This window comes from Acinonyx jubatus, chromosome B1, assembly GCF_027475565.1.
Source record: "Acinonyx jubatus isolate Ajub_Pintada_27869175 chromosome B1, VMU_Ajub_asm_v1.0, whole genome shotgun sequence".
In the NCBI taxonomy this organism is placed as follows: domain Eukaryota; kingdom Metazoa; phylum Chordata; class Mammalia; order Carnivora; family Felidae; genus Acinonyx; species Acinonyx jubatus.
This window is the reverse complement of record NC_069382.1, coordinates 82,809,026-82,881,114: the sequence shown is the minus strand read 5'-3', so window position 1 is coordinate 82,881,114 and position 72,089 is coordinate 82,809,026. Positions and strand designations below refer to the sequence as shown.

General features: G+C 36.9%; 1 long non-coding RNA gene across 1 annotated transcript; it reads left to right on the top strand.

The window, feature by feature from the left end:
- Positions 1 to 41,668: 41,668 nt before the first annotated feature.
- LOC128314452 (uncharacterized) lies at positions 41,669 to 64,555 on the top strand. The gene is made up of 3 exons (XR_008296105.1): positions 41,669 to 42,350; positions 46,837 to 46,980; positions 62,972 to 64,555. It is a non-coding gene; the product is annotated as an uncharacterized LOC128314452 (long non-coding RNA).
- Positions 64,556 to 72,089: the final 7,534 nt, after the last annotated feature.

Sequence of the window (72,089 nt, the reverse complement as noted above, 5' to 3'; positions counted from 1 at the left end):
TAAACGTTTTGTTTTCAAATTTGTGTTCACTATTACACCTAAAATAGTCTTCTCTAAGAGAGCAAAATTATAAATATATATATTTAGAGAGAGAGAGAGAGAGAGAGAGATCTCTATCTGTCTAGAGCTCTATTAAAAAACCTTTCTTAGGGCGCCTGGGTGGTGCAGTCGGTTAAGCGTCCGACTTCAGCCAGGTCACGATCTCGCGGTCCGTGAGTTCGAGCCCCGCGTCAGGCTCTGGGCTGATGGCTCAGAGCCTGGAGCCTGTTTCCGATTCTGTGTCTCCCTCTCTCTCTGCCCCTCCCCCGTTCATGCTCTGTCTCTCTCTGTCCCAAATAAATAAACATTGAAAAAAAAATTAAAAAAAATTAAAAAAAAAAACCTTTCTTTAAATTCCTTCTACCCAGAATATATTGAAAAAATATTTTGAAAAAGAATACCCCACATGGAATGGTAAGCAAATCAATGTTGATGAGAACTCCCTATTGCTTCCCCCCACCCCCATCTCCTTGATTCTGACATACCTACTGAAAATCTTGCTTGCCATGATGGTTAATCATTTGAATTGTCTTTTAAAACCTGAAATTGAAAGATGCTATCACCAAAGACCTATTAACATCTCTCTAAAATTTCATTCTGTGTTGAATTAAAGGAGCAACATATTTCTGCCCAAATAATTTGTTATGGATTCTTGGTAGTAACTACTTGATTTCCATTCTCAGCTGACAACCAACATTTCTTCAATAATACTTTCTCTTGTGTTTTACTTAGCTCACGACTATGCCGAGCTTTACTGCTGTGTCTACAACCACACTCCATTCTCCTTCAGTAACATTTTTACCTGATGTACTACAACTAGAAAAGGAAAGGGCACAAGCCTCATCTTTTGGACTCTCCTGAATTCCTTCCTCAGGCTCACATTTGGACCATTACTATGAGTTTGCACCATTTCCCTACTATTGAATCAGCACTGGGACAAACCTTCAATTTGTTTTCACTGTACAAAGGCTTTGATCCCTGAAATACATTTTTTAGTTTATGAATGGTAAGCTTACTATTTTCACCTGAAAATGGCTTTCTATTCTTCACTCCTGATTGATGGTTTAGCTAAATGTAGATTTCTAGGTTGATAGATATTATTTTAGTATTTTGAAGATATTATTTTATGTCTTCTGATTCCTACTGATGCTGAAAATATGTTTGCTATCAACCAAATTGTTGCTGTTTTCAAGGCAATCTTTCTTCTCTGGTTGCTTTTAATTCTTGATGTCTGGTGTTCTGTAATTTCATCATGCCACCATTCTGGATTTGTTTCTGTTTATCCTTTTTGGTGCTTATTGCATTTCTTCAAGCTGAAGACATGTCTTTTTCTTTTATCTGGAAAATCCTTGCTATAGACTGAATGTTTGTGTCTCCCCTCCCCCCAAGTGCATATGTTGAAAACTAATTCCCAATGTGAGGGTGTTTGGAGGTGAGCACTTTAGGGAGGTGATTAGGTCACCAGAGTACAACCCTCCTGATGGGACTGTTCCCTTATAAAAGAGACCTCTGAGAGTTCCCTTGCCTCTTCTGCAGTCCAGAAGAGGACCCTTACCCAACCATGCTGATCTTGGACTTCCAGTCTTCAGAATTATGAGAAATAGCTTTCCACCCAATCTATGATATTTTGTTATAGCAACCAGAGTGGGCTAAGATAGAGAAATGTAAGTGTACATTTCCATGAGCTTTGCAATTTTTTATACTCTATAACTCCCATCACAACCAAGATAGAGAACATTATATTACCCTACAGAGTTCCTTTATATTCATGTCCATCAGTCCTCTCCACCCTTGATCACAGGCAACCACCGATTTGCTTACTATCACTAAGATAGGTTATGCTTCTTTTTTTGAGTTTTATTTGACATCCCATTAATTTAAAAATTTAATGACTATTTGGGACAATGGACATGTTCCAAAACAAGATTGTAGTAATGGATGTACAACTCTACACATTTACTAAAAATTATTGAGCTGTGTTCTTGTAATGGATTAACTTTCTGGTATGTAAATTATACCTTGATAAAGCTATTAACATTGATATAAAAATTTAATGACTGTATTTATTTCCTTTTAGAAATTTCATTTGGTTCTATTTTTAAATCTTCATATTTACCTATTCTTTTGTTATAGTTTATTTTACTTTCTCTTAACCTCTTAAGGTTTTTAATATATTTTCTTGAGATCTCTTTCCAATGATTTTACTTGTTCTGTTTCTTAAGAGTGATAATTCCATTAATTGATTGTCTGTAGACTCTTGATTCTTATGGTTTACTTCATTATAAAATGTGTAATTTTTTATTGTCAGCTCTTCTTCAGAAGTTGTTTTAACTGGGAATATCTTGTGCCTTGGATTTTAAGTGTCCTATTGAGAGATTTTGATTTTCTGGATCTGGTTTTTTGTTAATTCTCAACCATGCAGGCAGTATGTGTCCAGATGTTTCTGGAATGACCATTTATGTTTCTTTCATTGCTCTATAGGAAAAGCAGATTTCTTTACTGCTTTCTCATCCAGTTGTATACAGCTTTTTTACTTCCTTTTTTAAAAGACAGGGCACCCATTGAGGCCCTACCTGCCTGAGGCTGTGTCTCAAGACCTGCATAGGTAGTGAACATCTAGGCTCCAATCTCAGAGCTAATACTGGTCTGAGCACTCAAACTCCCAACACAATATTAGTTTCTACTACCCATTAAGTATTTGAGTCAGGCTTTTTTTTTTTTTTTTTTTTTTTTTTTGGTATTTTGGAATGTTTCCCCCTTTATTAAGAAAAAAGTTTATTTATTTATTTTGAGAGAGAGTGAACACATGTGAGTGTGAGTGGGGGAGAGGCAGAGAGAAAGGGAGAGAGAATCGCAGGCAGGCTCTGTGTTGTCAGAACTGTGAGATCACGGCTCTCATGAACCATGAGATCATGACCTGAGCTGAAATCAAGAGTCAGACACTTAACAAACTGAGCCACCCAGGCACCACTCCCTTTCTTTTGAGCTCAACTTTGTTTTAAAAAATATCTTTGACTACCTTTATCCATCATTTCTATTTATTTCTAATGTGTTAAAGGCTTAACTACATTAGCTTAGTACACCCTGTTGCAAGAATTACTTACTCTTCAAATCATATGGTCCCCTTTCAGTTCTTAGTTCACTGATTCCTTGAAACATTGAAAGGGTCAACTTCTATGTGGTAGCTCCTTATACCTTGGCTTTTGTGACATTACTTGGTCTCATCTTTTCTCCTACTTACAAAACAACAGTATAAACTGTTGGAAAAGTGTGAACTTTGTTCTCAGATAGACTCAAATTCAAATACTGATTCTTCTACTCATGTACTGTATGATCTTTAAATTCATAATTTAACTGTATTTTTCTACTGTACTCTTTTGTTGCTTGAACCACACAATTCAAGTCTGAGAATACATAACTAATTGTAACAGGATTCTTGGCAGTAGAGAACAGTAGTGATGGGCTATTTTTCTTGCCTTTTTAATATCTTCACCTTGCAGTGAGTTACTGTTTTTGAAAAATTGATATAATAATTGACATAGATTATATTAGTTTCAGGTATACAACAGTGATTCTATATATGTATATATTGAGAAATGATCACCACAGTGACTAGTTAACATCCATCACCATGCACATTGATATTCCTTTTTCTTTGTGATGAGAACTTCAAGATGTATTCTCTAAGCAACTTATACTGGGGTGCCTGGACCCCCTTGGGCAGATCTGGGGCTGCCAGTTGCTTTAGTCAGGGCACTTGGATGGGGCTGTCTTTCAGGGAGATAACAGCACTGCTCCCCCCGCACCCCCCCCCCCCGGGTTAACGATTTAACTTTAAGATCTTTATCTGTAAAAGAGAAAAGTAAGTATTCTTTACAGTTATAGTGAAGAATAACCTAAATAATGTATATAAAGGACACAGAGTAACTGACAAAGATTAATTGCCTTAATATTAGTAGTAACAGCAGATATTTATGATACTCTTGCTTTCAGCTTGAAAGTAATAATTCTTCACATTCCTTACTTTTCTGGATTCTTCAAACTGGGCCAGTTCATTGAGTTTTTGAAGGGAAAAAAAACCAGAGGGGATACCCATTATTTGTTGCCAAATCTCTGCCAATACATCAGTACATTGTCGATCATTCCAAAGAAGATTGATTGATTGATTGATTGATTGATTTATATTATTACTATTATTTTTTTATCCTTGTAATTACTTTCCTAAAGACAGGGATTGTGGACAGATAGTAACATCCAGGTAAAAGTCTCTTGGGTCATTTGAGGTGAGCTCGGTGGTGATATCAATTAATAAATCCTTTCCCATATTGGAGACAAAGGTGAGTAGATTTTTCTTCATTTTCCAATAAAAACAGATTAAGTCAATGTGTCATACAAACATACAGCCTTTGCCCAAGAGGACTTACCTTCATATTCTTGGTCAGTAGTGTCTATCTTCTATGAAAAGAGTACACAGATGTTAGATTTACAGTGTTTCAGTACCACGAATTACAATTCACAAGAAAGAAAAAGTCTCAAGGGTCCCTAGCTGCTCTCTTTCCTTCTGATTCCACACTTCTCCCCCCACCGCCCAAGGATAATCCTTTCTACTCCCATGATTCCCAATATCATTCATGAACTATCTACTCTCAAAATTATAATTTTAGACTTCATCTCTCACCTCTCTCCTGAGTTCTGTATCTAAATGCTATTAGAAGTTCCTGGTGCCTGAATAATCTCAACTATGATTCTTTTCCTCTCTGGTTTCCTACAAGGAAGGAAACATACAAGGGTAATAACCAAACTGGAAAGTACCACTTTGACAATAGTTAGGTAATTATCTTATAACTTTGTGAAAATCTCTAGTAAAAGTTGTATGGAAAGGTTTGAGAAAGGTCTTGGGTTAAAGCAGCATTTCTTGCTTCCTTAACCCTTAAACAATGTATTTTTCACTTTTTGACTCCCACTCAAATATGGCTCCCCATGACTGCACTGAGAGAGATGCCAATCCAAAGCACATCACCTAGTCAGGGGAAAAAGAAGAAAATAAATAGCCAGAAAGATCTCTATGTCTCCAATACCTAGTACTGAGCTGAGGTGGACTACATATCCATGGGCAGGGCAATCTGGAGGTCGTTGTGTAGGAGCAGAAAGGACAGAGAGATTTCCCAGTGTACTTCCAACACAGGGTAACAGAGGTCCCAGTTTTCTCATTACACTTGGTACATGGATCCAGAAAGTAGAAGATAGGTTTCTGATTTTAAAAATGTACCCATCCACTTCTGGACGTTTCATAGATAATGTATAGTCAGCATCTGATGCTTTAGTCTATACACTCATTCTTCTTCTGGTATTAGTAGCATCTTCCACTGCAGAGCTGCTTCTCTGCCTCTCCTTGTGGTTCCAAGGATGCTGATTTCAGAATTGTCCTACTCTGGTGTACAACCCAAATCTGGGCAATCGTAGTATGTATCTAATTGGCAATAGTGTTTGGCCTGAGCATGAACATATTAACCAAGCCAATCAGTCCTTTTCTTCAATTTCACATTGGGAGGGGAAAAAAATCTCTTTATTCTTAGATCATGAGCTTTAAAGATAGACTTCAAAGCTAGATCATCTCTATAGCTGCTATGTGGTAACACCTGAAAGAAATAAGCCTACAACTAGAGAGGCATGGTGAAAGGCAAAGCACAGGACATTGATGATGCATTTGGATTCCTGGATTACCCATATCTATATCTATATCTATATCTATATCTATATCTATATCTATATCTATATCTATATCTATATCTATATCTATATATCTATATTTCAAACAGAAACCATTGGCATATATATATATATATATATATATATATATATATATATATATGGTTTCTGTTTGAAATGTTTTGAGTTAGATTTCTGTAACTTGGAAGTAAAATATTCTAATATACATCTTAGCATATCTAAAGTAGAACTCAGCATTATATAACTCCCAAATCTCTCCTCCCTTCTGTCTATACTGGTTGATGAAATCTCCAGCTACGTGCTCTCCCAAGTCAGAAACAAAGAAGTCATTTTAATCCTGCTACTGCCGTTGCTGCTTCTCTTTGGTGAATGGTGGTGTTGTTCTAGACTCCATAGAACTGATGGTGGCAGCCATGAATTCCTTACACAGTTAGCATTCAAGAGGATGGCTTTGAATCTAGCTTCCAGGATGACCCAAACTGTCTGAGAAATCAGTACATGCCCAAGCACTCACAAAAGTATTGAGGAGAACCTCTACATTAGAGTCAGCTACGTGATTTGCAAGGGTCCAGTGTGAAATGAAAAGATGTGGTCCTCGTTCAAAAGACAGGGGGAAAAAAGTGCCATTAAAGGTACTGAAGTATAACGCTTTTCCCTTACTTCCTGGTTCTCTCTTCTATATCTCTTATATAATAATACACTGTAGTAGTGTATTATTTGCTATTTAATGCCAAGCCCTTGGGATGGGGATATTCATTGGGTATAGATGCTCCCAGGTGCCCCCTAATTTGGCGAGTGCACAGTCCACCAGTGGCAGGGCTTTTTCCCCCAACCATCACTACATAGCACCATGTCCCAATGGGAGTCAGGGAAATAAATCTCCTGTTGTGATTTGCCGCCCCAATTCACAGTGGACTGGAGATGGCCAAAGATAAACATCTCAATGGGTGAGCCCATTCTGAGGATGGAGTGGGAGAGAGGCTCAGAAGCACACCTTTGCTTCGTGACAACTGAATGTGTGCAGGCACTACCTGCTCATGGCAGGGACAGCCACTGCCCTGTCTGCCCTGAGGTTCTGTCTCACATGCCTGTCTCATCTGGACCCTCCACACATCCACACTCAGGCCTGCAGAAGAGGCTGAGTACAGCAGTGGTTGTTGGGTGGAGAAAGGGAGAAGAAGTAGAGAGACAGGGTGCAGTGGGACAGGGATGGGCTGTGGAGACCCTCTCCAGGGAAGGCCGGAGGTGGTGGGAATCAAGGCTGCATATAAACAGGACTGCCGTGCGCCAAGGCTCCAAGCTCCCAACACATTCTCCATTGTTCTGTGGACTTCACGTGTAGCATACACATTCAAATATAAAATTATTGAAAATTTTAAGATGGTGACCAAAGAGCAATAAACCCCAAGCACAGGGCCCTTCTGAGCTTGGGGTCCTTTGTGACCACACTGGTTCAACCTGTATGAAGCCTACCCTGTGAACAAATAATCTTTCTGTTAATTTGGCCAAAGGCAGCTCAGCAGAACTATAATTTAGAACATGTGTCTTAAACATTTTTACCAACGGAACAATGGACATGTAACCCAGAAGCCCCATATGTAAACCACATAAGACTGCTCTGCTTAATCAGTCAGAGGCAGGACACCCAGCTTCAGGTCCTCCCAGTTACACTGTCCTGCGTCATCCCTCCAACCCTACCTGTGGCCCAGGAGGCACCAAGTACTCCCTGAAACAGTTTGAACATTAAAAACAAAAGAAAACAAACAAAACGTTTGTATTCAACAGTCCAGGAAAACTCTGGCACTTCAACTGTAACATGCTTTCATTTTCTATAAAGATTCAGAAGACAGCCTATATTTAATAATAAGTAATCATTTAAAATATTTAAAAAAACCCAAAAAACAAAACCCTCTTGACCCTATTTCTTGACCAGGAATTTAACAAGTCTTAATTTCCTTTACTACACACCCATTTCCTATTCTTGTGTTGCTTTTTCCTGAGATTATAATTATAGACCATGACTATGAATTTTTGACATCAAGGGTTTGACCTCAGGAATATTTTTGAGTTTTCACGTTGATTTTGAGAATTTTCAGAAGACACATTAAAACACCTTCGCGTATTTGTAGTTAGTTTCACTGTTCAGTACTTACCAATTCAAATGTACTTCCCCATTTTAGAGACCTTGATGATGATTAAACGTCCTACTGGGTGGAGTACATCTCTGAGGTTTTGCTTCATTTCTCTCATTCATGACAGGGAAGTCGGTGTTATAGTTTTTGGAGCATTTGTATATATAAGAATGTTTTCTGTTACTTTCATACACAAATGACATTTGGCTTGATTTGAGATTCTGTGTTCCCCATTTTTAAACTTCTTATCTCTATAGACATTATTCTATTCTTTACTGGAATTTAGCATTTAAGAGAACATCCTAGTCTTTATACTTGTAATTAAAATATTTTATTAATTTTTCATGGAACACAACAGAGTGTGGTCTTTCCTGCCTAGAAAAATATTCTATTATATCTTGGATTATAGTTTCTCTTTTACTTATTTTGTTTCCTTGTTTTAGAATATCTTTTTAATCAGTATATTGGATTTCTCATATACTGTGACTCTCATAATTTTTATGATTTCTCCCTCTTTCCTGGGAGAAATTTTGGTTTTTTGCTAATATCACTGACTTGATTTGTTTGCTTACATCAATTCTGTTCCACATGAAAATTTTAATCCTATTACAATTTTTAAAATTTCTTCACAGTGTTTTTTATTTCATTTGCTCTTACCTTACTCTCTGCTATTGTTTTCATGCTGGTATGAAGTGAGTTATATCTAGGCCTTGGGTTTGCAGACACATTGCTGGTACAGATTGTCCATGGCCATCCTTACTGTCACTCGTGTTTCAGTAAAAACCATGCTCTCAAGTGTGTACAGACTTAGCTCAATTTATGATACCTCAGAAACATTTACCTGGCACTGAAATGGAAAATTCTGTTTTTACTTCTCAGTTTCTTTACTCTGAGAGAGATAGCATGTATCCTAAAACAGCCCTCCATTATTTAATCATGTGCAGTCCGTGAAAAATTGTTCTTCCCAGCAAACACCAGTCCCAGGACCCTTTTTGTCTCTGCCACTATTTACACAGCTTTACCTGAAAGGTTATTTTCCTAGGATATGAAGGCCACTTTCCATTGTTCTCTATCACCGGCCTTCCTATACAGATGGCACCGTACCAGATGAGGGCAATTAAGAAGGGAGGTACAAGATCTCAGCTCTCTTAAAGATAGTATAGGCTGGCTTCTCAGTTTTCTGATTAATGCAATCTGTTGCTTTGAAAACAAGCAATAAACATGAGTCAAAGCCTCTTTCTCTCCTTTTTATTTCCAGTTGTGTCTTTCTAGTTCAGAGAGTAGATTGCATACAGGCCACTGATAATGCTTTTCATCCAACTGCTGCAACTTTAAAGTTGATGGAAATATCTGTCAATGTCTGGCATGTGCATTTGATTTCTGTCCTTATGTTTTAAGCTGTTGTTAATTATTGTCTTCCCATATGACTTTACCTGCAATTCATTTACAAGTTGGAAGATCATGATCTCAACCCAGAAGTCAGGGTGTTCTAAATGCAGGTATAATCAACAAGCTAATGAATGTCGTAATCATTTTGTTATTTATAAAGAAACAGTTAACATATCCAAGTTGAAGCAGTGTGATTGAGTGGAAAGAATGCCAGGGTCAGAAAATTTAGAGTCAAGTTTTTAACCCTGTTTATTATGTGACCTTAAGTCACTTAGCCTTTATGAATCTGTTTATTTTTTCATAAAGTGGCAATAATCATGCTTGTTCTAAGGATCTCACAGGGGTGTTGTGAGGACCAAATGGGTTAATACTTGTATAAGACTTTTGAGTCATTAACACTCTAGACCCAATTATAACTATCACTCTCATGACCTTGGCTTCATCAGTGGCAAGTTGAAACAGGTGAGATAGCTGAGCTACCAGGTCACAGAAGTGATCCATTGACATTTATTTCTAATTTTTAGCCGTTAGTGACTATAGGTTTGGGCATAAAAAGTAAATGGTAATTGTGAGTCCTGACCCTCTGTCATTAAAAGAAAATAAAAAGGAAAAATAGATATCTTTTTTTTTTTTTTGCCAAGTTGTTAAGTTCACATGAATTTTACCTATTACTCCTAGGTTCTATAAATAGAGGGTTTCTTTAATGATTTTTTTTTCCTTTTTATCCATAAGAGCATGTGAATTTTCAGACTCTGTAATAGTCTTAGCTACATAAAGGATAGACCGAATGAGACCAAGGAGTCACAGATAAAACTTTTGCTGTTATTAAATTTGATTACAACAAAAGAGCTGACAATTAAAATTGGAAAGTATTGTGTATAAAAGGAAGCAATGAAAAATTGGTCTTTAATTGTCTTTAAGGCTAATTGGAGACAGAGACTTCTAAATAGAGTTATAAGTTATAGGCTAATAAATGCCACAGACATCTTGTAATTAACATGAAAATTATCAAACATACAAGGAGAGACTAGTTTGGAACATGACAGTTGTAAGCGCATGGAAATAAAACAAAAATTAGTTATATATTTTATTTTTAATTGGTATATAATGCACTCCTCTAAGAAGAGAGAAAAATAAAAACTTCTAGTTGCAAGTGAATGAAATGGCCTGCTTCATGACATAGCAAATAGCTTTTTTTAAGAAGCAAAATTCTTTGCTGGACTATGACAAAAGATTCTGTTTCTTTTTTTCCTTAGCCCTAAGTTATTGAAAGAAGTCTGTAAGCCAATCTTTATTTTCCATGTGATATAGCTTTTCATTTTGTAGATAGGAAAACTGAGAGAGAAATTGAAGCATATTAGTGTCCTTTCTTATCACTTTACACTTCGTGTATATTTTTCCCATGTCTTTTTTTTCTTAATAAACTAGATATTCCTTTAGTTAAAAACCATATCTTATCCCTCACAAGCCACCACAGCCTTGGATGCTGTCACTCAGTGTGCACTTGTCCCAGAGCTATATCCCTCTGATACAAAGGGGGAAATGACTAACAGCAGATCTGTGATCTTTCCTCTAGCCTCTGGGATTCCTTGAAACATTAACTTAGGAAATTCATAGAAGGATATTGAAAATTCTGGAGGTTTTACAACACCACCTTCAAGTGCAAGGATTTGCTAAAAGGACTCCTAGAAGTCAGAAGGGCTGTTATACTCACAGTTACAGTTTCTTATGGCAAAATCAGCAAAGGGAAGAGGCAGACAGGGCAGGTTTCAGGGGGTTCTAAGCATGAGCTTCCAGTTGTTCTCTCCCATTAGAGTCTTGTGAACAGTGCTTACTTCTCCCAGCAGTGATGTGTGACAGTACATGTGGAGTATTTCCAATCAGGGAAGCTCTCCCAAGCCTTGGAGGCGTTTTCCACCCCCAGCTTTATTGAGGTATAATTGACAAATAAAACCGTAAGATATTTAAGGTGTACATTGTGATTATTTGATATATGTATACATTGTGAAAGGATTTTCCGCATATTGTTAATTAACACATCCATGACCTTACATTTTATCTTTTGGTGTGTTTGTGAGGACATTTAAGTTCTACTGTCTCAGCAAATTTCAGTTATGCAATACAGTGGTATAGGGAGAGGTTGGTTAAAGGGTATAAGCTTTCAGCTATAAGAAAAATGTTTTGATGATCTAATATATAACATGGTGACTATAGTTGATAATAATTTATCATATAATTGAAATTTTCTAAGGAGTTCAGAAATTTTTATTGGGGATCAACCATATAGACACGATTGACTACCCATGGCTGACCTTATTTCTAGCCCATCCATTGGTCGAGCTAGTATCTGCATGGTCCACAGCCTTCAACATAAATAAAAATGTTTGCATAGACCAGAAGTGGCCTAAGACCTCCAGTTAAACAGACGTTCCTATCAGGTGGACATTTCAAGGGCTTAGGGACAAAGTTAATGCTTTATTGCACACACACACACACACACACACACACGCTCTCTATATCTGCTATCTACATTATCTTTACTATATTGAGACTACTTTCACTGTATCCCAGATAAATCAGAATTGGTTGCAGTTGCTATGGACCTCATTGTTGACATTGTGCATCAAGTACTTGTAGCTGCTACAATGAGGTACAGCTGCACTGAAACTAAACAAAAGCTCAAGAGATCGCAGAGCTGATGGCTTTCCTTGGCTGAACCCGTCCATGTCTAGTCAGCCTATTCTTTTGTGGCCACAGGCCCTTACATGAGGAGAGTTTGGAGGATATTTGGAAACTGCATCTATTGGGAGTAAAGAGACCTTCCTATGTCATTACCTGTCAGGCTGTGAGTTTTCTATCCCATATCCTTTCTGCCAGCTAAGTAAACCTGATACTAGGGAAAACCTATTGTATCTCATGGATTTTTTGTTATCAGTCCAAAACCAAGACACTTGATGGTTGAGCAGAGTGGATATTGGATTATATAACTAATGTTATTTGTGAGGCCTACAATAAAATGAATCTCTTTAGTTTTTCCAGTTAGTTGCATTAGCACCTGCCAAACCACATTAGCAGTAAGTCCATTTTCTCTCTTTTGAGATCTTTCTCACCACTATTCTCATCTCTGATATGGTGAATTGTGCAAGAAATCTAGAGGGACACCCAATCAGTGCCACTGTAGTCCATTCTAATCTGTTATAAATTTGGGGAGACTTAGATCTAGGACTTCTCCTTAGGAGATCCTTGAGCTTTTTATACAAGGTAGTATATAATGAGAGAAGGGACAGCATTGCTAAGGTACAAAGGGTTGGGAAGAAAATACAAACTACTGAAATAATGGAGCCTGTGTGGTTAGAGAAGACATATGCAGTATGTGTGTCCACCATGTTCCTTGCTGCTCTGGTCACAAATAGTGTTCATGATGCCCAATGAGCACAAAGTTCTGGTGGAACCACTATGTGTGGGAGTTCAGTGGGATTCAAAGTGAGTACAAGGTAAGCATATTCCATCTCTGACTGGATAAGCAGGTCTCTGACAGCCTTGAGAGGCTATGCTTCCTCTTAATGCCAAAACATGCCTAAAAGAAGGCAATGGTATTTTAAAAAGCACACATAATCAAGGAACCCTGTCATATCCTTTCTTACTAGTATTACTTCCTTGTATTAGCCAATCACTTATGCTGAAAATAATGACATAGGAAATAGGAAGTAGAGCAACTCATATTTCTTTTCTTTTTAATTCCATATCACTTATCAGTAAGCTGAAGTTAGAGTGTTAGTAGAATGTGTGTGTATAAAGAAGTGAAATAAAAATTGCTGAATTACTTTTGTGCAGCATTTCCATTATTCTATGAAGAACAAAATACATAGACAATTATGAGTTATAAATTACAAATTGTGTTATTTCAGTGATTCTGTGTACAAGTTATCTTATATTTTTATTTAAAACTAATGTCACACAATATAAAGATGCTAATAATTTAAACTTCTAATTTTTCTCTACTTAGAAAGGCATCAAATAGCAAATAAGAAACACATTGTGAGGATTGTGGGAAGATGGAAGAATAGGAAGCACCAAGAATGTATCTCCCCAAATAGGCAACAATTGACTGCCAGAATCTGACCGATATAACTATTTGGGAACTCTGGAGTATTTTGGAGACTAGTAACTTGCAGGGGAAGACTTGAATAGTAAGTTGTGGTTAATTTCAGTCATTTCACCTCTTAGCACAGTAGCAGCTACCCATCCCCCAGCCCTCAGCCAAATAGCAGCCAACTGTGTACATGTTCCTGGAGAAGCTTACATACAGCTTGTGGGATCCAGGGTGGGAAAAACACCTTGTTCTCTGAATACTAGGGATCTGATTACTGATTGCTGCTTCTGATCATAGAGATGGAAAGAGGTGGGAGGTCTTGGTTGTAACCCTTCCTCCTGTTGCTGCAAACCCTTCCCCTTCTGGCTGAAGTGACTTCCAGGAATTTTAAAGAGCCAATGCCCTTTTCCCCTTTTTGTTCCTCTTCATTTTCCTCTTCTTCCCCTTTTGGGAATAATATGTTAAAGACTAGAACATTCACAAACAACTGCATGGGGAAAATTAGGAAATGACTGCATGCCCAGGAAAGTCTAAAAAAAAGACCTAACAAGTTTAAATTTACACCTCAGGCTGATCCTCAGCATGGAGACAGTCTATAACAATCAAAAATAAATCAATAAGCAAAAATAATAATGATATACAGCAAATGCTGGAGAAGGTGGAAAATCTGATTTCCAGTGTTACCACACCATGAGATTCAACTGTCCAATTTTCAACCAATCACAAAGCATGCAAAGAAACAAAAAAGTATGACCCATTCACAGAAAAAAACTACATCAACAGAAACTGTCCCTGAAAAAGGCCTAATGGCAGATCTATTTAAAAACAACAACAACAATAACAAACCTCTAAAACAACTTTTAAAACTGCTCAGAGAACTAAAGGAAGATGTGAGGGAAGTCAAGAAAATGATCAATGAGCAAAATAAAAATATCATTAAGAGATAGAAAATAACAACAACAAAAAAACCTAAAAAGAATTTCTCAAGCAAAATGTATGATAACCGAAATGAAAAATTAATTAAGAGGATACAAAAGCATATTTGAACAAGCAGAAGTATTAATCAATGAACTTGAAGATAGGACAATGGATGCGACCAAGTTTGAGGAAAAGAAAGAAAAAAATGGAAGAAAAGTAAACATAGTCTAAGGGATCTGTGGGACACTATCAAGTAGGCCAGTATATGTATTGTGAGAATTCCAGAAGGAGAGGAAAGAGAGAAAGAGGCAGAGAGAATATTTGAAGAAATAATGGCTAGAAACTACCCAAGGACATGGATATACATATCCAAGAAGCTCAAATAACTCCAAATAAGATAAACTTAAGAGACCTAAACCAAGACATATTATACTTAAACTTTTGAAAGACAAAGACAAAGGGAAAATCTTGGAAGCAGCAAAAGAGAAGTGACTAATCACACAGAAAAGATCCTCAATGAGATTATCAGTGGATTTCTCATCAAAAACTTTGGAGATCAGAAGGCAGTGGGCTGATATATTCAAAGTGCTAGAAAATGTCAGTCAAGAACTCCGTATTTAACAAAACTGTCCTCCAAAAATGATGGAGAGATTAAGATATTCCCACATAAAGAAAAGCTGCGGGAATTTATTGCCATTAAATTTGCCCTGAAAGAAAGGCTATATAGAGAGTTCTACAGGGTGAAATGAAAAAACACTAACTAGACAGTAGCTTGAGGTCATGTGAAGAAATAAGATCTCAATAAAAATAAAAATATGAGCAATGATAAAAACTAATATTATTGTAACAATGGTTCATCACTCCACTTTTTGTTCTCTACTTGAGTAAAGAGAATAATTTAAAAAAATCTATTTATGTGGAATTCCAAATTTTGTTTTCTACATAATTTAAGAGGCTAATGTATTTTAAAAATATTAATTTATACTTTGAGACACATAGTGTAATTTTGTGATATCAACAACCAGAAAGGGTGGGGATAAAGCTGTAAAGGAGAATTTTTTGTATGTTAACGAAGTTAAGCTTATATAAATTCAAATTAGAGCGTTACAACTTTAGAATGTTAGATATAATCCCTATGGTAACCACAAAGAAATAGCTATAGAATATACACAATAGGAAATAAAGGAATTTAAACATTTCACTATAAAAAAAATTAAACCCAAAAGAAAACACTAATGCAGGAAATAAGAGACAATAAATCTATAGAGTATATAGAAAACAAATAACAAAATGACAGAAATAAGTCCCTTCTTATAATTAATTACTTTAAATGGGTTAAACTCTTCATTCAAATACAGAGATTAGCAGATGGATAAAAATACATAATCCAACTATGTGATGTTTATAAGAGATTCACTTTAGATCCAAAGCCACAGATGGGTTGAAAGTGAAAAGATGGAAAAAGATATCCTATGCAAATAGTGATCCAAAAAGAGAAGGAGTGGCTATACTAATATCAGACAAAATAGAGTTTAAATCAAAAAGTTTATATGAGACAAAGGGCATAATATATTAATAAAATGTTCAACATAACAAGAAAATATAACAATTATAAACATTTATAGAACTAATGAACAATTTAGTTTGGACAACAGTATGTAGGTTTCTCAAAAAACTAAAAATAGAACTACCTTAGCAAATGCACTACTAGGTATTTCCCCAAAGGATGCAAAAATACTGTTTGAAGGGGCACACGCACTCCGATGTTTATAGCAGCATTATCAACAATAGCCAAATTAACAGAAAGAGCGCAAATGTCCATTGACTAATGAATGGATAAAGAAGAGATAGTATACAATGTGATATTACTTAGCCATCAAAAAGAATGAAACCTTGCCATTTGCAATGATATGTTTGGAGCTAGAGTGTATTATGCTAAGTGAAATAAGTCAGAGAAAGAAAATTACCATATGATTTTACTTATATGTGGAATTTAAGAAACAAAACAGATGAATATAGGGGAAGAAAATAAAAGAGAGAGAAGCAAACCACAAGAAACTCTTAACTAAAAGAAAAACTGAAGGTTGATGGAGGGAAGGTAGACAGGGGATGGGCTAAATGGGTGATGGTTATGAAGGAGGGCACTTGTGTTGAGCATTGAATGTTATATGTAAGTGATGAATCACTGAATTCTATTCCTGAAACCAATATTACACTATTATGTTAACTAACTAGGATTTAAATAAAAATTTGAAAGAAAAAAATTAAAGAATAGAATTGCCATATGGCCCAGCAATTCCACTTCTGGATATATACCCAAAAGAACTGAAAGCAGGGTCTCAAAGAAATATTTGTATACCCATGTTCATGGCAGAATTATTCACAATAGCTAAATTACGGAAGCAATCCAAATGTCCATCAACAGATGAATGAATAGCAAAATGTGGTCTAAAAATACAGTAGAATATTATTCGGTCTTAAGGAAAGAAACTCTGACATATACATGGGTGGACCTTGAAGATATAATGCTAAGTGAAACAAGGCAGTCACAAAAAGACAAATACTGTGTGACCCTCACTTACATGAGATACTTAGAGTAGTCAAAATCATAGAGATAGACAGTAGAATGGTGATTGCCATGGCCTGGGGAAAGAGAGAATGGAGAGTTAGTGTTTAAGAGCTACAGTTTCAGTTTTATAAGATGAAAGGAATTGTGGAGATGGATGGCAGTGATGGTTGTACAAGATTATGAACGTATTTAGTACCATTGAACTCGACACTTAAAAATAGTTATGATGGTAAATTTCATGTTATATGGATTTTATCATAATAAAAAAAATGGAAATAAAAAACACTATGACAAGTCAAAAGTAGATCTTAGAAGAAAAGGAAAAAAACTGTATTTTAATATCTGTAATAGCATTTTATTCCTGCTTCTTTATCAGGTGGCCCTGCATTTTCAGTTTGCACTGGACCTTGCAAATTACGTACTCAGCCCTGCAATGGAAGTTTCGTTTAGGCATTAAAAAAATATTTTATGATCAGACTAAAATACAGTTGAATTTTCTGGTAGAATTCGTTAAAAAGTACAGGAAGATAGAAGCATATAACAGAGATACAGTGAAGTTGGATTTGCCAGAATCCAACTGCAGAGGAGGAGAACCTGAATCAGACAAATACGATAGGGCCTGGACAGTCTTTCTAACAACGCATCTTGAAGACTATTCATTACACCAATGAGAATTATTTCAGGTAAACCCTCTGGTGTAGGTTTTGAGAACAGAATTTTGAAAGCAACAACATCTGTAGTGTGAATTTCTGATTAGGGCACTTTAAAAGTTAACCATCTAGCTCTAGAATATAGATTAAAATTTAATTGCATGCACAGGCATTCAACCATTTACATTTCTCTGACAATGTAATGCCCAGACCAATCCCTCTTGGGAGCGCTAGGACTCCCCTCCCTCTAGCCAGACAGGGACTGATTCTCTCCCATTAGCATTTAAATACAGTAAAACTTTGGTTTGTGAGAATAACTCATTATGAAAATATGCTTCTAATCCAAAGCACTTGTATATCAAAGTGAATTTCCCTGTAAGAAATAATGGAAACTCAGATGATTCATTCCACAATCCAAAAATATTCATAACAAAATGATTACAATAGTGTAATATAATACCAAATAATAAAGAAAATACAAAATATAAAGAAAAATAAACATATTAACCTGCACTTACCTTTGAAAACCTTTGTGGCTGGTGTGAGGGAGACAAGAGAGAGGAAAGCTATTGGGTAGGACAACTTTTACTGCTATCACTAATGGAATCACTGCTATCTATTGGCTCAGCAATGGAATCACTGCTATCTATTGGCTTAGAATCTTTTTGTTTTCACGCAACTTTAACAAGGAACCTATCCAGTGACACTTGCTTTTGCCTCCTTTTGAGAATTTCATGGAAATGTGACATTGCATTGTCCTGAAACAGATTTATCACTCACACTGCTACAGCCTTATTCGTGTGGTGCTTTTCTACCAAATGTTGCACTGTTTCCCACATTTTACACATCTCCCTGATCTCATTTGAAGTGAGGGATCCCTCCTCCTTTTTCTTCTCCTCCTCTGCAGAAGAGATCTCCTCCATAACCTCTTGCTGTTGCTCATGATGCAGATTCATCAGTTCGTCAGTGGTCAGCTCCTGGCCATGTTTCTTCACCAGCTCCTGGATGTCAGTCACATCCAGTTCCATGGTCTTCCCCAAGGACACGATTTCATTGACTACTGGTGGCTCCTGTTCATAAGCAAGCCCCTCTAAGTCATGTTCCAGAACATAATCAGGCCACAGTTTTCTCCAAGCAGAATTGAGGATTCTCTTGGTGACCCCATCCCAGGCTTTATCGATGATCTTAAGGCAGTTAAGGATGTGGAGATGATTTTTCCAAAACTCTTGGAGGGTAAGGTTTGTTCTTTCGATCACTTCAAAGCATCTCTGAGATAGTGCTTTGGTGTAAAGCTTTTTAAATTTTGAAATGATGTGCTGATCCATGGGCTGGAGGATTGGCATGGTGTTAGGAGGAAGGAACTTCCCATAATGAACTCAAATTCCTCTAGTAAGTCATTCTCAAAGCCTGAAGCATTATCCATAACCAGCAAGGCTTTATCCATAACCAGCAAGGCTTTGCTGAGCAAAGAGCATTATCCATAACCAGCAAGGCTTTGAGTGGCAGATTCTTTTCTAAAAGGCATTTCTTCACTGCAGAACTGAAGACCTCATTGATCCACTCAACAAACGAGATACAAGTTTCCCAAGCCTTGCTGTTGGACCTCCACATAACATTTAACTGTCTCTTTTGCACCTTGCATTTCTGGAAGGCTCACAGATTCTTGGAATGATACAAGAACAGGGGTCTGACTGTGAAATCCCCACTTGCATTAGCACAAAACAAGAGGGTGTGATGGTCTTTCATGGGCTTGTGACCCGGCATTGCATTGTCTTCTTCTGTAAAGTAGGTCCTTTTTGGCATCTTTTTCCAAAAAGCCCCCTCTCGTAACAGTTAAAAACTTGCTTCAGCAGATAACACTAAGAAACCATGAGCTTCTGGAACTCTGTAGTGAATGCCTCAGCTGCCTTAGTGTCCGAACTCACAGACTCTCCGTGGCTCACAATACTATGGATGCCACTTCTTTTAAAGTTATCAAACCATCCCGTTTGCCTTGAAGACTTCTTCATTTCCTGTTAATGTACCTGACAGTTAACTGATGAGGTCTGTGTACAAGGCCTTTGTCTTCCCACAGAGGAAATTTTCCATCACAGTATCACCTGCTCGTTGCTTCTCATTTATCCAAACCAGAAGCAACATTTCTACATCTTCCAGAACACGTGGCTGTTGCTTTGATGTTCTCATAACTCCTTTTGCTGCATCTAGCTGCCTTATTTCTTTTTCCTTCTTTAATATTGTACAAATGGCCGACGTAGACTTCTTATAAAATCTTGCAATTTCAGCCACTCACATACCTCGCTTGTACTTCTTGATGATTTTCTTCTTCCATATAATCATCTCCTTCTTCTTACCACTTTTATTTTCAGCCTTTTTCTGAATGGGGGTCATTGTATACACCCGCACAGATGTTGACTACAGTACAATATTAATAAACTCTTGCAAATACTGTATTTAATAATGTAACTGGCAATAAGGCAGCAGAGGAAAGAGTCTATATCTGCAGGTAGCCTGATCTAGAATGAAGCAAACATTCCTAAACTTAATCTTGTATGGGAAAGCAAAGGATTGTCCATAGGTGCTTTGAAGTGACAAAAAATACCCTAGTGCCAGTTGTGGGAACCTTCCAGTGTTCTGAAAAATCTGATTTCTTCCAAACACCACAGCCTGAGACCAATCATCCAAGCATGCGAGACGATCACGCACAATCCAGCAGTGAGAGAGAGAGAGGGAGAGAGAGGGAAGAACCATTGGCTCAATTGTGATCATGTGCTACTCATATTGGAAGACATTGCTAATTTATCAAGTGACAATTTATTAGAAATGTTTGTTTGTCTTGTGGCACACTCACAGAACAAGTTACTCGCAATCCAAGGTTTTACGGTATATTTAAATCTATCCCATCTTTAAAATCAAAATTAATCCCCCATCCCTATCTTTGCCTCTCCCCGCCACATATGTGTGTGCCTGTGTGCAGACAGACAGACACACACATATATACAAGCTGCCTTGACTTCAAGATATCACTCTTATTACCACCAAACCATTTAACCTCTTAGTACCTTGATTTCCTTACTTATAAAATGAGGACACTAATATTTACTTGTAGAGAATTTTATTTTCATCCTTCCCTTTTCATTTGAAATATTATTTCCCTTGGAAAGCCCTCCCTGACTTAGTAGTCCTTCCTGTTTATCTTGTAATGCTCTATCTCCGCTTTCATATCACTCATCATGCTTCGTTATTCCTTTACTTGTTTTTGCACCTAACACACTGTAAGTTCTGAGACCAGAAAATTGGCATGTATTACTCACAATTGTCTCTCTAGTGCCTGACAGAATGGCTGCCTAATAGTATTAATTTAATACATTTGATATATTTTGTATTCATTTAGAAATATCTACATGAATATTTTCATCCGAATTTGCTGCTATATAAAGAAAAATTTCTCATTTAAGCTGCCAATGATCTTTTTTTTTAAGTTGCAGAACTTTCTTATAGCAGTTCACCTCTCTGAATGTTACATGCTTATAAGGTTCAGAGATGCCTTCTGGCTAACTTCCAAAAGGACATTTGCAATATTATATCTATTATCTTCTTCCTGTCCGTATTCCACCCACTGGTACCCCCTCCCAAAGAAATACATCAGTTTGTTTTCTCCGGGTGTCCATGATTGATAGCTACAGCAAGAGACTCTCTGACAGCTTGGTCATAGCAGCCAGACTGTCACTCAACCAGGACTGATGAAAACAAGATTGAATATCACCGTTTATTGAGTTTAATTGTCCCTGCAAAACCTTAAGATGTTCCTTATTCAAAGACACAATTATAAAAGTTTAAACTTCCTCCAGGAACATTTTGCATTTTTAAAAATAAGAATCATTCGTGTTATCAAAATTGCCACGTACACATACACACATCCCACTTCGTTTTAGTCTTTTAAGATACTTTTTGCCCCTATGTTCATATTATAGATGAGGAAACAAGCTTAGCAAGAAGAGTTAACCCAAGGCCTAGAAGCGAGGGAGTAGGATCAGTTTTCAGACATCAAGTTCTGGGCCTTTCCACCTCACCAAGAGGCTTCCACAGAGGAGTAAGATGCCTCACTCCGTAGTTTATATAACGTTAAATACACATACGAAACTTCATTGAGACTGAAGAACAACAATCATCTCAGTGATATAAATGTCTTTTGGGGTTCCTACTGCTAGAACTTGCCCTTTGAGATGTAGAACTATCTGTAAAAGGGCTTGGGAATTGAAATACAAACTCAGTGCAACTTGATTCTTAGACACCAACACTGTGATTAACTGTCATAGAAATAACTGAACTATAACATGGAACTTTATTGTTTTGGAGTGCTAAAAAGAATTTGTATTTTGGAATTCACCAAATAGTACTGAATAGTCTTTGTGGCCAAAGGCCAGGGTTGATTTTCCTTGGTGTCCTGCATGCCTAACATGGTGCCTGGCACCCAATAGGAACTTAGTACTTATTAGCGGATAAGGGAAGAAGACATGGCTCACTCTAACCGTTGTAAGCTCACTCTGGCACGCCCTCCTCCTAATGACAGGCAGTGTGGACAGCTGTTCAGTGTGCACTCTGAAATCAAGCTGCCAACTTGAAAGTCCAGGTCTGACATGCATGTCTATAAAATGGTTATAATTGCAATATCTACATCATAGGGTTATATCATTTTGAAAAGTAACTGACTTATATGTACTTAGTTAGAATAGTGTCTGACATTTAACAAGCTTTGTATGTGTTTGTAGTTATTATTATTAAAAAATTTTTTTTAATGTTTATCTTTATTTTTGAGACAGAGAGAGACAGAGCATGAGCAGGGGAGATGCAGAGAGAGAAGGAGACACAGAATCAGAAGTAGGCTCCAGGCTCTGAGCTGTCAGCACAGAGCCTGACATGGGGCTCGAACTCGTCAACTGCAAGATCATGACCTGAGCTGAAGTCAGATGCTCAACTGACTGAGCCACCCAGGTGCTCCTGTGTTGGTAGTTATTATAAACATGGGTACAAGGGTCATAATAGGGGATGTCAGTCATGATTTAACAGCTGTTAACATGTAAAAGACTAAATGAGTTTATAAGATGCAATGTATATATTTATACAGATGCATATGCTTGGGATTTATCACCATGAAGAATTTTTATAAAATTGTTTTGTACTGTCCTTTTAAAAATTGCTTCCCTCCTGCCCTACAAAAGAAAACTAGTCAGTAGAAGTTTATAGTTATGTTCTCTTAATCTCTTGTGGTATTTATTTGATTAAGCCAAAATAAGTATTGGTGAGGCAATATTGTATAAGGCAGATGGATTCCTGATTTATACAGCCTGTCATCTACAACAGGCAATGGTTGCAGTAGGGGGAGATGGTCTGACTTAGATATTTCTCTAAACAATACCAGAAGAGGATATTTACTGAGATAAGAAATACTGATTACAACTGACTGGATCCTCACTGTGTAATATACAGTAACTGAAGCATAAATTATAAATGCCTATTATGTACCCAACATATAGTATTTGGAATGAATGAATGAAGAATGAAAAGAATAGTACAGAAAAAGCTGGTGAAAACCCTTACCCTGCAGTATGGATTTTTCTTGTCTAAGCTTTTTCTTGTTCATCATTGGCCTTGTCCTGTATTGGTACATTCTGCAATGCTACTTCCTAGAATCGAGGTCCTTATTTCCACTTGCAGAGAAATCTTAGTTTATTTGCGTGTAATTGCCCCAAAATTCTTTTTTTTTTTAATTTTTTTTAATGTTTATTTATTTTTGAGACAGAGACAGAATGCGAGTGGGTTGGGGCAGAGAGAGAGGGAGGCACAGAATGCAAGGCAGGCTCCAGGCTCCGAGCTGTCAGCACAGATCCCGACGCAGGGCTCGAACTCACGAGCCGTGAGATCGTGACCTGAGCCGAGGTCGGACACCCAACCAACTGAGCCACACAGGCACCCCCCCAAATTCTTTATTTATGGAATTATTGCCAGGTAGGCTTTTGGATGCAGCTTGTACGATAAACTATGTTTCTAGGTCCACTCCAGGCTGCCTCACTTCTCATCAACTCGAGCACAGTTGGTTTAGTGTGTGTTGTCAGGAAGGCAATGCCCTAGTCCTTTGCTGGAAACAATGGCTTCCCAGTGGAGATGTAAGCTGAAAACAAACTGCAGGCCCCCTTTAGATAGAAGCCTGGGTGCCATATGCACTTTATGTGACTCTTACACAAGCTACCAACTGCAGCAGTTGAAGAGTATTAACTTTTTTTACCACTTGTGGTCAATAACAATGTGAGTTAACTGGTCATTTGAAAGAGGAGCAATTAATTCCAGAAAGGGAGAGGTCAGTGGATGCACTGTGTTCTCAGAGTTTGAGTTTCTTCTTTCCCCTTTGGAAGCTGAAATACAGGTTATAATCCATAATAAACAAAATGTCTGAATTATTTAATAATATGTTGAGATTGTCACTATTTGTATCAATAAGCATGAAAAACACAGAAGAGGAAAATTAAGAGAAAGTAAAATTATTCCCACAGACAGAAATGAAGTCATAAAAAGTCCTACAAAGCATGGTATTTAGGGAATACTGAACACATAAAATCTCAAACAATCCACTAAAACTGGTACTTTTTATTACAGGGAGAAAAAAAGTATGTGGAGGAAATAACGTGACCCTTTGATACCAAGTTAAACTAAACAGGAAGCATATTTATAGAGTTAATTCATCTAACCACAATTTCTCCATGCAAAGATTTTTTTTTTAACATTTTGTTCCTTATGTGAAAGATGTGTTCCTTCAAATCTTTAATCAAGCTCAATAATTCATTTCATCAACATACTATAACATATGCCATCAAAATATAATGTGCCATAGATCATTCTACTGACAGAGCGCCATAAACCAAGGAGTCAGTGAAAATAAATCACGTTGTCTTCTATTTTGCCTTGAGAGTAAACACGAATACTCATAGAACAGAAATACAAAAGGGAAACCACAATTTGTGGATAAAATGTAAAACATCATTAAAGGCTTTAATTAACATTAAGTACTTTATCCGAAAATAGTGCCCATTAAAGTTTAAAGGTTTATGGGATTAGTTTGTTATTATACATTTCAATTCTGCAACATTTTTAACTGTCTTCATTCTAAAGTGGAGCTGGCTAAAGGAGAATAGCATAGTATATATAATATACTCCAGGCAATTCTATACAATGCTGCAAAATTATCCTTCTTCCAAAAGCCAGCTCTAGTCACACCATTTCTTGCTCAAAAATCTTAATGGTTTTCCATTTGCCTAAGGAATAAAAATTCACTGCATAGTCGTCACTTTATGCTCCAGCCAAACTTCATTATTCCCTTAATATCCTCTCTGTGTCTTTGTCCACACTGCTCCCTCTGCCAGCAATTTCTTCCCCATCTCTACATGCCAAAAGCTAGATGACTCTTTCCCCTCCATTATTTGTATGTTCGAACCCTAGATAACTTTTAGGGCTCAATCAAATGCCAACTCTGTTATGAATCCTTCTCTCTATACAAAATTCTTTTTCCAAACCCCTACATATAAATACTTTCTATCCTAAATTATAATTATTTTCACACCTGCCTTAACTCCTTTACACAACCATAAGCTCTGTGATGGCGGGATCCAAAAGAGATTAATTTTAGTAAAATTAGAATGCATTTGATGGAATAGTTGCTTATAGAAGTTACGTATTTCTATAAAATTATAAAAAATTATACAATTATAAAATTATAATAAAATTATAAAAATTATGTATTTTTGAGATTCAAAGAGTTGATTCTTGGGGCACCTGGATGGCTCTGTTGGTTATGCGTCTGACTCTTGGTTTCGGCTCAGGTCATGATCTCATTCATGGTGAGTTTGAGCCCTGCATTGAGCTCTGTGCTGACAGCACAAAACCTGCTTGGGATTCTCTCTCTCCCTCTTTCTCTGCCCCTCCCCTGCTTGCTCTGTCTCTCTCTCTGTCTCCCTCTCTCTCTCAAAATAAACTTAAAAAAAAAAAAAAGAGTTGATTCTCAGTTAGTTGAGTGATTCTCTCCTTTCGTTTTTACTTGCATATAGCACACTTAAAAGATGAGGGGTGGGGTAAAGAAGGAAATCTCAAAAGCAGTGAGTTCTCTCTGTTGTCTCTTTTAGGGGGGCAGAAAAAAAGCCCAGGTTTCTGCCTTTAGCTCAACAATTACCTGACTACTTGACTATTTACCCATATTTCAGGTTTTGAACTGGTCACTTAAACCTCATAGATAACTGAGTCTAAGTAAAGCAAAATGTCAAATATTTCTCAGTTATAAACAATAAGAAAATATTCTTTTAAGTAGAAGGGAAGTATAAGATGGAAATGGAGCATATCCATTTATGTTCCCAGTATGTCATAGAGTTAAAACATAAGGCTTGCTCAGTTGAACAAATTCTCACATTTCCCATTAAAAAGCCATATCTTCCTCAGTGATGGAAAAATACACACATTTTAAAATATTGCAAATGTATAAAATTGAAGAGGACCTAATATTTAGCTCACACAGTAGAATTCATATCAAAAAAAGTAAAAAAAAAAAGTAATTATTACAGCCCCATATTTTGGAGGGAGGTCACATTTTAGAGTTCAGAATAAAGATAAATCCCAGACTCCCTAAGCAGACATATTTTTTTCTAATTTTCAAAACTATTTGTCAACCTGTTTCATATATCAGCTACAATGAATTACAGCACAGAAAAATCACACTTAGATTAGAAGCAAAGTGAGATTAACCCATAGACTATATCTTGTTTTTAAACACTCAGCTCCAGCATCAGATAAAAAAAAAAAAAAAAGAAAGAAAGAAAAAAAAAAGACTTTTATTACTTTGGCATTGATGAAAGTGGAATTTATTCTGGTAAGTTTTCCTTTCCTTTCAATCTTTTGGAAGAAAATTTCAATTACTTTAAACTGGTAGAATAACAAAATCCCAAAAGCTTTACTATCCACCTCTCCCCCCAGAGCACTGATAAATTAATGTGTGGAAGCCTAGAGAATTTAAGAGGTCTGTCTTAGAATTGAATGACTATGATATTTGGGTTCTCTTTGGTGAATTAAATGCCCAAGGATATTGTATGACTCGTTTTAATAGTAAGTCTCACTTTTCCTGAACTCCTAAATCCATGTCCTATATAATATCAACATCTTGGGAAGGACTTTTAGTAAATTTCACTTATAAAAGTGGTGATAGCGTGTTCTAAATGTTCAAAGTTTGGGGATTCATGTTTTATTCTTTTTTGTATACTCAGGCCTACATAACATGATTAGTATCAGACCAACCAAATGTTGCCTTTCACTCTGTTTTTCCATCTTATGGAACATTACTTGTATTCTTCTGTTAATAATATTTCCATTAATTTTATCCACTCTGTATAATCCCCCATTGACTCTGAACTTTAACTTGGTTCTCATCTGCCACCAGTCAAATGAAATTCTTCCTCCAAGGGTCAATGATGACATCTTAAATCCAAAACTTTTCTTGGCCATTCTTCATGGTCTCTCTACAATACTTGGAACTGTTGGCCACCTTCTCTTTCTTGAAACTCTTTTCCTTTATGAATCTGATTACCCCTTTGTTACTTTCCATGATTCTTCTCCTATATGTCTGATCACTCTGATCATTTCACTTCACTATGCCTTTTTTTTTTTTTAAGATTTTATTTTTAAGTAATCTTGACACCCAATGTGGGGCTTGAATTTACAACCCCAAGATCAAGAGTCACGGGCTCTACTGACTGAGCCAGCCAAGTGGCCCTTACTATGCCTTCTGATCCCTAAGTGTTGGCTTTCTCTGGGTTTCATTTTTGGTCCTTCTATACCTTATTCCCTTGATTGATGTTAAAGAAAACCCAGAGCTGAACAGCAGTTGAAACGGTGAAGCCGGATTATTGCAGTAGGGGAAAAGACTTCAGTGCAGAGCTGGGCTCAATTCTGAATACAGTATGGACAAGAGCGGATTTATAGCCAGGGAGCAGAGTAGGGGTCACTGGATGGAAAATTACTAAGAAGAAACATCAGGGGTAATGAGGTATTCTAGCTAAATGGACTTAGCAAGATTCTTACCAAAGGCAGGCCAGGTAATATAAAGGATGGGGATGAAGAATTTGACCAGATATCAAGGGTGGGGAGTTCTGTCTAAGCTGACTTAAGAGGATCTTGCTATAATGTGGTAATGCAGGCCTGAGAAAAGTAGGCACTGAAGCCCAAAGTTGAAGCCTGGAGGGCTTACCAGAGTCTGACTAAAGTTTAGAGGGAGAGAGGCTTGGTGAGTGGTGCCTTTTCAGTGATTAATGAGAGGCAGACCTTCCTACCAAAATACAGATTCCTATTTCTAAATGCATTCTGAATATGTCCACTTAGATATTCTGGGGATCTCTCAAAACTAGTATGTCCCAAATTAAACTAATCTTTTTTCCCTGCAAACCTGTTTTTCCTCATTAGATGTTGCCAGTTTTATTTGAGGCCCCCACTCAGGCTCCAGCCTGGAGACCTCATGTTGGGTTTTAACTCCCACTCTCCTCCTCCTCTGCCCGATCTAACCCATTACAGTCTCGTGCATTTACATGCACGGTGTTTCTCAGATGATTCCTTCTTTGCTGCTTCTGCTCTTCCATTCCTTGATCTGATCATAATTTTTCATCTGGTACTCAAATCACCCTCCTATTTCCCTACATGCAATTCCTCCCCCACCTTTTTAACTGTTGGTCAAATCCTCATTCTTAAATACATGGTTAATGATAATTATTCCCTTCCCTGAATTCTTTTTTTTAAAGTTTATTTATTCATTTTGAGAGAGACAGAGGCAGCATGAGTGGGGGAGGGGCAAAGAGATTGAGAGAGAGAATCCCAAGCAGGCTCCGCATGTGGGGCTTGAACTCACAAAGCCGTGAAATCATGACCTGAGCCGAAACCAATAATCAGACGCTTAACCGACCGAGCCACCCAGGCACCCCATCCCTTCCCTGAATTATTTGGTCATTTTTTTGGTCATTATTGATCATTATTTCCTCAGCCTATACAGTAGAAGTAGGCAAAAAACAAAGGGACAGTGGTGAGCTGGAGTCAGTTCCTAGCAGCTCTTGAGAGCCGATGGTGTGCATCTCTTCCTAATTCTAAATTCAGTGATGCTCCTATAGCTTTAAATTGACCATGATAGCAGTATTTTCAATCTCAAAATCAGCAAATGCCGCAAATCAGGGATTTTTTTTTAAAAAGATCTCTTTATTAAACATACCAGTACATCATTACAGAGAGAACTTGGCATTTGTTAAGTGTCTATCCTGATGAGATAGTGTTACTTGCTACAACTCAGTAGCCTTAAAATTCTTTGCTCTTACGTAACTTGAAATAATTTTGGCAATGTTCGAATCCATGTATTTTCAACTGACATCTGTGTTAGATATTATTATTATTCAAAATATATGCTGCTCCTCCAAGGAGATAGTTACATGTCTCCACAGCACTGAAGTCAGCCTCATGACCTGCTTTGTCCAATGAAATGCGAGAAAAAGTGGTATGTGTCACTTCTGAAGAGAAACTCTGAGCCAGCTGTGAGGGACCAGAATGCTGTTCTGGCATTAATCTGGCCATAATCCAGATAAAGCTTGCTCTGTCTTCCTGGATCCCAGAGTAAATTTTTTTCTTTTCTTTTTTTTTTTTTTACAGAGTAAATTTTTTTCTAATGCATTATATTTTTATTTTTGAAAGTCTCTTATTGATTACTGTATGGTCCTGTATAAAAGTATATAAATTATATCCATATTTATATTATGGGTGTGTATATTTTTATTATAAAAGAATATATGTAAATTATATAAAGTTACATACACAATGGTATATATATATTGTATATATGCAGTCCCAAATCCAGCTTTTTGAGCCCTATATCTTATATCCGTATGCCCTTTTTTTATTTCTGCATTTGTACCCTAACCAAACCCTTCAAATACATAGCTTCTGAAGCTTCTATGTCAAGGCTAAAACACCAGGTCCACCTAGAATGTCCTTCTCTCCTTTTCCCACTCCAACCCTACCTCCCTGCAAAATCCCTTCAAAGCCAAGTTCAACTCTAATCACCTCTGTGAAGGTTTCCTAGATACCCTTTAACTCAGACAAAATTTATTTTAGCTCAATTTATATGTATCTGCCTCCCTTGCTAGATTGTGAGACATTTTAATAAAAATGTTAAACTTTGTTTAAATGTATTTATATTTATTTACATTCACCTTACTTACATATTCTGCATTGCCTAATATATTGTATAGCACATGGTTTAAGTTTAATAAATGTTGAACAAATGAATAAATTTGGGAGATTTTGTTAGATTCTCATTTCATAGCAGCTACAAAAGTAAATCCCAGATGGACTAAAGATTTGAATGTAAAAAGCAAATGTGTTTATATACTTGCAGAGGCCCTTTCTAAGTAAAATGAGGAACTCAGAAGCCAGAAAGAACTGTTGACAGATTTGACTAATTAAAATTAAAAACTTAAGTGTAAATCAATGACAAGAAAAAGTCTGGAAAGAGCACAAATACATGGAGGTTCAATAACATGCTGCTAAACAATGAATGGGTCAAGCAAGAAATAAGAAGGAATAAAAAAAATACATGGAGACAAATGAAAATGAAAATACTATGGTTCAAAATCTTTGGGATGCAACAAAAGCTAAGAGGGAAGATTATACCAATATACGTCCACCTCAAGAAGAAAGAAAAATCTCAAATAAACAATCTACACCTAATACACCTAAAGGAGTTAGAAAAAAAAAAAGTCAGTAGAAGGAAGGAAATAATAAAGATTAGAGCAGAATGAAATACAGACAACAAAGCCAATAGAACAAATCAATGAAGCCAGGAACTTGTTCTTTGAAAACATCAACAAAATTGATAAACATTTAGCCAGACTTATAAAGAGAGGGAGAGGGAGGGTGGGAGGGAGAAAGAGAGAGAGAGAGAGAGAGAGAGAGAGAGAGAGAGGACTCAGGTAAATAAAATCAGTAATAGAAGAGGAAAAAAAAAACTTTATGTGTAGAAAGGAACACCCTAAACAATAAATAAAGAGCAAACTGTGAGAATATAATTTTTCAACAGAAATAACATAAAAATCATTTATAAGTCTAATATTAAGAAGGAACTCTATATAAAAAAGAATTCAACCCAAAAGAAAAATTAGCAAAGCAATGGGTAATAAAAAGGAGAAATAGAAATTTCAAAACCAAATATGCCAAGATGTCCAATTTGGCTAACAAGAAAATGCAAATTAAAATGAAATCCATTATATTAGAAAATATTAAAAATACCCATTGTATCCATTGCTGCCCAGGGTACTCACATACAGGTTGGTGGAGTATATATTGATATAGCATTGGGGATCAAATTTAGCAATATTTATTAAAACCTAAAACATGAGCTATTTGATTGCTGGGTGCTTGGGTGGAAAGTCACTTAAGCATCTGTCTCTTGATTTTGGCTCAGGTCATGATCTCATGGTTCGTGAGATTGAACCCTGCATTGGTCTCTGTGCTGACATCATGGAGCCTGCTTGGGATTCTCTCTCTCCCTCTCTCTTTGCCTCTCCCCATTCATGCTTGTTCTCTCTCTCTCTCTCTCTCAAAATAAATAAACATTAAAAAGAATAAAAGAATCCCTATCTCTGAGAATGTAGCTCATTAAAACAAAACCACTAATGTATAAAGAAATATGTACGGTGGTAATTGTTATATTGTTTCATGTTAAAAAAATTGAATATTTAGTAATATAAAACATTATAATACATACAATTTTATGTAATAAACTATAAAAAATTAATGTAAAATGATTGAATTATTGTATATTAATTTTATTAAATATGATACAGCCATTGAAATGAATGGGGTAAATAGACAAATTGATTTAGAAAGATATCTACAACATTAAGTGGAAAAGTACAAATGGCAAAATATTAACTGTAACAAAATTTCTTATTTTATTTTAAGCATAAAAATAATAGAAGTCTATCAATGTTCTATAAACATTAAAAAATATGACGGACAGTGCACACACTGTTAATATCAGCTACTTCAAGAGGTTGGTATTGCTTTCACTGAGGTATAATTGACATGCAATAATGTATTAGAGGTTGGTTTGCTTTTCATATGTTTGATATTTAACTTTCACAATCACCATGTATTACTTTTGTTTAAGTACTCTCCTCATAAAGGTTTGTTTATATTTTTGATAGTGGAAAAAGTAAAATAGATCATTGTCTAAGCTGAAATAAAATTGCTTGATGAATTAAGTAACCACTCCCCCCCAAGCCCCACACACATACAGTGACCTTTCAGTAAAATAAAGAGTATATGAGTAGTGAGAGAGATGTAGGTGTGTGTACAGGTCTGTAAAGCCCTGGTTCTAGAGTAAGCAGATTACCTGGGTTTGACTCCACCATTCCCTTCCTAGGTGACTTTGTCAACATCCCATAACTTCTGTAGTTTCAGTTTTATAATCTCTAAAAACTTAGATTAAAATGCTATCCGTGTCATAGGCTTATCGTGAAAATAAAGTAAATTAATAACATTGAGAACAGGAGGCAAACAGATGTATCTGATTATAAGTGAGAGAATTACTTGATTAATGGTTAGCAGGTGGAGGATATTAATAATGTACTCTTCTGTAACTGTGAAAAAAATATTAACAGGCACACAGTAACAGTTCTAACAAGGTTAATTATTACTATATATTTAATAAAATCTGGAATAAATTATAGCAATCTATTGAGGTTGAGTGACAAAAACTTTCACTTCTTACTGGCGGTGTATCAACGGCTGATACGGAGTATTCCACCCAGATGCAGGCAGTAAGTGAGTGCACTGGGTGGTGATGGGTGAGAATTTAAAAACCATTCATAATTTGCTATTGTTGAACATGCTGCTGTAAACATTGGGATACAAGTGCCTCTATGCATCAGTACTCCTGTATCCCTTGGGTAAATTCCTAGCAGTGCTATTGCTGGGTCATAGGGTAGATCTATTTTTAATTTTTTTAGGAACCTCCACACTGTTTTCCAGAGTGGCTGTACCAGTTTGCATTCCCACCAACAGTGCAAGAGGGTTCCCGTTTCTCCACATCCTCTCCAGCATCTACAGTCTCCTGATTTGTTCATTTTGGCCACTCTGACTGGCGTGAGGTGATATCTGAGTGTGGTTTTGATTTGTATTTCCCTGATGAAGAGCGACGTTGAGCATCTTTTCATGTGCCTGTTGGCCATGTGGATGTCTTCTTTGGAGAAGTGTCTATTCATGTCTTCTGCCCATTTCTTCACTGGAATATTTGTTTTTTGGGTGTGGAGTTTGGTGAGCTCTTTATAGATTTTGGATACTAACCCTTTGTCCGATATGTCATTTGCAAATATCTTTTCCCATTCCGTTGGTTGCCTTTTAGTTTTGTTGGTTGTTTCCTTTGCTGTGCAGAAGCTTTTAACCTCATGAGGTCCCAATAGTTCATTTTTGCTTATAATTCCCTTGCCTTTGGAGATGTGTCAAGTAAAAAATTGCTGCGGCTGAGGTCAGAGAGGTCTTTTCCTGCTTTCTCCTCTAGGGTTTTGATGGTTTCCTGTCTCACATTCAGGTCCTTCATCCATTTTGAGTTTATTTTTGTGAATGGTGTTAGAAAGTGGTCTAGTTTCATCCTTCTGCATATTGCTGTCCAGTTCTCTCAGCACCATTTGTTAAAGAGACTGTCTTTTTTCCATTGTATATTCTTTCCTGCTTTGTCAAAGGTTGGTTGGCCATACTTTTGTGGGTCCAATTCTGGAGTCTCTATTCTATTCCATTAGTTGATGTGTCTGGTTCTGTGCCAATACCATGCTGTCTTGATGATTACAGCTTTGTAGTAGAGGCTAAAGTCTGGGATTGTGATGCCTCCCACTTTGGTCTTCTTCAATATTACTTTGGCTATTCGGGGTCGTTCGTGGTTCCATACAAGTTTTAGGATTGCTTGTTCTAGCTTTGAGAAGAATGCTGGTGCAATTTTGATTGGGATTACATTGAATGTGTGATTGCTTTGGGTAGTATTGAAATTTTAACAATATTTATTCTTCCAACCCATGAGCATGGAATGTTTTTCCATTTCTTTGTATCTTCATAAATTTCCTTCATAAACTTTCTATAGTTTTCATCATACAGATCTTTTACATCTTTGGTTAGGTTTATTCCTAGTTATTTTATGATTCTTGGTACAATGTGAATGGGATCGATTTCTTGATTTCTCTTTCTCTTCATTATTGTATAGAAATGCAACTGATTTCTGTACATTAATTTTGTATCCTGCGACTTTGCTGAATTCATGTATCAGTTCTAGCAGACTTTTGGTGGAGGCTATCGGATTTTCCATGTATAATATCATGTCATCTGCAAAAAGTGAAAGCTTGACTTCATCTTTGCCAATTTTGATGCCTTTGATTTCCTTTTGTTGTCTGATTGCTGATGCTAGAACTTCCAAACCTATGTTAAATAACAGCAGTGAGAGTGGACATCCTGTCGTGTTCCTGATCTCAGGGAAAGCTCTCAGTTTTTCCCCATTGAGGATGATGTTAGCTGTGGGCTTTTCATAAATGGCTTTTATGATATTTAAGTATGTTTCTTCTATCCCAACTTTCTTGAGGGTTTTTATTAAGAAAGAATGCTAAATTTTGTCAAATTTTTTTTTTCTGCATCGATTGACAGGATCATGTGGTTCTTGTCTTTTCTTTTATTAATGTGATATGTCACATCGATTGATTTGTGAATGTTGAACCAGCCCTGCATCCCAGGAATGAATCCGACTTGATCATGGTGAATAATTCTTTTTATATGCTGTTGAATTCAATTTGCTAGTATCTGGTTGAGAATTTTTGCATCCATATTCATCAGGGATATTGGCCTGTAGTTCTCTTTTTTTTTTTTTCTGGGTCTCTGTCTGGTTTGGGAATCAAAGTAATGCTGACTTCACAGAATGAGTCTGGAAACTTTCCTTCCCTTTCTATTTTTTGGGACAGCTTGAGAAGGGTAGGTATTATCACTGCTTTAAATGTGTGGTAGAATTCCCCAGGGAAGCCATCTGGTCCTGGACTCTTATTTGTTGGGAGATTTTTGATAACTGATTCAATTTCTTCGCTGTTTATGGGTCTGTTCAAGTTTTCTATTTCTTCCTGTTTGAGTTTTGGAAGTGTATGGGTGCTTAGGAATTTGTCCATTTCTTCCAGGTTGTCCAGTTTGTTGGCATATAAGTTTTCATAGTATTCCCTGACAATTGCTTGTATTTCTGAGGGATTGGTTGTAATAATTCCATTTTCATTCATGATTTTATCTATTTGGGTCCTCTCCCTTTTCTTTTTGAGAAGCCTGGCTAGAGGTTTATCAATTTTGTTTATTTTTTCAAAAAACCAATTCTTGGTTTCATTGATCTGCTCTACAGTATTTTTTAGATTCTATATTGTTTGTTTCTTCTCTGATCTTTATTATTTCTCTTCTTCTGCTGGGTTTGGGCTGTCTTTGCCTATTTCCTTTGTCTTTGTCTATTTCCTTTAGGTGTGCTGTTAGATTTTGTATTTGGGATTTTTCTTGTTTCTTGAGATAGGCCTGGATTGCAATGTATTTTCCTCTCAGGACTGCCTTCACTGCATCCCAAAGCATTTGGATTGTTGTATTTTCATTTTCATCTGTTTCCATATATTTTTTAATTTCTTCTCTAATTGCCTGGTTGACCCACTCATTCATTAGTAGGGTGTTCTTTTTTTTTATTTTATTTTTTTTTTCAACATTTATTTATTTTTGGGACAGAGAGAGACAGAGCATGAATGGGGGAGGGGCAGAGAGAGAGGGAGACACAGAATCGGAAACAGGCTCCAGGCTCTGAACCATCAGCCCAGAGCCTGACGCGGGGCTGGAACTCACGGACTGCGAGATCGTGACCTGGCTGAAGTCGGACGCTTAACCGACTGCGCCACCCAGGCGCCCCAGTAGGGTGTTCTTTAACCTCCATGCTTTTGGAGGTTTTCCAGACTTTCTCCTGTGGTTGATTTCAAGCTTCATAGCATTGTGGTCTGAAAGTATGCATGGTATGATCTCAATTCTTTTATACTTTATTAAGGGCTTTTTTGTGACCCATTATGTGATCTATCTTGGAGAATGTTCCATGTGCACTCCAAAAGAAAGTATATTGTGTTGCTTTGGGATGCAGAGTTCTAAATATATCTGTCAAGTCCATCTGATCCAATGTATCATTCAGGGCCCTTGTTTCTTTATTGATTCTGTGTCTAAATGATCTATCCATTGCTGCAAATGGAGTATTAAAGTCCCCTGCAATTACCACATTCTTATCAATAAGGTTGCTTATGTTTGTGAATAATTGTTTTATATATTTAGGGGCTTCCTTATTTGGTGCATAGACATTTATAATTGTTAGCTCTTCCTGATGGATAAACCCTGTAATTATTATATAATGCCCTTCTTCATCTCTTGTTACAGCCTTTAATTTAAAGTCTACTTTGTCTGATATAAGTATGGCTACTCCAGCTTTCTTTTGACTTCCGGTAGCATGATAGAAAGTTCTCCATCCCCTCACTTTCAATCTGAAGGTGTCCTCAGGTCTAAAATGAGTCTCTTGTAGACAGCAAATAGATGGGTCTTGTTTTTTTATCCATTCTGATACCCTGTGTCTTTTTTTGGAGCATTTAGTCCATTTACATTATTGAAAGATAATGGGTTTACAGTCATTGTGATGTCTGTAGGTTTCATGCTTGTAGTGATGTCTCTGGTACTTTGTGGTCTTTGCAACATTTCACTCACAGAGTCTGCCTTAGGATCTCTTGGAGGGCTGGTTTAGTGGTGATGAATTCCTTCAGTCTTTGTTTGGGAAAGCCTTTATCTCTCCTTCTATTCTGAATGACAGACTTGCTGGATAAAGGGTTCTCAGTTGCATATTTTTTCTGTTTATCACATTGAAGATTTCCTGCCATTCCTTTCTGGCCTGCCAAGTTTCAGTAGATAGGTCTGCTACTACCCTTATGTGTCTACCTTTGTAAGTCAGAGCCTGTTTATCCCTAGCTGCTTTCAGAATTCACTCTTTATCCTTGTATTTTATCAGTTTCACTATGATATGTTGTGCAGAAGATCGATTCCAGTTATGTCTGAAGGGTGTTTTCTGTACCTCTTGGATTTCAATGCCTGTTTGCTTCCCCAGATCAGGGAAGTTCTCAGCTATGATTTGTTCAACTACACCTTCAGCCCCTTTCTTTCTCTCTCTTCTTCTTCTGGAATTCCTATGATATGGATATAGTTCAGTTTGATTGCATCACTTAGTTCTCTAATTCTCCCCTTATACTCCTGGATTTTTTATTTCTCTTTTTCTCAGCTTCCTCTTTTTCCATCATTTTATCTTCTAATTCACCTGTCTCTCCTCTGCCTCTTCAATCCGTGCTATGGCCGCCTCCATTTTATTTTGCACCTCATTTACAGCATTTTTTAACTCCTCATGACTATTTTTTAGTCCCTTGGTCTCTGTAGCAATACATTCTATGCTGTCCTCTATGCTTTTTTAAAGCCCAGCGATTAATTTTATGAGTATTATTCTAAATTCTTGTTCTGTTATATTGCTTAAGTCGGTTTTGATCAATTTGTTAGCTGTCGCTACTTCCTGGAGTTTCTTTTGAGGAGAATTCTTCTGTTTTGTCATTTTGGTCAGTCCCTGTGGTAGCTCCAAACTGCAGGGCATTTCCCCTGCGCTGTCCAGAGACACTTGTGTTGGTGGGCGGGGCCGCAGTCAGACCCGATGTCTGCCTCCAGCCCACTGCTGGGACCACAGTCAGACTGATGTATACCTTATCTTCCCCTCTCACAGAGGCAGGACTCACTATGGAGTGGTGTGGCCCCTGTCTGGGCTGCTTACACACTGTCACGCTTGTGGTGCAGCTTTCCATGGGATCTGGCCAAGGGCGTTTTAGACGGGGTGGATCCGCAAGTTGCACAGGGGCAGGAGGGGCAGGTTTAGTTAGCTTTGCCATCAGTGGTCCCCTGCAAGAGAGACCCTGCAGCACCGGGAGGGAGGCAGGCTCATGGAAGGATGGATCCACAGAAGCACAGTGTTGGGCGTTTGCACGGTAGAAGCAAGTTCGGTGATGGGAACTGGTTCCCTTTGGAATTTTGGCTGGGGGATGGGAGAGGGAAATGGCACTTGCCAGCGCTTTTGTTCCCCCGCCAAACTGAGCTCTGTCCTTCCGGGGTTCAACAACACTCCCTCCTGGTGGCATCCTCTTGCCCTCCCCGCTCTCTGAGAGCAGAGCTGTTGACTTTTAACATTCCGGATGTTAAGTCTTTCTGGCTGTCAGAACACACTCCGTCTGGCCCCTCCACTTTTGCACGCCAGACTTCGGGGGCTCTGCCTTGCCCAGTGGGCTGCCCCTCCACCGCCCGGGCTCCCTCTTACCAGTCTGTGTAGCATGCACCGCCTGTCCACCCTTCCTACCCTTTTCTGTGGGCCTCTTGTCTATGCTTGGCCCTGGAGAGTCCGTTCTGCTAGTCTTCTGGTGGTTTTCTGGGTTATTTAGGCTGATGTGGGTGGAATCTAAGTGATCAGCAGGACGTGGTGAGCCCAGTGTCCTCCTATGCTGCCATCTTTTCTCTCTCTATCTTAAATTATATTTTGTAACATTTTTCTAGAATTTGTCATTCTGGAAGTAAATTGTAAAGGAGCAAAAATGCTCAGGCAAGAGTAGAGTCACACAAATGCAGTCAACTGATCTCTGACGAAGGAACAAAATGAATGCAGTGGGGAAAAGATAATCTTTCTAACAAATGGTTCCAGAACAACTGGATGCTCATTGTGAAAAAAAATTAATCTAGACATAGACTTACATCTTTCATAAAAGTTAACTCAAAATGGATCATAGACCTAAATGTAAAAGCAAAACTATAAAAATCCTAGAAGATAACATAGAATCTAGATGACCTTGGGTTTGGCATTAACTTTGTAGATACAAAAACCAAAGGACATCATTGATAAATCAAATTTATTTAAAATTAAAAACTTCTGTTATGAGAAAGATACTGTCCAGAGAATAAGAAGAGAAATATAGACTAGGAGAAAATATTTGCAAAAGACACATCTGATAAAGGACTGTAATCCAAAATATACAAAAGTAAAAACTCTTAAAACTCAACAATAAGAAAATGAACAACCCATTAAATAATGTGCAAATCACCTTAACAGATACCTCACCAAACAAAGTATATAGATGACAAATATATGAAAAGATGCTTCACATAATATGTCATCAGGGGAATGCAAATGAAAACAATGAGATGTTTCTACACACCTGTCAGAATAGCCAAAACACTGACAACACCAAATGCTGGCAAGAATGTGTAGCAATAGAAATTTCATTTATTGTTGGTGGGAATGCAAAATAGTACAGCCACTTTGGAAGAGAGTTTGTTGATTTCTCACAAAATGAGACATGCTATTTTTTTTAATGTTTGTTTATTTTTGAGAGAGAGAGACATGGTACGGGTTGGGGAGGGGCAGAGAGAGAGGGGGACACAGAATCCAAGGCAGTCTCCAGGCTCTCAGCTGTCAGCACAGCTCGAACTCACCTGCTATGAGATCATGGGTTTGAACTCACCAGCTATGAGATCATGACTTGAGCCGAAGTCAGATGCTCAGCCTACTGAGCCACCCAAGCGCCCCTGAAATGTACTCTTATCCCATGTTGTAGAAGCCATGTTCTGTGATATTTACCCAAAAGAGCTGAAACTTAGGTCCACACAAAAAACTGCTCATGTGTTTAGCAGCTTTAGTTATAACTGCCAAAACTTGGAAGCAACCTAGACATCCTTCAGTAGGTGAGTGAATAAGTAAACTGTGGGTACATCCAAACAATGGACTATTCTTCAGCAGTAAAATGAAATGAGCTGCCAAGCCACAAAAAGACATAGGTGGTGGTGGGGGGGCAGGGACTTTAAATGCATATTACTAAGTGGAAGAAGCCAATCTGGAAAATCTACATAATGTATGCTTCTAATTATGTAACATTCTAGAAAAATTATGGAGATGGTAAAAAGATCGGGGTTGCTATGACTTAGGGGTTAAGATGGATGAACAGGCAAAACACAGAGAATTTTTAGGTCAGTGAAACTGCTCTGCATGATACTATAATGGTGATTTCATGTCATTATACATTTATCCAAACTCATAGAATGTACAGGCTGAAGAGTGAACCCTATTGGGAAGTGTGGACTTTAGGTGATAATGATGTGTTAGGTAAGTTCATGGATTGCAACAAATGTACCTCTGGTGGGGATGTTGACTGAGAGGCCGTGCAAGTGTGAGGGCAGGAAGTATTTTGGATCCCTGTACTTTCCACTCAATTTTGCTCTGAACCTAAAACTGCTCTAAAAAAATGAAGTCTATTGAAAAGATTCTTTTTAGGGGTGCCTGTGTGGTTCAGTTGGTTGAATGTCTGATTTCAGCTTAGGTCATGATCTCATACCTCATGAGTTCAAGCCCTGTGTCAGGCTCTGTGCTGACAGCTTGGAGCCTGGAATCTGGTTCAGATTCTGTCTCCCTCTCTCTCTGCCCCTCCCCCACTCTCTCTCTCTCAAAAAAAAAAAAAAGAAGAAAACAAAAACAAACATTAAGGAAAAAAAGGTGGGTTTTTTTTGTTGTTTTGTTTTTTTAAATTTTTTTAAATGTTTTTTATTTATTTTTGAGACAGAGAGAGACAGAGCATGAACGGGGGAGGGGCAGAGAGAGAGGGAGACACAGAATCGGAAGCAGGCTCCAGGCTCTGAGCCATCAGCCCAGAGCCCGACGCGGGGCTCAAACTCACGGACCGCGAGATCATGACCTGAGCTGAAGTCAGACGCTTAACCGACTGAGCCACCCAGGCGCCCCAAGGTGGTTTTTTTTTTAAACCAAAAAGCACTTGGACACACCTTTTCCCTGTCGTCATCTGTTATCCTGGCCTTAAATGACCATACTCTGAGTGCCTCCCATGGAGGGCTTTCGGGAGGAAGCTGGGTTTTTCTCACACTCTGTGAATATTGGGTTTAGAGGTGAGATACTTCTCTTCCTTATTCCCTGTGGTTGCTTCCAGAACTTTACTCTCTTTCATCTTATAAAACCCCAACTCTTTTAATGATCACACACATTGACATATCCCCCTGTTTCCTCACTTCTGTCTTCTCCAGAACACTTTGCTTGCTAAGGTGATATTTTCTAACCCCTATTCTTTCCTGTGGCTCAGCTCTTGCCATCACTCCTGGTGATGGCACCAGCCATGTGGATATCCAGTCCAACACCTTCTCCTTTTTTCCACTTCTGATGGAACTGAGGGTCTATTCTGCCTCCTTTTAAAGACTTGTTCCTCCATAGGATCTCAGGATCCTGGCAGCATCCTCTACCACCAGCCCGAAGACTTTGTCTGTGTAGTTACCACCTCTACGTTCTGGGCATTCAATTATTTCTCGCTATTACATCATTAACATCAGCGTAAAAATACCTTCCTTGATGCTGCATTTCTCTCCAGGTACCATCTTACTTATTTATTCTCCCTCACAATGAAACTTCTTGGCCTATTTTTTTTAAAGCATTGTATTTTGGTCATATCCTTCTGTAAAAGCCTTTTATGACTCACCTTGATACTTTGTATAAAGTGTGATCTCTTAACAATAGCTCAAAACACCACAGCTGATTCACTACCACTCCCCTTCATGTCTTGTTTCTGGGAACTCTCTGCATTCAGGCCACACTAGCTTTCATGCCAGACTTAACTCCCACCTCAGATACTTTGTGCATGCTTTTAACCTTTGATCAAATCTGTCTTCCCTGATTCTCCCCATGGCTGAATTCTATCCTCCAGGCTCAAGTAAATTTCACTTCTTTAGAACTTGCCTGAAATCCCCTCCCCCAGTATATTTATCTCCTTCTACTCATTCTCTATCAATGCACCCTGCTGAGTGTTTATTATGATTTTTATTTATAGATTTATTTGTGTAATATTTTTGTTCATTTCTCCCATTTGGACAATGCATCTTATTAACAACAGTCCAAGTATAAATCCTTTTGTTTGGGGTGCCTGGGTGGCACAGTCAGTTAAGCATCTGACTCTTGATTTCGGCTCAGGTCATGATCTCACACTTCATGAGATCAAGCCCTACATCAGACTCTGCACTGATGCAGAGCCTGCTTGGGATTCTCACTCTCCCTCTCTCTCTGCTCTCTCTCTCTCTCTCTCTTAAAATAAATAAACATTAAAAAAATAAATCCTTTGGTTTGGATTGTAAGTTTGAGGGTAGGTTCAGTGGATCAGAATGTCATCACCAAGATCTCTGCAAATTTCTTGACCTGGCCTGGATGGTTCTAAGATAGCTGCAAATAGCAACAGCCTTTATATCTGTATTCCACTCAGAAGGAAGATGAGGGGCACCTGGGTGGCTCAGTTGTTTAACTGTTTCACTCTTGGTTTTGGCTCAGGTCGTATCTCATGGTTTCGTGGATTCAAGCCTCACATTGGCCTCCACACTTACAGTGCAAAACCTGCTTGGGATTCTCTGTCTCCCTCTCTCTCTGCCCCTCTCCCACTTGTGCTGTCTCTGTCTCTCTCAAAATAAATAAATAATTTTTTTTAAGGGAAGGAAGATGAAAAAAAGCAGCAGCCATATCCGTAGCAGAAAAGAGTCTCCTAGAAAATTCTAGAAGATCAATAATGTTTCATTGGCTAGAATTCTGGCCAAGTGGACATCTTGCAAGAAGGAATTCTGCTGAGGTGATTTATTACATTTTCTAGTCTCTATAATTTGTAGACTGAAGAAAATCCCATTGGAATGAGTATTGAGTGAACTACTCAATACCTTTACCACCATTTCTTCCCCATACATATACATTATATGAAATATATTTATTTTTTAATCCAGGGAAGATGACCTCAAAATTATATCCAAATTTTCATTCATTCATTTATTCCTTTAAAAATATTTATCAAGAACTTATGTAATGCCAGGAACCATCTATGCTTTTGGAACAGTGGATGATCCCTGGCTTCACAGAGTCTTTTTTTTTATTAATTAAATTTTTTAAAATTTACATCCAAATTAGTTAGCATATAGTGCAACAGTGATTTCAGGAGTAGATTTCTTAATGCCCCTTACCCGTTTAGCCCATCCCCCCTCCCACACCCCATCCAGAAACCCTCTGTTCTCCATATTTAAGAGTCTATTATGTTTTGTCCCCCCTCCCTGTTTTTATATTATTTTTGCTTCCCTTCCTTTATGTTCATCAGTTCTGTGTCTTAAAGTCCTCATATGAGTGAAGTCACATGATTTTTGTCTTTCTCTGACTAATTTTGCTTAGTATAATACTCTCTAGTTTCATCCACATAGTTGCAAATGGCAAGATTTCATTCTTTTTGATTGCACCACATCTTCTGTATCCATTCATCCATCGATGGACATTTGGGCTCTTTCCATACTTCAGCCATTGTTGATAGTGCTGCTATAAACATTGGGTTGCGTGTGTCCCTTCAAAACAGCATATCTGTATCCTTTGGATAAATACCTAGTAGTGAAATTGCTGGGTCGTAGGATAGTTCTATTTTTAAGTTTTTGAGGAACCTCCATACCGTTTTCCAGAGTGGCTACACCAGCTTGTATTCCCACCAGCAATGCAAAAGAGATCCTCTTTTTCCCCATCCTCGCCAACATCTGTTGTTGTCTGTGTTGTTAATGTTAGCCATTCTGAGAGGTGTGAGGTGGTATCTCATGTGGTTTTGATTTGTATTTCCCTGATGAGTGATGTTGAGCATTTTTTCATGTGTTGGTTGGCCATCTGGATGTCTTCTTTGGAGAAGTGTCTATTCATGTCTTTTGCCCATTTCTTCACTGGATTATTTGTTTTTTTGGGAGCCAAGGAAAAAATGGATAAATTGGACAGCATCAGAACTAAAACTTATGTACTTCAAAGGACACTATGAAGAAAGTAAAAAGACAGTCTATAGCTGGAGAGAAGATATTTGCAAAGCATATATCTGATAAGAGCCTGGTATCCAGAATATATAAAGAATTATTACAGGGTACCTGGGTGGCTCAGTCAGTTAAGCATCTGACTTCAGTTCAGGTCATGATCTCACAGTTTGTGAGTTTGAGCTCCACATCAGTTTCACACTGACAGTCCAGAGTCTGCTTGGGTTTCTCTCTCACTCTCTCTGTCTCTCTTCTCCTCCCCCACTTGCTCACTCTCTCTCTCAAAATAAATAAAAAAATAGAATCATTAGGGTGCCTGGGTGGCTTAGTCGGTTGAGCATCTGACTCTGGATTTTGGATCAGGTCATGATCTCACAACTCATAATCTCACAGCTCATGAGTTCAAGTCCTGCATTGGGCTCCATGCTGGCAGTGCAGAGCCTGCTTGGGTTTCTCTCCCTCTCTCAAAGATAAATAAACTTAAAAAAAAAGAATTATTACAACCAAATAATAAAAAGACAATCTAATTTTAAAAATGGGCAAAAGATTTGAATATCTTCCAAGAGTATATTCAAATAGCCAATAAACACATGCTTATCATCCTTTGCCATTGGAGAAATGACCAAGAAAAAAGTACAATGAGAAACCACTTACCCATTAGAATGTCTTTAAAAAAAAAAAGATGAACAGTAAAAGTGTTAGGTTGTGGAGAAATTGGAACCTTCATGTATGGCTGGTGGGAATGTAAAATGGTACTGCCATTTGCATGATTTCATATAAAAACTGATATATGATTATTAATAGCAGTGTTTCTCATAATAGCTAGAAAAAAAGGAAAGCACTCAAATGTCTGTCAAATGATGAATGGATAAATGAAATGTGGTATATCCATAAAATAAAATATTATTCAACCAAAAAAAGTAATGAAGTAGTGCCACATGCTACATAAAAAGGGTGAATTTTGAAAACATCATGATAAATGGAAGGAGTCAGACAGAGAAAGGTACATATTATATGATTCTGTTTTTATGAAATGGCCAGAATAGGCAAATCCAGAGAAAGAAAAGAGATTAGTGTTTTGCAGGGAATAGGGGTCAGGAGGAATCGGGAGTGACTGCTAATGACTATGAGGCTTCATTTTGGGATGATAAAAATATCTGAGGGGTCCTGGGTGGCTCAGTCAACTCAGGTCATGATCTCACACTTTGTGGGTTCGAGCCTCACACTGGGCTCGGTGATGACAGCTCAGAGCCTGGAGCCTGCTTCAGATTCTGTCTCTCTCTCTCTCTCTCTCTCTCTCTCTCTCTCTCTCTCTCACTCTCTTCCCCTCTCCCACTTGTGCCCTCTCTCTCAAAAAAAAAAAAATATCTGAAGTTACGAAGTGATGATAGTTGCACAACATTGGACATGTACTGAAACTACTGAATTATATGAAAGGGTGAATTCTATTGCAGTAAAAAACAAACAAACAAACATGAATTGGAAGTTCTGTGAACATGGATAGGACTTTGACTAGTAGTAACTACTGGGCTTCACTGTAGGGTGATGAGGTAGAGAGACTGAGTAATTCTACTTTGGCTCCCAACAGTTATTCTCTGTGGGTCTTTAGTTGGGGCTTAGCTTGCTGCTCCAGAAATGGATTTATAATCCCCCAGATTCTCAGGGAATTCTCGTAGGGAAGGCAGACTGGAGTCTTTGGTATGTGACACTTAGACTTGTACTCTGTCCACCTGCCTCAGCATGCTACTTCATCATCCTGCTGTGTTCAGAGTCTCCAAATCTAAGTGTTTCTGAATCAACCTCTCAAGAGGTGAATCTCATTTCTGAAGGAATTATGAAGAGGCAGTTGCCAGGAAGCTGCAAGTTGAGAAGAAGATCTGGAGGTGCAAGTTTCATGCTATAAATACATTGAACTCCACTTACTCTTCTACTTTTCATGGTTATGAGGCAGGAATCAGCTTGTTTCTGCACTTTCCCACATGCTGACGGAGATGTTAGCATTCTCCGGCCTGCCAAATCAGTCACCACGATTCTCAGTTTATAAATTTGTGCTGTTATCGCCTCGCCCCTTCTCTTTGGATTTGTGAATTGATGGTCTTTTTTTTTTAAATCCCTTTACTGTCTGAGGTGGGCAGAATAATGGCCTTCCAAAAAATTCTGTAACCTAATCCTTGGAATCTGTGGATAAATTGGATTATATAGCAAAGGGAATTAAATTTGCAAATCAGCTGAATTTAAGATAGGAAGGTTATCTTGGATTATCAGGGTGCCCCATGGTAATTACAAGGGTCCTTAAAAGTGGAAGAGGAAGCAAAAGAAAAGAATTAGAGGGAACTATGCAGGAATAGTAAGAGATGCAATGTTGCCAGCTTCGAAGATACAGTGGAGGTACTATGAGTCAAGGAATGTGGGTGTCCTCTAGACCATTTGCAGATGGAGAGAGCAAGAAAATGGATTATCCTCTAGAGCCTTGGTAAAGGAATAAATTTGTGTTGTTTAAGCCATGAAATTAGTTGTTGTTTTTTGCAGCAGCAATGGAAAACTACTATGTTGTCATTACAGTTAGTTGAGGAAGGTATAGTGTTTCACCTTCCATATTTAACTAGAAATCTCTCCCTTTGTTTTTCACATGCTGAAACTGATTTATCACATGCTGAAATTGATTTATCACACTATAAATTTTCTCTTTGGCTTGCAATTTCTTTCAGCTTATCTGTTCTATCATTTTTTTATTTCCTAGCCAGTTAACACCGAATCATAAGGTTGACCTTGTGTGCACCCATGAAAACTAACCTCTGGTTTCAGTTCTAATTGGTTGGTTTCTGTGCCATAGCAGTCATTAGATATTTTGAACATTACACCTGGAGATAAACCAAAACAAACTTTTTTGCTACTGTGGCATTTAACTTAATACTGTTTAGTCAAAGAATGTTTTACTTTTCTGTTCAGTCAACATCCCAGCCCCTTGCCCCCACCTCCCATACTTTGTACTTTCCAAGCATTCAGATCTACAGTGTGAATTTCGGGGCTATCTGTTTTCAAAGATTAGGGGATGTAACTAATTATTTTCTCACTGACTGTAAGCTTCCCTGTAAATAATAACAGAAATTTCCTAAGGTAGACATCTCTAAACTTGAAAACTTAGTACTCTATCAGCAACTTTATGGTAGGATTCTCCTTTATGAAATGATTTTAATGGGCTTCTATCCTGCACCTACACTGAAAGTTTGATAGATTAGAATCAGCATGACTTTTTTAGCATGCCATACCTCTGATATTATGAATTTGTTTCAGAAATAGGTAATCTGAAGCCTTCAGAAGAAATCAAACAATCAGATTCTTAGATTCTAAGCCCTTTTGAGTCCTGAGTGAACCAAGACTGTCATCTTCCCAGGGTACCTCCTGACCAAGAAAAACAAATACTTCAAAGACCAGATGGTAAGTGTCTAGTGCTCACATCTAATCCAAATTCTGGAATTGCATCCTCACATTTGATTCCACCTTGAACCTTGGCTGAGCTCCAGCTAGACTTGGATTTTAATGAATCATTCTTGATTAGTCACAGCACAATACTCAAATTCTCTCTTCTGGCTTAGAAATCGTAGCTTGCAGATCCTCGATTATTATTTAATTCCTTAATGTTCTTCCTTGTTTTCTCTAAATGCCACATCATTTTATCACAATGAAAATTATTTTGGAACTCAAGGGACACAATTATCTGGCTGCTAAAGCAACTTTTGAAAAATGAACCACTCTTAGCATAAAATCTGTTAATCTGAATTCTGCTAATCCACCACAATGAATAAAATCCTATAAAGTCACATTTTAAATTTGTTTACATGAAGAAAGAAGATTATATCTCAAAATTATAGCTGAAGTATTTAGATTTTATGGGCAATTCAGGGAGGCCCAGAGATTGCTGATAAGCATGTTAAAATTTCTGAGAATGTCCTTTAAAAAAAATTGTTTTGAAAGGGAGAGGCAGAGAGAGAGAGGGAAAGAGAGAATCCCAAGCAGGTTTAGTGCTGTCAGGGCAGAGCCAGACGCACGGTCTGAACTCTGGAACCGTGAGATCATGACCTGAGCCAAAATCGAGAGTCTGATGCCTAACCAGCTGAGCCACCCATGCATTCCTAAAATTTCTGAAAAATTTCAAGAGCTGATTTCTTTAGAAAGTGTTAGATGAGTGTGTTAAATAGTGTCTGTTTTCTTTAACTCCTTTATTCCCTTAAAGAAATGCTGATTAGGTAGGTAGGTTTGCAGCAGCAAATTCTTTTCTGCCCTGGCTATGACACATGCACAGGTGACCACTCTGTACCTCTCTTCTAGAACTTCATCTGGAACTTTTTAAAACACACATTTCTAAATATATTAAGTCTGAGTTTCATGGGGACCTGTGTCAAATTTCTTTAAAAAAAAAATAGCATCACTTGCATTTCCAATTGAAGTAGTTTGTTCAGCCTTTTTAAAATTTACTTTTGAATCAGTTTGGACTTGTATGATTTTAACTATATTCTGTTTTCTGAATGATGTTTCTCAATTGTATTCAGAAATGAGATGGGGGCGCCTGGGTGACTCAGTCACTTAAGCACGTCTGACTTTGGCTCAGGTCATGATCTTGCAGTTCATGAGTTCGAGCCCCATGTAGGGCTCTGTACTGACAGCTCAGAGCCTGGAGCCTGCTTAGGATTCTGTGTCTCCCTCGCTCTCTGCACCCCCCCACCCCCGTGCTTGAGTGCTTATGAGTGCATTGTTGAAGGGGAAATTGATAACTTTTACTTTACCAAGCAGAAGTTGTGTATTTAATGATTCAGTGCTAGGACTTTAAGATGATATTCTGGGCCTGCATCCTGGGAAAAGCTGTGTGAATTTAGGGAAGTAACTTGGCTTTTCTAGGCCTCAGTTTCCCCTTCTGTGAAAAGAGGGATGTCTTATTTCAGTTTTCACAGAAGTTAGCTTTGAGACAGGGATTTAAGTGTAAATACTGCATTTGAAATGTAGAGAAAAAATAGTAAGAGTGAGTAAAAGTGCATTAGGGAGGAGAAGGTAGTCAGCAAAAATTGTGTTTGGAAGCAGTTAACACGTGACCCTTAGAGCTGAATCCCACCGGGGAAACTATGGGAGTCAGTGCAGTTACCCCACGGGAATGGGGATGGAGGGAAGTGGAGGAGAAATGCCAGCTCTTGCCAGTCTCTGGAGGAAGGCTGCTCCAAGGGAGTTAATTCTCTGCTAGCCTACTAGCCTACCACCCAAGCTAGTATCACAGAAAGCCCTTGGGTAAAGGTTGAGGAAATGCAGTTACTGGAGGTTGGAGGCTGGGCAGTGTGCAATGAAGCAGTAAAGGGAAGAGAATGTGGATGGGACAGCAAGAGCCCTTATTTCATAGGGCTTCTGGGAAAATTGAATGAAGCAATACATAGTAAACACTTAAACCATGGTGAATACTGCAGGTTTCTGCCTCTCAACCTTGGAGTGCTTACAAGGCTTTATACACTCGTTTTCTTAAATATCTAGTGGCTGCTTTCTTACAATCATTAACCCTAACTTTCAAATTTTTGGTAACAATGCAATGAATGAATGCTTATTTAAAATATAATCTTTAAGAGTTAAACGACAAAACTATTTCCATAATTGTGATTCCTGGTGGTATATTAAAGTGACAATGTAGTAAGGAAAATCACTACTTTGTTCCTCTTTTGTATGCTTTGCAAGACCTGGCTGTTTAAGAAAATTAAAAGTAAAAAATGCTGTGTTCTTGCTGCTGTCATACAGCAAAGTCAATATAGCAGCGAAAGAATAAGCTGTGTTCCATTCTGTCTCATATATCAACAGAATTGCCCCCTGAGTTCAGACACGCTGTTATTCAAGATAGTTGATGATATATTGGCCTACAGAATACAGCTAGATTCCCAGGTTGCAGTTCAGTTTATGGTAAATTGTAGTTTGATTTGTATGGAGAGATAAAATGATAGGAAAGGTATTGATAAAAAAATACATAACAGCAAGACACTGTTTTAACTGTCCATCTTGGGCTATTAAGAGTTTCAGAAAACATTATTTGATCTGTTATTTCATGACAAAGCTTAAAAAGGATAGAGTGACCGTCTTTCTTTCAGTTCATTGATAAGATATATAACTACCTGAAGGCCACGCTACTAAGAAGATAGTGTGGGTTTTATGGCAAGGCTGTCTCCATTGGTGGCATTATTATATGCCCAAAATATGGAGGAAATTTACCTGATCCATGTAAAAGTTAAATGAGGATTTTTGACAGACATTTAAGTTAAGAAAGCTGCTATGATCATCATATGTTCTCTGGGTCTATGCAGTGATAATGACTTTGAAAGCTCTCAGATCTGTTTTACCTTGCCTAGGGGCAAGGTTTCCTAATGCACATTGGTAGGGATGAAATTAAATTTCTCTAGTCCTGGTGAGGATTTTCACTCTTTCTGTTCTAGTCATCCTTACCTTCTAAACCTTTTCAAAGGAAGATTGGTGATAGTATTTGCTTTCTGTTTGGCATCAGTGGATATTGGTCCATGTTGTCAGGAACAAAGAAGAAAAGAATATAGGGAATTAGGTTCTTTGGTTCCAGTGATTCTTTCTGGGAAATCAAGTAAATGCACCAAAGTGGAACTATGCAGGTGTCTGCACCCCAGCCATAGCCAAATCCATGTAATGTTCTGGAAACAATTTCAGCATGAAGGCAGATACCTATTGGTATGAAGTGTGGTTTAGGATTCTTGGGAGATCTTTGTAAACCTGATAGATGCTACATTAAGTCACATGAATCCTGAATGGGATTAAGGTGTTTTAAGAAAGGCCAGGAAAGAATTTGGAGAATTACCTTCTATGTTCCTGGGATGAGCACTGGGAAGGAAAAAGTATCTTATTAACAAAGGCAACATGTATGAATCTGATGATAACATAAGGAAGACATATATATTAATGATTATATGTCATTAAGCAAATGTTCTGAAGAGGATGTTGTTTTGCCATTTAAAACAGACATAACTGTAGAACATAAGTATGCAGCTTATTTTTATGAAAGTAACTACCCATTAAGATCAGATTTCAACATCCCAAGACAAATCTCTCAAGTACTTAATTAACTTAGGCTCCTGGTAATGCAGTATGTGTCCTTGTCCTCACCCACATTGATTCTACAGCCTCTGCTTCCTTCTTATCTTGCTGACTTATGTCATGAATACCTGAAATGCTTCTCCAACATATGATGGGTTAGAGGCCATGTGTATAGAGGTTATCGGCAAACACAGCTGTGCTCTTTAATCTGTAGATTTTTAAACAGGAGAGTAATACAGTCAAATTTGTTTCACAGCTATTTTGTGACCACGCAGATTGTGGATGGTGGCTGAGCATGAAAGAGTATTCGAAGGGGCTTCTGGAGTCCAGGGCAGGGGGAGATTATCAGCTTGAATTTAGGTAATATAGGTGAAAACAGAGACAAGTAGACATATTTGAATGTTACTTTTGTGCTATCAATAAGATTGCTTATGTTTCTCTAGTGTGAGCAGGAAATCATACATAATAGATGATGAAATTTTCTTTTGTAGACTCTTTAGAGGAAAAAATAATAGGACACCATATTCATATTCTAGATCTTCATGAATCATGCTGGGGGTTCAGTAGCATATTCATAAGATCACAAGTTATAGAACACTGTATAAATTCATGGTTATCATTGTTATCCTTGTGAATACTTTTTGCTAAAAATAATTAACATGATTTACTGCTTTATGGTTGACAAAGCTACAAAGTGCTTTAGTATATATTATCTCAACTGCCATCCCCTTTGTATCCGCGTATATATGTTGGCTTCTTTCCCACATGGTGGGATTATTCACACTGTTGCTTTTGCTCAGAATACCTTACCTGTATTTTTTCCCTGGTGACTGTATTTATCCTTCACATCTTGGCTTCAACGTCACTTTCTCATGGACGCTTTCCGCTCTCTTCCACTCTTAATTCTGTCCTGTACGCCCTACCATAATACACAGAGAAACACTTTTCCTTCAAAACACTTAAACCACTACTTGTAATTATGTATGTATATGTGGAGTGCTGTTGTCAATGGTTTCCTTCTCCACTCCATAAGATCCATGAGGAGGATGTTTTGTTCTTCACAGTATCACCATTGTAGTCCTACTACAATGCCTAGCTCACAGTAAAAGGTGAATAAATACTTTTTGTAAAGAATAAAGGAAAATAATAATTTTCACAATTCCCCTTTGCATGTGGAGGATATACTGAACTTTTTTCATTGTGTTTGACTTTAGTTAGTCTCAAGGTTTTGTTAGCATCATCGCTGTTAACACCATATTGTATTGTAATTTTTCTGGGGCCACTAGAGCGTGAATCCTTCGAGGGAGTTTATTCCTGTCACATTATTTTTGTATGACCAGGTTCAAGGCACAGAATAGAGTAGGCACACAATTTGCTGAATGAAGGAGTCATTGTGAGCCATATGGAGATTTTTTCCAATAACTCGGGTGAGAGGTTATGAAGACTAGAATTAGGGTAGTAAGTTTTATGAACTGAGATAAAATAGAAACAGATTTTATAGAAGTAGAAGCAGTAGGACTAGATGACTTATACTAATTATACACAGCAAATGAAAGAAAGAAGACATTTTAAATACAGGGACTGAAGTTCTGGGAAGAAGATAATATACTTTATTAGGTTGAACCATGTGAAATTCCTGTTTTTATAAGGCAAAAGCTGTCAGTATTGTCAGTTTCACAGGGTTCAACAGATGCATTTGTCCTTTATGATGTTGAGTTTGAAATGTTGGTAGTTTCTTCAACATTCATTCCACATTCATATGGAAAATTTTCCAGATTTGGGCATACTTAGAGTTTGGGCTAGATTGATCAGTTTGGTAATCACTTGAAACATGGTTTTGCTAGTGTAGGGAGAAAAAAGAGAAATCAAGAGAAAAAACTCAAAGAACATATTTATTGATGGACATAAGTCATTTCTACATTTGTTCTGATTATCAGCAATGTATTAATTTTGCATGTGTGTTTGAACAAACTTTAAATTTTTTGCACATATCCTTTATTTATTTGTCATAACTTCCTGGAGAAGCATTCTTGGATTAAACAAAGCAGGAATTTAACATGTTTAAACACACTGACAGATTTCCCTTCAGAAAAGTCATCCTAATTTTCACTCCTAAACACAGGCTTTCTACCCAGGAAATAACATAGACTAATAGAAAATATGTAAGCTATAGAAAGAACATAAAGTGATATTTCATTTTCCCTAAAAAAGTATTCTTTAAAATGGTTGTTCCCAAACTTTTAGATCTCAAGAACTCCTTACACTGCTAATAATTATTAAAAATTCCAAAGAACACTGTTAAATTAAAATCCATCATCTCTCTTGCATTTTCATGTAGTCATTTACTTTTACATTGTAAGTGTGTACATTTGGAAAATATCAGTGCTCTGAGTTATGAAGATCTTATAAAGGATATTTCCCATCATATAACATCAAATAATCTTATTGATATCACTGCAGACCTCATCAGAAAGTCCATAAGTATTGTGATGCTGTCAAGTTCAGGATACAAATTTCCCAAAATTTTAATTTTCACTTGAAAACTCCAATTGCATCATTGGTAGCAAATAGTTGTTTTCTTTGAAGGGTAAAATGTCTGCCAAATACCTAAATATGAATAACCATATTTTGTCCATCATTGTTTCAAGTAAAACTGTGTCCCATTAAAAAAGCAGAAAGAAGGAACACAACAAAGATGTCCACTCTCGCCATTGTTATTCAACATAGTGTTGGAAGTCTTAGCCTCAGCAATCAGACAACACAAAGAAATAAAAGGCACCCAGATTGGCAAGGAGGAGGTGAAAATTTCACTCTTTGCAGATGACTTGATACTCTATGTGGAAAAACCAAATACTCTACCAAAAAACTGCTAGAATTGATACGTGAACTCAGCAAAGTCATAGGATATAAAATCAATGTACAGAAATCAGTTGCATTTCTATAAGCCAATAATGAAGCAACAAAAATAGAAATCAAGGAATTGATCCCATTTAGAGTTGTACCAACAACCACAAAATACCTAGGAATAAAGCTAATCAAAGAGGTGAAAAATCTATACACTGAAAACTATAGAAAGCTTATGAAAGAAATCAAAGAAGACACAAAAAAAGTGGAAAAACATTCCATGCTCATGGATTGGAAGAACAAATATTGTTAAAATGTTGATACTGCCCAAAGCAATCTACATATTCAGTGCAATCCCTATCAAAATAACACCAGCACTCTTCACAGAGCTAGAACACACAATCCTAAAATTTGTATGTAACCAAAAACCCCCAAATAGCCAAAGTAATCCTGGAAAAGGAAAACAAAGCTGGAGGTATCGCAACCTGGACTTCAAGCTGTATTACAAAGCTATAATCATCCAGAGAGTATGGTACTGGCACAAAAACAGACACATAGATTAATGTAACGGAATAAAGAACACAGATATGGACTTACAAACATATGGCCAACTAATCTTTGACAAAGCAGGAAAGAATATCCAATGGAAAAAAGACAGTCTCTTCAGCAAATGTTTGGGGAAACTCAACAGCGACATGCAGAAAAATGAACCTGGACCACTTTCTTACACCATACACAAAAATAAACTAAAAATGGATGAAAGACCTGAACGTAAGACAGGAAACCATCAAAATCCTAGAGGAGAAAACAGGCAACGACCTCTTTGACCTTGGCCTCAGTAACCTCGTACTTGACATGTCTCTGGAGGCAAGGGACACAAAAGCAGAAATGGACTATTGAGACCTCACCTAGAGAAAAAGCTTCTGCACAGCAAAGGAAACAATTAGCCAAACTAAAAGGTAACTGACAAAATGGAAGAAGATATTTGCAAATGACGTATCAGATAAAGAGTTAGTATCCAAAATCTACAAAGAACTTATCAAACTCAACACCCCAAAACAAATAACCAAGTGAAGAAGTAAGCAAAAGACACGAATAGACACTTTTGCAAAGAAGACATCCAGATGGCTAACAGACACATGAAAAAATGCTCCACATCACTCATCATCAGGGAAATACAAATCAAAACCACAATAAGATACCACCTCACAGCTGTGAGAATGGCTAACATTAACAACTCAGGCAACAACAGATGCTGGAGAGGATGCGGAGAAAGGGGAACCCTTTTGTACTGCTAGTGGGAATGTGAGCTGGTACAGCCACTCTGGAAAACAGTATGGAGGTTCCTCAAAAAATTAAAAATAGAACTACTCTATGACCCAGCAATTGCACTACTAGATATTTATCCAAAGGATACAGTAGTGCTGATTTGAATGGGCACATATACCCCAGTGTTTATAGCAGCTCTATTGGCAATAGTCCAAGTATGGAAAGAGCCCAAATGTCTATTGACTGATGAATGGATAAAAAAGATATAGTATATATATATATATATATATATATATATATATATATATATACACACACACACACACACACACACACACACACACACACAATGGAATACTACTCAGCAATGAAAAAGAATGAAATCTTGCCATTTCCAACAATGTGGATGGAACTAGAGTGATGCTAAATGAAATAAGTCAGTCAGGGAAAGGCAACTATCATATGATTTCATTCATATGTGGATACAAACACATGAACATAAGGGAAGGGAAGCAAAACTAAATAAAAACAGAGAGGGAGAGAAACCATAAGAGACTCTTAAATACAGAGAACAAACTGAGGGTAGCTGCGGGAGGGGGGGGAGGGGGGTGTTGGGTAGGGGGATGGGTTAAATGGGTGAGGGCCATTAAGGAAGACATTTGTTGGGATGAGCACTGGTCGTTATATATAAGTGATGAATCTCTAAATTCTATTTTTTTTAATCACAATAAAACAGAACAATAACAATAAAATAGAAAAGAAATAAATGAGAATAATTAAGAAAAGCAGAAAGGTCATAAAACATCTAAAAAAAAGAAAAATACTGATACTATCAGACTTGACAAAGATATGAAAAAATGTGCACATCCTCAAATTAATAAAGCAAATAAAAATTGGCACCACCATTTACATATCCTCAAATTTAATTTTGCAAATATAAATTAGAATAAGAAAAATTTGGCAATAGCTTCCATTTCTGGGGACTTATCTGAAGGAAAAAACTGGATGACTGTTTAAAGATATGGTGTATTGGGGCGCCTGGGTGGCGCAGTCGGTTAAGCGTCCGACTTCAGCCAGGTCACGATCTCGCGGTCCGTGAGTTCGAGCCCTGCGTCAGGCTCTGGGCTGATGGCTCAGAGCCTGGAGCCTGTTTCCGATTCTATGTCTCCCTCTCTCTCTGCCCCTCCCCCGTTCATGCTCTGTCTCTCCCTGTCCCAAAAATAAATAAACGTTGAAAAAAAAATTAAAAAAAAAAATAAAGATGTGGTGTGTGTGTGTGTGTGTGTGTGTGTGTGTGTATACTCACTAAAATAGTAGTTATAATAGTAAAAAATTGATAACAATAATACATATGGATTTAGTTATAGGAATTCTGGTGTATTCACACTATGGAATTCTATGAAGCCATCAAAGATAATGATATAAATGTTTCCCATTGTCAGGAATGGTCTAAGATACATTATATAATTAAAAATCATCAACGTGCTACCAAAAGGACATAAGTAGTATGACTATTTAAAAATAATATGTATGTATAAATGCATATGCAACAGATATACAACACATGTCAACAGAATGTATTAACATGTAGTGGAATTGTAGGTGATTTTGAATGCAGTTTAATTTAAGGCAATGTCAATGACATTTGTGTGGTGAGGAGACAGTAGTTGTTTTTTTTTTTCCTCGGGACGTTTGTCAATACTGGGGACATTCTTGGTTGTCACAGTAGAGAAAATGCTACTGGCATTAAGTTGGGGAAGACAGGGATGCTGCTAAACATTGTACAATTATTCAGGCCAAAATGTCAGTAGTGCCAAGGTTTTAAGGTCATTCAAGCTAATTTGATTTCATGAATATATATTGAGCTACTAACATGTGGAAGGCACTGGCTTTACAGGCAGTAAGCAAAACAGATATGGTTGCTTTCTATAAGGAATAATGATATTTGTAATACCTGAATCTTATATAATGAATCTTTTATAAATTCATAAAAATCATAAAGTTATATTAATTAAAGAGAAATCATAAAGTTATATTAATTGAAGAGACTAAAAATAGTCTCCTTCTTTGATGTTTTAATCTCAATTATAGGCATTTTTTAAGAAAATAATAAGAAATTTGCACAACAATTTATGTACGATATTGTTTAATGGATTATTATTTACCGTAGTGGTAATTTGGAAACAAATGTTGAAGAGGAAGGTAAAATAAAATATGAACATTCAGTTGATGGACTACTAAATTTACATGCTTGAAAGATTCTGATACATCAGATAAATTTACATGTTTGAAAGATACTGATACATCAGATAAAGATACATCTGATATGACAGATGTTCATTGTATAAAGTTAAATGAAAAAAGCAAAGCACAAATCTCTAAGTACTACATGATCCCAATTTTTCAAAACACACATGGGGGACAGACTAGCAGGAAATATGCCAAAGTGAGTTATGAGTGGCACTCTCTATGGTGTTGTATTAGGAGTAATTTTAATTTTTTTCTTTGTAAGTTTAAGTAGTTTCTAAATCATCCCAATGAACATATATTATTTTTGTAATTAGGAAAAAAAGCCATATCATATTGATTACTCCATTAGTATAGATGAAATGCCCTCCATGAGTATAGACGGAAAAGGAGAAATGATTTTTCTACCCTTGAGGAGCTTCTACATAAAAGTTAGAGAGATGAGTCAGATACATGTGGAGAGTTTATAATTAATAATAATAAATACAACAGTAGAGACAGAGAAGACGAATGAAATGGACTTATTTTGCATACCCGCTAATCTGGCACTGCACTAGGCACACTCCCCATTATCACAGCTCATCTGACACTAGTCCTGTGAGGCTGGGGTTATCCTCCCTTTCTTAGTGATGAAATTGAAGCTCATTGAAATTAAGTATCTTGCCTCAGGTCACCCCCAGGTAGGAAGTAGGAGTGTGAGAATTCAACCCCAGGCCTGACTCATTTGTATAAGAAATGATCCTTTCCACCTTCTGTGTCTTTCTGTTACAGAAGCGCAGAAGGGATGACCATCTTTATTAACAGAAGTGTTTCAAAGGAAGCTGTGAAAATTCTTACATTTTTCTCAAGTGATTTGGGAGTTGTCACCAACCAGAAAAGCTGAAAAGTATTTTTTAATTCCTTCAAGGACTGTGAATGTCTTATATGCTTAGTGCGTATGAGTGCAGAATTTTTATGTTTCTGATACTTGATTGCTTTAAAGACATAACATGAAGCTCTGCACAGTCAGCAGTTGCTTCTGCAAAAGGGGAGTTCTGAAACACCAAAGGTGAAGCAGTGATGTGTGATTAATGCCTGCAGGCCGTATTACTTTTCAGGCCGTTCTTCTTATCTACAAGTGATAGAACTTGGCAGAAAGTCAGAAAATGAATGTTTTAATCAATCCTGCTTTCATCTGTGACAGATCTCTGCCTGAAAAGGAGTGGGCAGTCGCGTGTCCTTCCTATTCTTTGTCTATATTACTGGGCTTTGGGCTCCATTTTCTCTGACACAGGGGAAGAATTTATTCAAAATAATGGTTCTCATTTAGATAAGGGAGTTAGATCTATCACTGTGTCCAGACAGCACAACCACAGCTAATTCTCTCCCTCTCTATTAAACAAATAAAACATCACCCTGTGTCTGCCATTGAAAAATGTCTGCCAGTAGTTCAAGATTTATTAGTTTGTTCAAGCCCCCCATTACAAGAAATCTAGAATTTCTTTTTGTTGTTGAACTCAGAACTTTAACCACGCAAAAGGGTTTGAGAGTAGAGAGGAGGCAAAAAATATGGGGTGTGTTTTATTTAGGAAAAAAAGCATTGGGGTGCCTGGGTGGCTCAGTTGGTTAAACGTCCAACTTCATTCAGCTCAGGTCATCATCTCACAGCTCGGCTCATGAGTTTAAGCCCTGCATCAGGCTCTGTGCTGACAGCTCAGAGCCTGGAACCTGCTTGGGATTCTGCATCTCCCTCTCTCTCTGTCCCTCTCCCACTCATGCTCTGTCTCTCAAAAATGAATAAATGTTAGAAAGAAAGAAAAAGAAAGAAAGGAAGGAAGGAAGAAAAAAGAAAAGAGAAAAGAAAAGAAAAGAAAAAGAAAAGAAAAAAGGCATTAAAGTATTTCGTTTCACTTTTATTTTTATACATTAACATGCAAGTTTATGATCATTAGTCTTCTTATTTTAAGGACTATTTTCTTTATTTCTCCCTTAATGTAATGTTAAATGACTTGGGAAATAGAGAATTTTTTCACTATCAGAAAAGCTGGAATCTCATTTGGAATTTTGCCAGTATATCTAGTGTCCTGCAATAGAACATTATATTTGTTTTCTTCTTTTCAAAGTTATTAATTCTGACCATTATTTGAGTGTCTACCTTATACTCTGGAAAATAGTATTACTTCCCTCACTTTATAAATGAAGATACAGAGGTTCAAAGAGTTTAAATAAATTAGTCTTGGTCATATGGTGGTAATTATCGGATTTGGAATTCTAACCTAGTCTTTCTAAGTGTAAATTCCATGTTTTTTCCCATATACCATATTCACTTTTATGTCAAATATAATTGTTGAAGCACATGAAAATATGTTCAACATCAATGTCATTATGGAAATACGAATGAAAACCACGGTGAGACACCACTTCATACCCATTAGGTTGGCTATCATGAAAACAAAAAACAAACAGGAAAACAAAACCAAAAAAAAAAAAACCTAGAAAATAACGTTTGGTAAAGCTGTCAAAAAGTTCAGACTCTCATGCATTGCTGGTGGAATGTAAAATGGTGCAGCCACTGTGGAAAACAGTATTGTGGCTCCTCAAAAAGTTAAACCCAGAATTGCCATATGATCCAGCAATTCCACTTCTAGGTATATTCCCCCCAGAAATTGAAAGTGGGAACTCAAACAAATACTTGTACACAGATGTTCATAGCTGCATGATTCACACTAGCCAAAAGGTGGAAACAACTGAAATGTCCACCAACAGATAAATGGATAAACAAAATGTGCTGTATACGTATGATGGAAGATTATCCAGCCTTAGAAGTTAATGAAATTCTGATACATGCTACAACCTGGATGAACATTGGAGATACTATAATAAGCAAAATAAGTCACAGAATAACAAATATTGTATATTTCACTCTAATGAAGCACCTAGAAAAGGTAAAATTCATAGAGACAGGAAGTATAATTGAAATTACCAGGAGGTGGGGGCAGGGGAAAAGAGAGAATAATTTTTTAAGGGGTACAGAGTTTCTCTTTGGGCTAAAGAACAAGTTCTAGATATGGTGATGGTTGTGAAATATTGTAAATGTACTTAATGCCACTGACTTGCACACTTAAAATAGTTGAAATGGTAAGTGTTATACTATGTGTATTTTGTAACAACAAAAAATATGATCATTGAAAAATGATAAAATTAGGGTTTACAAAGCCATTTCTCTATGATAGACATTAAGCTTCAGGGGTGCCTGGGTGGCTCAGTCTGTTGAGCATCTGACTTTTTTTTTTTAATGTTAATTTATTTTATGGGGGGCAGGGAGGAGCAGAGAGAGAGGGAGAGAGAGAATCGCAAGCAGGCTCCACGCTGTGGCTGTAAGGCTCGAACCCACAAACCAAGAGTCGAACACTTTATTGAGCCACCCAGGAGCCCCAGAGCCTCTAACTCTTGGTTTCAGCTCAGGTCATGATCTCACAGTTCGTGGGTTGGAGCCCCACATCAGGGTCTACGCTAACAGAATGGAGCCTGCTTGGGATTGTCTCTCTCCGTCTCTCTTTGCCCATCTTGTGCTCTCTCTCTCTCTCAAAAATAAATTAAAAAAAACATGTTTAAGAAAGAAGAAACTGAGCTTCAGTATTTGCATAACAATAAAGTTGTATTTCAAATATCAAACCAAGTTGTAAGAGATACTAAGGATTCTCTGGGATAAGAAGAAAATGTTTGCACAGAGAAAGACATTGATGTAGTAACATCTCTAGTGGCACACATCTCCCAAATTTGAAAGATTTTAAAATTCAAAACAGTGGTAATTAGTTTAGTTGAAGGAAGTTGTATAAAACTTCATTGAGAATACAGATTTTAATCTATGCAAATTAGGTGAAGGAATTGGATATGAGTATGGATTTAAAGCCCTTGATCACCTAGTGAGTCTAACGAAGGACTAAGCACGTCAATTTGAGATTCAGATGATCACTGTATGTATGCGGCCCTTGTGTTTCTTTCTGGGCCCTGACCCTCAGGTAATCATATCATTATCATGAATCATCAACCTCACTCTTCTGAAATAGTGAATGGGTTTCACTTGATTATGTAGTTTATCAAAACAAGAAAGTTTTAATTTAAATATAGTTATGATAAAATATATTAATCATTTTTACTTTGAGTTCAAGGTCTGGAATAAACTTTTAAATTATTGGGGCAGTTTTTTATATTTGGTAGCTAAAGAATTGGTAATGTTTAAAGGAATTTGGTAAGTGAAAAAATCTTAGTATAAATTAAAACATGTCATGGATTTTGGAATTGTGTTTTTAAGCTAAAACTATACTTGAGAATTTGACTAAATTTGTAAAAATATAAGAACTGGCAATGCACTCTATTTAAAATCATCCTTTATTCTATTTACAAGGCTGTTTGCAATGTACAGACAGGTTTTTCTTGTGAAGGGTTTCACTTTGAAGTTGTCAGGAAGTTTTTTTTAAGTGTTTTAAAAATAAAATATATTAAACTTTTAAGTATAGTCTAAAATATTTTAGAAAATGTAATTTACTAGATTTGTCAATAGGATTAATTATTTAAAGTAATTTAGTCTATTCAACTTGAATTAACTGGATATTCATCAAGGAAAAGTGGAAAATAATTGCTCTTTGCTTATTAGTTTTATAAATAATAGAACAAGATTTGTTAGTTAAAAGCCTAAGAGAACCAGTTTCCTTTATAATTACAGCTTTAATAAAAGTTATATTAATTTAAAAACTAAGTAATTGGGCATAGTTTTGCTATGAGCAAAGATCTCTTTAAGACATTTAAGAATTCACAGTGATGATCTCAACTTCCAAATGATTCTCATCTCCAATGGATACACTTTTGGTTTGGGATCAAGTAAATTGTTAATAATAAAATTATTAAAGTGTAGAAATCATTTACATTAGAGAATGGAGTAGATTTTAGGTTATCCCTACAATAATATCAACCTTTTCCTTGCTTTACTATATGTTGTCTTCAGCGGGAGTTATTTCTGAATTGCAATTCACTGGGATGAGTGACGATTATCCATGAGGATCTCCCACCCAGGAGCATCTCCAAGGGCTGTGGAATGACTAGGAGAGTTAGAAGATTAAGGGATTATAGAGTAAAACAAAGAGTTCACTAGAATATAGCATTCTCTTTGGGTTCTAGTACAAAATGCCATTTCTTGACATCCATACTTGCCAGAATATTGCTGTTTCTGTCTCTGCCCATGAAGGTTCTGGGCAGTAAGACCTGACATACGAGATTTTAAGGTATGAAAAATTTTGATAAAACTTTTGATGATTCTAGTTGTGTATCATTGAATGGACACCAATTGAATACAAATCAACTGTACCTTTGAGTATTAATACTTTAAGAAATATTTTTCTTAAGGGTTAAATAAAAAGAAAGCATAGGATAAGGCCTCTTTACAACTTCTAAGCATAGTCGGCTGGTAAATATTTAACAACCAGGTGTCCAGGGGAAAAAATAACCCCCAAACTCTGATATGTAGCATTTGCCAATTTCCCTGTTGCAGATGATCTCACCATGCTGATTTCAAGCTCTCAACATCAGCACAGGTGCAAGCCAACCCTAGCACACCACTGCCTTTAATGCTTCCATTTCTGCAATTCAGGCAGCTGATTATGATGGGGAATTTTTTTTTTTAATTATATGTGTATTTGGGGAGGTTGTTTTGTACCAACTTGTTTTTAAAAAAAATTTTTATATATATATATATATATATCATGTTGACTCTGCTTGTTACTTCATGGCTCATGACCATGAATCCCAAATGGGCTGTTGATCTGCCAGGCAGTCTTACTATATATTCCCAGTCTGTTCACACTTCCACTGTTCTAGATGACTATTTTGTACCTTCTCTTTTCTCCTTAAGCTGCAGACAACCCTTCCCCATTTTTACTTTCTGCTGGTGTTTTTACTAAGAAACATAAAGCAATCAGTTAAGAAGCACTGCAAACTTCCTTTATTTCAGGACGCACCTCCAAGTACCTGTACCCTCTTCTTTCACCGACCTGTTGGCTCCTATCCACAAATGGTTCCTTCATGTGTGGGTCACAGTCCATCCCTACTGAAGTCATCAGGCTTGTAAGTCACCCCACTTTTCTCTGAAGCATTAGTTTCTTGCTTTCTCCCAGATCAGTAGCAGCAGTTAAAGTGTTACAATTGCCATCCTTGTGTTAGAGCTTATCTCAGGGTCACCTCCTTCATTAGCTGCTGCATCAGATTTCTGCCCCCTCTTCAGTAGAATTACTCTTTAAAGAGTAGTCTGTTCTCATGTCATCAGCTCCTCCCCTGCCCCCCTCTGTCATACCCCCTCCAGCCTGGCTTTCCTCAGAATCACCACTCCCCCTGAAGTGCCCACCCACACCGTTTAGGTTGTTAACCATTTCACTGTGCTGCAGCTCTGCCTGGAAAGTACCGGAATCAGCACCTCCAGCTGAAAGTTCTTTCCAGATCCTTGGAAAGTCCCATTCATATGAGAGGAAAGCAAGAAACATCAGGGAGTGAATATCACCCACACCCTCCCCTATAGCGTTTATTATTCTCGGGAAGAATAAAATACCACAACTCCCTTGCCCCTTGGCTGGAATAATTCTGACCTGTGTTTTACACTCTCCCAGAGTATTCTTGTGAGATGAAGCTCCAGTTGTCCCCTGTGGCATAACACACTTATGGCTTAACACACTTACTGGCTGCCTTCTGTCATTCCCCATTCCACTCTTGACCTTCTCGATACCTCTCAAATAAACCCCTTCTCTCAAGTTCTTGTTTAGGGTCTGCTTGTGGAGACCCAAACTAACACTATCTCCAGTGACCTCCACATCACTAAACTGAATGATCATTTCTCAGGTTGCTTCTGGCTGGGCCTTGCAGCAGGATCTGTTCTCTCCCTTCTCCTGGAATCATTTTCCACCTTTGACTCTAGCTCAACACACCTTTAGACTTTTCTCCTAAATTACTAGTCACTCTTTCTCAGTCTCTTTCCTTGGTTCTGTTCCTTCTCTCCACTTCTACATTTGGGAGTGAACCTTCCTTGGTCCTCTTTCTTTCTCTGTGGGTGGCTCTCAGGGCTTTATTTACCAGCTCTATGCCAATGATCAGCAAAGTCCCATCTACAGCACAGATTTTAAACTTCACACTCTTTTAAACTTCACACTCATAGATGGACAGCTGAGTGCTCAGCATCTCCACCTTGATGTTCTCTAGTCATCTGAAATTCAAGATGTTGAAACTGAACTCCTCTCCCCCTCCCCCACACTGGCTCCCGTTAGGAGGGCAATCTTGCCTGAAAGATACTTCTAATATTTCCTTTTTTCTGCTTCTTCTCTACCTTTAAAACCTTTTCCTTTTCTACAGCTCGAAGGAGCTCCTTTCTATTTTGCTAGATGGGATTCTGTCCAATTCATGGATCATTTAATGTAGCCAATCAGATCTTCAAATTTTCTCATTTAAATATTTTATTATTTAACAGTATATTCTCCCACCTCAGATGTCAGGCCCATGAGAACAGCAATCTTTGACTGTTTTGTTTAGTTACATATACCAACTGTTAAATGAATAAATAAATGAATCTCTTGAAATGAAAAATTGATTAACTGAACAGTAGTTTTTTCAGTGTCTAAGGGTATTTAACTTTAGGCTGTTTATTCTTTAAGGATTTCATTTAACATTAAATAATAAATGCTTTTGCTGTCTCCTCACCACAAATTAAAAACAGCAACAACAAAAAAATGTATTTGATGACGTATGGACCATCAACACCTCTCATATGTAGATTTTTTACTTTTAGGGTAAAGTTATACATATCCTAGTGGTCCTTAGTGGGTATATGTGTGAGGGGGGTATGATTTTTATCACCCAGTAAGTATTTGGCACTGTCTGAAGATAGTTTAAGTGTCATAACTCGAGGGGGAAGTGCTATTGGCACATAGTGGGTAGAGATCAGGGATGCTGATAAACATCTTACCGTGCACAGGACAGCCTTTAGAACAAAGACTTATGTAGTCTGAAATCTCAATAGTGTTGAGTGAAAAAACATGGGTTAACCTAAAAATTCTCTTAATAGGTCATTCAACAAGTCTATTCAACACATATTTACTGAATGCCTACTTCCTGCTAGGAGGTTATCAGTGACCAAAACATTCTTGTCTAAATAGAGGTTACATTGTATCAATAGTTGGACATAATGACATAGGGGACCATTTATGTAGTTCTTATTGTGTGCCAGACACCAACTCATTTAAACCTCAGAACGGTCCCAGAGAAGAACGTGTTATTGTCTCCATCTTAAAGCAAAGTGAAGTAAAGAGAAGCAGAGCAACATGCCTAAGTTCACACAGACCATACATAGCAGAGAAAGAAATTGGACTGAAGCTGTTTGGCTCTACTCTGTGCTCTTGTCTCAATATAAGGTTCAAATACAAACTTATCTATTAAACAAAGAAACACTAAAAAATTTTAATTGATTTGATGCAATATTCCCAGGGCTTCAGATTTCAGAAAGTTTTAGTATAACTCCATATGTCTTAGGAATTTCTGCTAAGAGGTGAAACATTCAGTAAGTATCTACCAGTATAGAGCAAACGTCATTGGAGGCATCTAATGGGAATATAAAGAAAATACTCATCTTCACCTCATTTCAGATAAGCCAGTGAAAATCCATTAAGCCGAAATGTCCAATAAATGATTCTAATAATATCACATAGAGGCACTGGGAGAATCAGTTGGAGAAGAGCACACATACTTGATCATTCCACAAAAAATGAGTTATTGTTATTGTTGAATACGTAAAATTCCAGTTTCACTTCTTGTGGCATTTAAAGATGACAACGGTCATAAACTATAAACTATGTTAGGAATTGGAGTTCATTGATTTTACATCCCTCAATTTATATGCATCAATAAAAAGAAATGTAAAGAGATTCATTGACTTGTTTAAAAGGAAACAGCCAAAAATTGGTAGAACCATGACAATCTATTCCTACATTCATAGTTCAGGTGTTTTTCCATTATTATTTCAAGCAATTAAAATCTCTTTGGGGTAACATACAAAGTGTATCTATTCAACTCTGTATAACACCCATTATGGTATTTTATTCACTGAATTATACCTGCTTGGCAGATAGTAAGTGGTTAATATATATTTTCTAAAAGTATGATAATTTGGGAGAAAAATGATTGTGTTTAATTATGTGGTAAAAATTTAAATGCTTTTGAAAGTTGGAGAATATAAAAACAATTGAAAATTGAAATGTTGCAGAAAGACTTCACAAAAGGGGGACATCAGCTGTATAATTAAAAGAAGTCTGCTCAATATAAAAAATTTCTAAATTTGCAGTATTCAGATAATGCAGAAGTATTCTTGCCAAAAGAATCTGAGTAACATTCAATGGAAGAGAATAAAAGACATCGAAAATAGTTAAGTGTATATCAGACTACATAGTATATATAGTAAAATGAGCATTTTATATCAGCGGGAAAAAGTATTTAATGAATGACTGTAGGGTTATTTGACTGTTTCTTTATTAGAAAAAATTTATTCGAACCAGAAACAAACAAACAAAAAACAAAAATGATCATTTTGCGTTATGTATAAATATTGAATCATTATGTTTTATACCTGAAACTAATATAATATTATGTCAATTATATATAAATAAAAAAGATTACCTCAGCAATAAATTAATAAAAAAACAAATCAATATGTCTAAGAGTAACATTTACAAAATAATATGTCCTCAAAATCTAGAAGAAAATATTCACAAATATTACAAAATCTTGAGAGTACAAAAGGCCTTTTTGAAGTATGTAAGCAAAGACAGAACTCATAGATAAGATTGGTTATATAATTTATGGTATAAATTAAAAGAATTTTCAAGTCAAAAAATGTCATAAACTAGATTTAAATCATGATCTGAAAAGAGTCAAACTATTTGTAACAAATAAAGAAAAATATCCTTAATGTAGAAAGTGTTCTTTCAAATAAATATGAAAATATGAAAAAGGTGAACATAGGCAACATCAAATAACAAAATCCCATCTTACATAATTTAGACAACTCTTTTACACATATTATGTCGATCGGCTTCTCATACCAAGTCATATAATCCAGCAGGGGAGAAGTTAATTACAGAGATACAACTAGAATAAAACTTCCATATGTATGTTAAAAATAAGATATAGGGGATTACTTTACATTTGTGAAACTGATATAACTGAAGTCTTAAAAATTGTATCACTCAGATGATCCATTAATATACTCACGTTTTCTTTTCCACTTGATCACAAATTTTATATTAAGTTTGGGTTTAGCTGTGTCTGACAGAAACCCCCAAATAAGACTGACTTAAACGAGGTAGAGGTTTTTATTTTGCTTTCATACAAACAGAAGCACAGAGAACCTTGGGCTACTAGGAACTCTATACAGTGTGATCAAGGCTTTACAATAGCATCAGGACCCAGACTTCTCTTACCTTGCTGTTCCACCAGTGCTTACCTCACAGTCCAAAATGGTAACTGACCGTTAGCTGTTAACAGTCACCTTCCAGCAGAAGGGAGAAGGAGGAGTGGAGGAAGGGATGCCCTCTTCCTTCATAAACTCTTCCCAGAAGTTGGAGACAAGTTGATCACACATAACAAAAAGCAGTTGTGGGGGAAGCTGGCAAATGCAGTGTCTATTTCTGTTAGCCTTGTGTCCAAAGTTCTGGAAAATCTATCATGAGAAAAAGAAAACATATATGGAGACCTAGCTGTCTCTGCCTCTGACTTAGTTCATTAAAGTACATCTGTTAGAAAATCTGTATTTTTCTGATTGTTTATTTTTAAACAAAGGTCTAGAGAGTTAATGTGTCAATACTGCACCACCATGGGGGGTGAAATACAGATCAGAGAGATATCAAGTATCAGAATTTCAATCTCTCTCTGTCTCTCTGAATTATTTGTCTGTCTGTTGATCATCTATCTTGACCTCTGTTAAAATTTGTATTGATAACCTTTATTTATGTATATAGGAGAGATTCACATTAGGTAAGGCTACTAGATTTGAAGTAGTTGCTGCACTGATATCTAGAATTTACTTCGAAATGCCTGAAAAAACAAGATTGATGGTTATATAGAGGGATGGAAGCAGATGGGAAAATCTCTGATAAAACAAATATAATAAAATGTAAGTGATGGAAACTAGGTGGTGGTCATATGGGTATTGACTTTAAAAGACTTCCATCTTTCTCTTTTTGAAAAATGTTGTTAAAAGATGTTGAAATACAGACTCCATTAGCAAAACTCATGAGTCTGTGAGGAGAGGATTAAAGAGTCAGGAATGGGGCGCCTGGGTGGCTCATTCAGTTAAGCATCGGACCCTTGATTTCAGCTCAGGTCGTGATCCCATGGTTTGTGAGATAGAGCCCCACATAGGGCTTTGTGCTGACAGCGTGCAAAGCCTGCTTGTTGGGATTCTTTCTCTTCCCTGTCTCTCTCCCCCTTCCCCCACTCACATGTGTGCACGTGCTCTCTCTCTCTCTCTCTCTCTCTCAAAATAAATAAACTTAAAAAAAAATAAAAGGAAATAAAAGAATTCAAAGTGTCTTGTCACAAGTACAAATCAATAAGACTGTGAGAAAAATTCCTAAATATTTGGATATAAAGTATAATATTTCTAAATTACCCAGAGTCAAAGAAGAAATCACATAACTCATAATTTAAGCTAAATAGTAAAAACAACATATAAAAATTTTTGAGATGTGGACAAAGCAATTCTTAGATGAAAATGCATCACTTTAAGTGTAATTTATTAGAACAAAACAAAGTAGGTTTAATATCAAGGAGGTAAGCTACCTATCCAAGAAGATGGGGAAAACAAATTTAAAGTAAAAAAAAAAAAAAAGAAAGCAATAAGATAAGAATAGAAATCAATGAAATATGAATCAGTTGGAAAATAAGGAAAGTTGACAAAGCATCTAAAAATTTGTTCTTTGAAATGACTATCATAATTCATAAACCCTTACAGGATTGAAATGAGAGAAAAAATACAATGTATCAAAAAATGTTTCAGAGACATTTCAGAGCATCTCTGAAAACAGATATTCCTATAAGTTGTATGATATTTCAAAGGTAATAAGGAAATAACTTTATGCCAACAATTTTGACATTTAAAATTTTTTTTTCAACGTTTTTATTTATTTTTGGGACAGAGAGAGACAGAGCATGAACGGGGGAGGGGCAGAGAGAGAGGGAGACACAGAATCGGAAACAGGCTCCAGGCTCTGAGCCATCAGCCCAGAGCCTGACGCGGGGCTCGAACTCACGGACCGCGAGATCGTGACCTGGCTGAAGTCGGACGCTTAACCGACTGCGCCACCCAGGCGCCCCAACAATTTTGACATTTTAAATGAAATGGCCAAATTCCCTGAAAACCACATAATTCTAATTCTGATATAATAAGAAACAGAAAAATATGAATAGCTCTACATCTACTAAAGAAACTGAAACTTACTTAAAACCTTCTTGTGAAGACTTCATGTCCACTATATAAGAAATAATACCAATTATATACAATTTTTCCTCAGTGGAGGAAAAATACTTACAAAGTCTTCTTTGGGGCCGATATATCACCCTAATATAAAAGCAGGCAAAGAAGGAAAAATACAGCCAAATATCTCTCACAAACCTAGGCGTAAAAGACCTGAACAAAATATTAGCAAATGAAATACACTAATATATAAAAAAGATAGTGTATTGTGGTATAGGGGAATTTACCTTAAAAATGCGTGGTTGTCTATAATATTTAAAAATTAACCAATGTAGTTAACCCCTACATTGAATAAAGGATAAAAACAAAATTATTAGCTCAATAAGTGCAAAAAAGGCGTTTCATAAAATTCAATTATGCTTAAAAAAACCCCAGGAAACCAGACATTTGAAAGAACTTAATTTGATTTTATAAGGAGTATGTTTTAAAAATGTACAGCTAGAATCATGCCTAATGGTAAAATATTAAATACTTTTACCTTCATTTCAGGAAAGGCAAGGAAGTTCACTTCTATTCAGTATTATATAGGTGATTTTAGCTAATGCAACAAGGCAATAAAACAACCAAAAGAGACTGACCATCTCAAGTGTGGTGAAAATGTGGAACAGTTGGAAATGGCATGTATTACTGGTAGGAGAATAAATAATTCAACCACTTTGGAAAACAGTTGGCAGTTTCTTTTTTTAAAGCTAAACAGGTCTAGCTCATGATCCATCAATTCCACTACTAAATGGAAAAGATAAATGAAAAACACAAGTCACAGAAGACTTATACACAATGTTTCCTAGTGGTTTTATTTTTCATATCCCAAGCCTGGAAACAACCCAGGTGAAGACAATAATGAGCAACCAAAATGAGTTTATATTGTCAATATCCACTTATACTGAGGTCTTAAAAGGCAAAACTAATTTAGGATAATATAAATCCAAATAATGGTTGCTTCTATTTAAGGGGTTGTTATTTAGTAGAAAAGTACATGGGAGAACTTTCATGGATGATAGAAATATTCTACATCTTGATTTGGGTGATGAATACACAAGCATACACGTTTGGCAAAATCCATTAACTATGTATACATTTAAGCTGTGTGAGTTTTACTACATGAAATGTGTATTACAATAAAACAAATACATAAAAAGAAAAAGGAGACAAAGGAAATAAATCAGTGAATGTATATATATAATATTTTTGAAAAGCTTATCTTTAAATAAAGGAATGAAATGAAGCAGTAATGTAAGGGAGAAATAGAAAGAAATAAGATATTTGCTGTTTGTTATGCTTTGGCTCTCTTCCACTCTAAACTCTTTTTTTTTTTTAAACTGAGAACAAACTGAGGGTTGATGGGGGGTAGGAGGCAGGGAGGGTGGGTGATGGGTAATTGAGGAGGGCACCTTTTGGGATGAGCACTGGGTGTTGTATGGAAACCAATTTGACAATAAACTTCATATATTGAAAAAAAAATAAAAATTAAATTAAAATAAAATAAAATATAATATCTCAAAAAAAAGATATTTGCTGTTTGGTTATTGGTAGTGCTATTTATTAACATATCTGTTGCTGAGATCATTGCAGTAGTGGAAATATAATATTTTTATATAATGAAAGGAAATGTCCAGAAGGAAAAAAAAAAACACGTTGATGATATAAGAGAGAGATAATTGGTGAAGGCTGTCCTTATAGCTGCTTGGGTATGACACCTAACGGGTTAGTGGAGACGCTGGCTTTCATTTGGAGCTCAGACAGTTCTTTCACATAAACATAAGAGGAGATTTATTTGGACAAAGATGTATTTTTCTATTTTTAAATTTTATTTCTCTTCTTGGCTCCCTGAAAAAAAATTATTTATTTCTTTTAATTTTTAGTTTACTTATTTTGAGATAAAGAAAGAGAGAGCAGGGGAGGGGCAGAGAGAGAGGGAGAGAGAGAATCCCAAGCAGGCTCCACATTGTTAGCATAGAGCCCAGTGAGGGGCTCGAACTCACGAACTGTGAGATCGTGACCTGAGCTGAAATCAACAGTCAGATGCTTAACTGACTGAGCCACCCAGGCACCCCCAAAATTATTTCTTTAATTTTGAAACTTGGTAGCTTAATTAGGATGTATCTCATCACTGAATTCTCTTTATCTGCAAAATCATTTTTGTTTTCACTTCAGAGAATTTTTCATATGTTGTATCTTTGAGTACATCTACATGTTCATTTGTTGGGTGCTTGCCTTCAGGGATACCTGTTATCTTTACATTGAATTATCTTTCTCAGTTTTCTCTCTAATGTATTTTATCATTTTTTGTTTGTACTTATTGTGGTTATCTTGGGCCTTTTCTGTGACAATAATTTGATTTTTATCATCTATTTCATTCCTTGATGATTCTAATTTATATATTAATTCTATAATGATGTTATTTTTGTCCCCAGTTTATTTCCTCAAGTTAGGCAATTTCTCTTATTATCTTATTCTATTGTACTGTCATCTTGTGTTTAAATTCTTATTTTATTGAATTCATAGTCATCCTGCATTCTTCTATAGCATAAAGCAGCTCTGTGGAGTTTTCTTCTATTTGTGG